General features: G+C 45.4%; 1 protein-coding gene across 1 annotated transcript; it reads right to left on the reverse strand.

Moving 5' to 3' along the window:
• Positions 1 to 11052: 11052 nt before the first annotated feature.
• On the reverse strand, positions 11053 to 38576 carry LOC121269093 (neuronal acetylcholine receptor subunit alpha-2-like). Its single transcript, XM_041173556.1, has 5 exons — positions 38376 to 38576; positions 23831 to 23875; positions 22235 to 22344; positions 14814 to 15846; positions 11053 to 11482 (listed from the first exon to the last, which is right to left on the reverse strand). Exons 1-5 carry the CDS (start codon positions 38574 to 38576, stop codon positions 11357 to 11359), a joined length of 1515 nt encoding a protein of 504 aa, XP_041029490.1. The 3' UTR covers positions 11053 to 11356.
• Positions 38577 to 71729: the final 33153 nt, after the last annotated feature.

Genomic DNA, 71729 nt, shown 5'->3' on the forward strand with positions numbered 1-71729 from the left:
GCTACACACCAGCCAAACAATGTGTTTATTTTTCCCTTACTAACTGATAAAATTGGTACGATGAAAGATTTTTATTGAAATAATGAAATTTGCATTCAAAGGGGAAAGTATGTATGCAGGAGAGAAGGCTATGTGTGAGAAGAAGGAATTCTAAGGTCTAACACAAGTGTGAAAAGCCTCGATCCTCTATGCCTCAAGCTGCTGTCTAAAGGAACTGAAGCTGAAAAACTCACTTTGAATTCTCCTGTCAGGGTATTGTGTTGCTTTGCCTGGGTCTGTTTAAATCTATTTGTTTTTTACTGTTGCCTTAATGGGGGTGTAGCTGGGAGTCAAATTAATTAGGGGAGCTAGGAGTAATCATAGTAGTAATTTGTAGACCTATGTTTGTGCTTAAAATTACTTATTTTATTCATAAATATTTAATTTAGTTTTGTTAAAAAAAACCTCTAAAGACTAGGTGGACTTATTACTACTGAATTCAAGGCATGCACCTCAAAATAAAAATACGCATTGCAAAATAGCTGTGACAGCTGTTTCAAGTTTCTTTCTGGGATTAGAGCAGCTCAGCATTTACCATCCACTGTGTCATAACAGAGACAGCTCTCCCACTTTTGGCACTAGCCCCCAGATGTTAGAAAGGAGGACTTTGCTGGGTTGACAGGTTATGACTTGGCATATGATGTGTGCCAGGTGGGATCAAATCCACAAGGGAAATTTGATCACACAGCCACAACTGTTTTGCAATTTGTATTTTATTTCGAGACACGTGACCTGAATTCAGAAGTAATAAGCCTACAATGACTTCAGAGGTTTTTAGAAAACTAAATTAAACATTTATTAACAGAAGAAAAGAGTTCAAACACATACAAATGTTTATAAATTACTACTATAATAACTCATAAAATCCTTAATTGTAACTCCCAGTTACACCTCTGTTAAGGCAACAGTAAAGCAAATAGATTTAAACAGATCCAGGCAGAGTTACATGAAATCCAAAATTCAAAATGAGTTTTCTCAGCTTCGAATCCTGTAGACAGCAACTTGATGCACAGAGGCTGGAGATGTTTAACACTTGTGTCAGATCTTAGAGTGCCTTCCATCTCTTACACATAGTCTCCTCTCCTTTATATCTGTTTTTCCTTTTTAATGCAAGTTTTATTGTTCTGATAATGTCTTTGGAACTTTGCCCCTCTCATATTACAAATCTTTTCATGGCACTAATTTTATCAGTAACCTTTGGGAAAAATAAACATGCTGTTTGACTTAGCTTCTTCTGGCTGGGTGTAGCATCTTAGCCTCTCTTTGAAATTCAAACTACCCTAATTTATCTAAAAATGCAAATTTTCCTTACTCCTCACATTCTAAAACTTGAGCCATGTTTATATATTTAGCATTTCAAACCCAGCTTCTTTTTGATGACTCAAAGCCTCCAGACCAACTGTCTCCAATTCAATTAAATCCCCACAGACATACCAACAGAAACAATCCAAACCCCACTATTAATCTACTTTTACAATAAATCACAATTATATTATGATATTAAAATATTGTTATATTTTCATGACACAGGCCTGAATTTATTGTTTCTGGTGCCTAGGTCAATGCTGAGTAATCTGTCCAGTTTCATGGGATTCCTAGTGGTTTTTATGCAACCGAGTGGCTTGCTAGGCTATCTCAAAGGGCAGTTAAGAGTTAACCACATTGCTCTGGGTCTGGAGTCACATGAAGGCCAGACCAGTTAGTGAACCAGATGGTTTTTAGCAGCAATAGTTCTGAGGAAGAGTCATACGGACTCAAAACATCAACTCTGTTTCTCTCTCCACAGATGCTGTCAGACCTGCTGAGTTTTTCCAACATTTTCTGTGTTTGCATCAACAATAGTTTCATGGTCATTATTAGATTTTCACTGAATTCAAATTTCACCATCTGCCATGTTGGGATTTCAACCCAGGTCTCTGGAGCATTATCCTCAGACCATGGATTACTAGCCCAGTGACAATACCACTATGCCACCACCTCCCTTCAGAAATCTAATCTGGCTTTCTTTTATTAACTTGCATTTGTCTACGTTACAGTTAATTTTTGTCCCGAGTTATTGTTTCTAGAAGTTTCCCCGCCACTGAAGTTAAACTGACTAGCTGTAGTACCTGGGCCTATCTTCACAATCTGTTTTCAACAAGGGTGTAACATTTGCAATTCTCCAGTCCTCTGGCACCACCCCTGAGTCTAAGGAGGGCTGAAAAATTATGGCCAGTGCCTTTGCAGTTTCCACTCTCACTTCCCTCAATACCTTGGACACATCTGATCCAGTCCCGGTGCCTTATCAACTTTAAGTGCAGATAGCCTATCCAATACCCCCTCCTTTTCAGTTTTAAACCCTTCCAGTGTCTGAATTTCTTCCTCTTTCACCATGGCCTGGGTAGCACGTTCTTCTTTGGTAAAGACAGATGCAAAGTATTGATTTGACATATCAACTCTGCCCCCTGCATCGATGTGCAAATCCCCATTTTGGCTCCTAATAAGCCCTATCCCTCATTTTACTGTGTATCTGCCTAAAGTAGACTTTGGGATTCCCTTTTATCTTGGCTGCCAGTCTCTTTTCATACTCACTCTTTGCTTCTCTTGTTTGCTTCTTCACCTCCCCTCTGAACCTTCTATATTCAGTCCGGTTCTTCACTGTATTATACATCTGTCATTAGCACACTTTTTCTGCTTTATCTTAATCTCCATCCCTTTCATCAACCAGGGAGCTCAGGGTTTATTTGCCCTACCTTTCCCCTTGGTGCAAATGCACTTTGACCATGCCTGAACTTCTCTTGCTATAAGATTAACTCAATTTTTCACCTCCCCTCTGGAGCTTCTGTATTCAGCCTGTTTCTGTCTTACACCTGTCATAAGCGCACTTTAATTTCTATCTCATTTTTCATCCACGGAGCACTGTTTACTCTACCTTTCTCTTTTGAGGGAAAATACCTTGAATATGCCTGACATCTCTTCTTTGAAGGCGGCCCAGTGTTCAGCTGCCAACCTTTGGCTGCAATTTATTCAGCCAGGTCCCTTCCTGTCCCATTGAAGTTGACAGTTACTCTTTGTCTCTTCATGTAAGTCATTAATATAGACTGTAAATAGTTGAGGTCCCAGCACTGATCCCTGTGTCACTCCACTAGCCATTGCCTGCCAACTTGAAGAAGCTCCATTTAACCCACCCTCTGCATTCTATCCATTAAACAATCTCCTATCCACACTGATACATTACCCTCAACTCCATGAGTCCTTATCTTGCCTATTAACCTCTTGCCTGGCATTTATTAAGTGTCTTTTGGAAATCAAGGTATACTACATCTACTGGTTCCTCTTTATCTACACTATTAGTTACATCCTCAAAAAACCCTAATAAATTTGTCAAATTGGATTTCTCTTTAGTAAAACCATGTTGACTTGTTCTAATCATACTATGCATTTCCAAGCGCTTTGTTAAGACTGCCTTGATAATAGATTCCAGCGTCTTCCCAACGACTGATGTTAGGCTAATTAGTCTCTTTTTCTTCCTCCTTTCTTGAAAAGTGGTGTAACTCCTGGAGTATTGTGCGCAGTTTTGGTCTCCCTACCTAAGAAAGGATACACATGCCATAGAGGCAGTGCAGCAAAGGTTCACTAGGCTGATTCCGGGGATGGCAGGATTGTATTATGAGGAGAGATTGGATCGACAATGCCTGTGTTCACTAGAGTTTAGAAGAATGAGGGGGGATCTGATTGAAACGTATAAAATTCTAACAGGGCCAGACAGACTAGATGCAGGGAGGATGTTTCCCCTGGATGGGGAGTCTAGAACCAGGGTCCACAGTCTCAGGATGTGGGGCAGGTCATTTAGGACTGAGATGAGGAAACATTTTTTCACACAAAGGGTGGTCAACCTGTGGAATTCTCCACCACAGAGGCTGTGGAGGCCGGGTCACTGAGTATATTCAAGAAAGAAATTGATAAATATTTGCATATTAGGGTCATCAAGGAGTATGGAGAGAAAGCAGGAATCAGGCATTAAGATAGAGGATCAGCCATGATCATATTGAATGGCGGAGCTGGCTCGAAGGGCCGAATGGCCTCCTCCTGCTCCTAGTTTGTGTGTGTCTATGCTGGAACAGGGAGGCGGTGGAGTAGCGGCATTGTCACCAGACTGATGCTTATAATTCTCTGGAGATCTCGGTTTGAATCTCACTGCAGCAGATAGTGAAATTTGAATTCAATAGAAAGAAAACCCTGAAACTCAAAGTCTAATGATGACCATGAAACCATTGTTGATTGTTGTTAAAACCCATCTGGTTCATTAATGCCCTTTAGGGAAGGAAATCTGCTGTCCTTACCTGGTCTGGCCTACATGTGACTCCAGACACACAGCAATGTGGTTGACTCTGAAATGGCCCAGCAAGCCACTTGGTTCTCAAGGGCAGTTAGGCCTGGACAATAATGCCGGCTCAGCCGGCAACACCCACATCCCATGAACCAATAAAAAAAAACAAAATAAACCATTGTGCTCTGATGAAGAGTCATATGGATTCGAAACGTTCACTCTGTATTCCTCTCTGATGATGCTGTCAGACCTGCTGAGTTTTTCCAGCAATTTTTGTGTTTGTGCTGTAAATAAACCACTAGTTAGGACACAGCTGGAGTACTGAGTGCAGTCCTAGTCACCATGTTATTGGAAAGATGTGATTGCACTTGAGAGTGTGTGCAGAGGAGATTCATGAGAATGTTGCCTGGACTGGAGGAATTTTAGTTATGAGGAAAGATTGGATAGACTGGGGGTGCTTTCCTGGGTACAGAGGGAGCTGGCATGTAAGGTTTTTTTTTATTCATTCACAGGATGTGGGCTTCGCTGGCTGGGCCAGCATTTATTGCCCATCCCTAATTGCCCTTGAGAAGGTGGTGGTGAGCTGCCTTCATGAACTGCTGCAGTCCATGTGGTGTAGGTACACCCACAGTGCTGTTAGGGAGGGAGTTCCAGTATTCTGACCCAGCGACAATGAAGGAATGGCGATATATTTCCAAATGACTCGGAGAAGAACTTCTTCTGGTGGTGTAGGAGCCTTGGTAAATTCCTGCAGTGCATCTTGTAGATGGTACACACTACTGCTATGGTGCATTGGTGGTGGAAGGAATTAATGTTTGTGGATGGGGTGCCAATCAAGTGGGCTGCTTTGTCCTGGACAGTGTCGAGCTTCTTGAGTGTTGTGGGAGCTGCACTCACCCAGTCAAATGGGGAGTATCCCATCACACTCCTGACTTGTGCCTTGTAGATGGTGGACAGGCTTTGGGGAGTCAGGAGGTGAGTTACTCACCACAGGATTCCTAGCCTCTGACCTGCTCTTGTAGCCACAGTATTTATATGGCTAGTCCAGTTCAGTGTCTGGTCAATGGTAACCCCCGGGGTGTTGATATCTGAAAGAAAGAATATGCAGGGTTACGGAGAAAAAGCGGGAGATTGGAACTAGGTGAAATGCTCATTGGGAGAGTCAATGCAGACACAATGGGCTGAATGGCCGCTCTCTTTGCTGTGACAATTCTGTGATTCTGTGACCACTCTCTGGATCCCTTCCCCACAGCCCTCCTCCACTCCATTTCTCTTTCCCACTTTAAAATATGGTTTTAAAACCCATCTCTGCTGCCCTGTAAATTGCCCAGAGGTTAAAGGGGATGTAAGAAAAAAACACATTGCGACTTGGAAAGAACGTTCATCATGTAAAGTTCTCACTGTACCACCAGAGGACATCGATGTTCCATGTGCCTCGCACTAACTGCCTAGAGAAGGGGCTCGTTCTCTACAGCAGCAATAATAAAACGCTGAGATAAAAACAAAAAAACTGCGGATGCTGGAAATCCAAAACAAAAACAGAATTACCTGGAAAAACTCAGCAGGTCTGGCAGCATCGGCGGAGAAGAAAAGAGTTGACGTTTCGAGTCCTCATGACCCTTCCACAGAACTAGTCAGAGTTCTGGCGAAGGGTCATGAGGACTCGAAACGTCAACTGTTTTCTTCTCCGCCGATGCTGCCAGACCTGCTGAGTTTTTCCAGGTAATTCTGTTTTTATAATAAAACGCTGACTGGACTCATGGCTCCTGAGCACTGGCACATCTGAACTGATCAATAATACAAGGTGGCTCACTTAAATATTTGACTGGGGATCCCATATAGTTGGGTGGGGGTGAGGAGGGAGGGTTGGGGGGTGTGGGGGGTGGGGTTGGGGGGGAAGGGTGTGCAGTGGGGCTGGGGGGAGGGGTGGAATGCCAGCATTGTTCTGCTACTGGGTATTGAAGTTTCATTGGTCAATGATTGTTGTTTTTCCCACTCCTTTATCACTCTGAGACTTCGCATGCACTGACACATCCCCATTAGGAAAAGACACGCTCCAAAAAACACTGAGACAAAGGGACAGCGTGCAGGGGGTGCATCAGATAGAATTGTTAACCATTGACAGCAAAACTGCAATCTGATTTTAATTATCTTGTGGAAACAAGTTGATGACAGATGTTTACCTTGAAGGAGTGTCAAGAGACCAGGGAACAGTGACAGACAGGTTTGAACATTCATTCCATGCATTTTGAAAGAGGATAACGATGGAGCGCAGCTGGCTGTCTACTCTCATTTAACATACACGCATTAATGAGAAGGCAAAGAGGTACAGCTTTCAGAGACATCACTTAATGAGATTTGCAACATGTTATTTCGAGGGATTTCATTATTTTGCGCTTGTGATGGAATCGGACAACCCTGACTTTTCAGAACAGAATGTGATCGGATGAGGCAGATGAGATTCCGGGGGGGAGGGGGTTAACTCCTGTCACCTGACCCCTGTCTTTTAGTCAGGCACCAGGAGATGAACTTTGAACCTTCATTCAGCTTCTCAGATCAGTTTCCATCTATAATTCTGGCCTGAGAGAGAAGCCTGACTTGTTAAACATCTCAACATTTAACTGGCAAATAAGTAGGGAGTTAGAAAACAGGGATTGCCAGTGTCAAACTAGGACCAGAAGAGGCTAATTGGCTAAATTGTCCTCGGACAGTGTTATAAAATAGATGATTATGAATCAATAACCCCTTTCATAACCCCGCTGCAGTCCGTGAATATTGAACAGTCGATGTACGATCACCAAAGGACAATGTCGTCCCAGGTGAAACCTGTAGAAAGCACAACAGCAAATTCCTGCACAACGAGCTCCCTGATATGATAATGACCAGCTAATCCACACTTTGTCTTGTTGATTGAGGGATAAATATTTGCCAGAACGCCAGGGAGAACTCCCTTACTCCAAAATCATGCCATAGGATCTTTTACATCCAGCTGAGAGGGCAGACTGGGTCTCAATGCCTCACCCAAATAAAAATACCTCTGAAAGTGCAGCAGAGTGCTGCAGTGCTCAGTATGAACCCAGGAGAGGCGGTGTGGATTATGAGCCCATGTATATTTCGATTCCTCTACTCTCGCTGAGCCAAAAATCCTGGAACTCCCTTCCTAACAGCAATGTGGGTGCGCCTAAACCATGGACTGCAGTGGTTCAAGAGACCAGCTCAATGCCACCTTCTCAAGGTCAATTAGGGATGGGCAATAAATACTGGCCAAGCCAGCATCATTTATCGACCATGAACAAATATTTAAATAAGCATTTAATCCAATAGCAGAGAAATATACTTTAGGAGAGTTTCATGTACATTATCCCCTGTGCCATATTGAGTTAACAATCTCCTGTACCATCAGCGCTATGCAATATGCCAATAAGCTGTCACACGATAGACATGCAAATCCAAACATGCACACACACGCACACACACACAAACATACACATAAATACACACATCTACAAGATGCACTGCAGGAACTTACCAAGGCTCCTTCAACAGCACCTTCCAAACCCACGACCACTACCATCTAGAAGGACAAGGGCAGCAGATAGATGGGAACACCACCACCTGGAAGTTCCCCTCCAAGCCACTCGCCATCCTGACTTGGAAATATATCACCATTCCTTCACTGTCGCTGGGTCAAAATCCTGGAACTCCCTCCCTAACAGCACTGTGGGTGTACCTACACCACATAAGAACATAAGAAATAGGAACAGGAATAGTCAATTCAGCCCCTCAAGCCTACTCTGCCATTCAATAAGATCATGGCTGATGGACTGCAGCAGTTCAGGAAGGCAGCTCACCAGCTCCTTCTCAAGGGTAATTAGGGATGGGCAATAAAAGCCCACATCCCATGAATAAATAAAAAACCCACAAACACACACCACTATCCTTCCCCTCCATTTGCGAAGATCCTTTTCTTTTTAAATGTTCATGGGGTGCTGGTGTCGCTGGCTGGGTCAGCATTTATTGCCCATCCCTAATTGCCCTTGAGAAGGTGGTGGTGAGCTCCCTTCTTGATCTGCTAAAGATTCTCATGCATATGGGAAGAATTCATTCTCATTTACACTTGAGCAGGAGCCAGAGAGACAAAGCGGAGGAAGGGAATGGAACAGGGCCCATAGCTGCAACCTGGGCACCTGTCTGTAGGCACTTGGAGCTGGCTGCTTATCTACCACATGAAGAGCTCCCTGTCTGACACACAGGAATGTCAGAAAATGCAAGTTCTGCTGTGAATGGAACAGTTTCATTGAGCAGAGCAGTAGAACTGACAGACTGCCTTCTGGCTTTAGTCGGTAGTTAATTATCACAATTCATAATGAAGGAATATATAATGAACATTGTCCATTATTTAAACTTTCCTGTGGCTGTTATGGGAGCTGCATTCATCCAGGCAAATAGAAAGGATTACATCACACTCCTGACTTGTGCCTTGTAGATGGTGGACAGGCTTTGGAGAGTCAGGAGGTGAGTTACTCACCACAGGATTCCTAGCCTCTGACCTGCTCTTGTAGCCACAGTATTTATATGGCTAGTCCAGTTCAGTTTCTGGTCTATGGTAACCCCCAGGAGGTTGATATTGGTGGATTCAGTGATGGAAATGCCATTGAATGTCAATGGGAGATGGTTAGATTCTCTCTTGTTGGAAACGGTCATTGCCTGACACTTGTGTGGTGGGATTATAACTTTCCCATTATCAGTCCAAGCCTGGATATTGTTCAGGTCTTGCTGCATTTGGCTACTGACAGCTTTGGCATCTGAGGAGTCACAAGTGGTGCTGAACATTGTGCAATCATCAGCGAACATCCCCACTTCTGACCTTATGATGGAAGGAAGGTCATTGATGAAGCAGCTAAAGATGGTTGGGCCGAGGACACTACCCTGAGGAACTCCTGCAGTGATGTCCTGGAGCTGAGGTAATTGACCTTGAACAACCACAACCATCTTCCTTTGTGCTAGGGATGACTCCAACAAGTGGAGAGTTTTCCCCTTGATTCCCATTGATGCCGGTTTTGCTAGGGCTCCATAAGACCATAAGACATAGGAGCAGAAATTAGGCCATTCGGCCCATCGAGTCTGCTCCACCATTCAATCATGGCTCCTTGATGCCACACTCAGTTAAATGCTGCCTTGATGTCAAGGGCAGTCACCCTCACCTCACCTCAGGAGTTCAGCTCTTTTGTCAATGTTTGAACCAAGGCTTTAATGAGGTCAGGAGCTGAGTGACCCTGGCAGAACCCAAACTGAGCATCAAGATCTCCCCTGCTCTTCTTCAATTACTCACATGGAACCTTTGACATTCACCCGAGAGGGTAGCAGTGACTTGCTTTAACATTTCATGTAAAAGACAGTACCTCTGGCAGTGCAGCACTCCCTCAGAATTGGGCTTGGGGTGTCAATAACAACAACTTGCATTTAGGTAGCGCCTTTAACATCTAGAAGCCTCTCAAGGCGCTTCACAATCAAATTACCAAACCAAGTATGAAACCAAACCACATGAGAAAATATTAGGAGAGATGCCACAGGAGGGCCTTGAAGGAGAAAAGCGAGATAGAGAGGCAGAGAGGTTTAGCGAAGGAATTCCAACGCTCAGGGTCCAGGCAGCTGGAGGCTGGCGGAGTGATTCAAATGGAGAATGTTCAAGAGGCGAGACTTAGAAGAGCGCAATGTGAGGCTGCAGGAGATTGCAGAGATTCGCAGAGGTGAGGCTGGACAGATATAAAAACAAAGATGAGAATTTTAAATCAAAGCTGGACTGGACTGGGAGACGATGTAGGTCACTGAGCACAGGGACGATGGGTGAACAGACTTTGCCGCGAGTTAAGATGCAGGCAGTATGTTTTGACGTACTCAAGATTTTGGAGGGTGAAGTTGAGAGAAGAGCCAAGAGAGTGTTGGAATAGGCGAGCTGAGAGGTAGCAAAGTCAACCTGGATTATCAGCTCAAGTCTCTGAAATGGGGCTTGACACCTCAGCTCCCTGACTCAGAGAGTGCTACCAAGTGAAATATTCTGATTAATCACATTCTGGGGGCTTGAGGGCTATGAGGAGCTGGCACGAAAGAGGATTTGGGGCCTGGGGAAGATCAGCCATGATCTTAATAACTGGCGAGGCAGGTTTGAGGGGTTGAATGGGCTATTCCTGCTCCGATTTCTTATGTTCTCATTGTTCTGAGCATTGACCCAGTAAAGGGACACCCGCAGCCAAATCTGACTGAGAGCCTTCCTTTGTATTTAATGGAGGTTTCTTTTAAATGGATTAACATCCCTGCACAAAGCATGGAAAGGTTGTCTGTAGAAAGCTTTCTTCACCAATATCCCACAGGGTGCATTCAGAGTCTGAGAGAAACAGCACAAATACATTTAAACACTCAGGATGTTTTATTTTGCAGGGAGAAATGCAGAGAGGGGCACGGTGATGCGAGGGATCTTCCTCTACATCCGACTGATGAAGGATTCTAAGGAGAGGCGAGCCATTCCTAACTGAAAGCTGCTATCCCTTTCCTGATAATGTGCTCAGAATCACTGGGAGAGTCAAAAGAAATCTCAATGTTTTCTGGGATATTCCAAGCCAATAAATCAAAAAGGTAGCAAACTGTTTATCTGCAAATTACTTCTTAATGAACAAAACGTGGTACTTTATATCCTTCCATACCCATATCTTTAAAATTATTATTTATTAATTTTACTCAACACCGTGAAAGCATCAATATAAATACTGTGATCAGGTAAAAGGAGAGTTGGGGATTAGTGTGTGAGTTGTCAGTTAATCCCTTGTGACCAGTCGTTAAACAACTTGCACCTTGGTATATTTGCTGTGTTGCTGGCCATGCACTGGGTGGGGTGGTAGGGAGGGACAGAGGCCTTTACGGGGGTGAAGGGGAGAGTTCCCTCCCACATTGCAGCTCAAACACCCACTGCTCAGTCTCCCCTCCTTCTCCCCACTTGACACAGGGAATTCTTCAAACCATCCCCGCCAGCCAGGGAGGGAGGAACAGTCCGAATGTCCCCAGCAGGCAGGCGATGATGAATATCCAGAGAAAGATCCGGTCAATCACCATGGCGACGTACTTCCAGTCTTCCTTTACCTGAAAGAGAAGAGGAGCAGAGAGGAGAAGAGAGGAGTGGATGGATGGGGAAGGGGAGGGGAAGGGGAGGAAGGGAGGGGGGGGGGGGGAAGGGAATGGGAGGCGAGGTCAGGAAAGGGGAGGGGAGGGGACGGTAGGGGAGGTGAGAGGAGAAGAGAGGTTAGACAGAGGAAAGTTCACTCCGACCAATTTGAGAATGATGATAAATTCAACCATCAGTTGGAGCCTGTTCTGGTTCCCCATTTCCTGTCTGTTACCAGAAGCAACTTTCCACCTGTGCCCAAAACCATGTGTAACCATCACCAGCCCCTCAGGGGGATCTGAGTGGAAAAGATGTCATATACCCGGTAAATTCCTCACAAGGTGGTCCAGTCACATCTTCTCTGTTCTGTGAAGATGGAGTTTGCAGTGTATTAGGTGAGTAGAAGTTTGGAAAACCATCGGGAATTCTATATGGAATGGTCAGGATAATCTCCCCAGTACTGTGAACAAGCCCAAAAGCAAAATCACTGCAAACCTCTGTCGCTCTGTTCTACAGCGATGCGGCCATACAGCCTGGGTACCCCTCTCACTGTTTCAGTGAACCCTTTCACTGCCCATTGACCTGGGGGAGATCTGATGTCTTGAACTAATGTCATGACCAGAAGATTGGCCCCAATACACCATGGGCCAGTGGTGGATTCACTGTTTCACCCCCTCCCCTTGCTCAAGCAGAGCTGGTGCTGCCAAATAGCAGTGAGCCTCTGGAGGAAAGAACTCAGACCTCCGCAGCAAAACATGTCCAACCACCGCTATACAAATGCAGCCAGTATGGTTTCCATCCCACTGAGCAGCTGTCTTTTTCAGGAAGATATTTGGTTAACCATTTGCCACTTCAAATTGCGTGTCTAAAAATAATTTCCCAATTTTGGTTAACTATTTTCCTCTTTTAATAATCTCCACATGTTTTGCTTTAACGTTTCTCCGGGTTTTGGTTACCCATTCCCCATTTCAGACTTTGGCTTTTGCAGCTACTTTACATTTTCAGTTCAGGATTTTCTGTCATTTTTGCAGTTTTTGATTTTACTCATTCCCTGATTTTCCATTTCCCGTTAACCCTTTCTGACAGTCTCTGTGAGCGGGTTTTGACTGATTCATTCACGGGCATCGCTGGTTAGCCCAGCATTTATTGCCCATCCCTAATTACCCTTGAACTGAGTTGGTAGCTGGGTCATTTCAGAGAGTTGTTCAGAGTCAACCTGGAGTCACATACAGGCCGGATCGGGTAAGGATTGCAGATTTCCTGCCCTAGTGAACCAGGTGGGTTTTTACAACAATCAGTGATAGCTGTCATGATCCCTGAAATCACTGAGACTAGCTTTTGATTCCAGATTTATTAATTGAATTTAAATTCCACCAACTGCGATATCCCCCGAGGAATAGGCCTCTGGATTACTATTCCAATGACATTACCGCTACACCACTGCCTCCCCCTTTAATTTATCTCTATTTGTGCCATCGTGGATGCTCCTTATATTCAGGTAAAGTGACTTCAATTTTACTTTTTACTACCATTCATAACATGGACCTTGCACTCTGATATACGCTTACTATTGAACTCTCTGTCCCTTCCTGTCCCACTCAGCTTGCCTTTACCCACAATAATATAACTCAACTTTTACCTTTGGGTTTGTAAATCTCCCTTCACCCAAACACTCCGCCCCTCTGGTAGTTTAAAGCTATTTTTCCCTGCGTTGACCTTACTTGCTTTGCCCTCCCTCTTGTGTTTCTGGACACAGATTCTTCATCTCACCCTCTGGTTACCATTACTCACATCACTACCCTGTGCTATTACCTTCTCCTTTTCTCTTTAACTTTCCAAATCCCCCCTCACACGAACTCTCGCCCCCACTAATTAGCCCTCCCTACAGCTCTCACGGGCCTGTGTTAAATGATTCTATTCAATGCCTGAATGCAGAAATACTCCACAATCTATCCAATGGCGCTGGTAAAACACCCACACTCCCTCCTCCCCTTCCACATCTAAACCACCCCCTGCAACCCTCCCCTGGACCACACTTTGATAACTCCTCTCCCCAGGACCCCCAAAACCCACCCCATTGTGGGCATCAATCCTCCCCACACATTACCTGGACCCTCTCTGCACACCCTGCCTCGCACACACCCAATCCTTGCCTCCCCTCTAACTCCTCTTTCAGAGGCCCAGGTTTTACTACAGGGCTGTGGCCTCTCTCATGAGGCTTCTCTGTCCTTGGAAGGCACAACCGGGTTTTACTGTCGCCATTACAGTTACCTCCCTGCAGCCATGGCTTCCACCCCTCTGGGGCTGGATGTCCTGCCTCTAAGAGCTGTCGGCCAATCAGGGGGCCCGCAGCTGTTCAGTCCCAGTGGCGCCACCAGGAGTGATGGCCAGTGCTGAAATTGTAGCAGACCCCAGACCAGCCACAATGGGGGAGGCCATGTCATTCGCAAGGGTGGTGGTGAGGGGGGGGAGCAGTATCCCACCAGGAGCAGCTCTTGCCACAGAATCACTGAATCACACAGTGCAGAAGAGGCCCTTCGGCCCATCGAGTGAGAAACACCTGACCTACCTACCTAATCCCATTTACCAGCACTTGGCCCATAGCCTTGAATGTTATGATGTGCCAAGTGCTCATCCAGGTACTTTTTAAAGGATGTGAGGCAACCCACCTCCACCACCCTCCCAGGCAGCGCATTCCAGACCGTCACCACCCTCTGGGTACAAAGGTTTCCCTCACATCCCCCTAAACCTCCTGCCCCTCACCTTGAACTTATGCCCCCTTGTGACTGACCCTTCAACTAAGGGGAACAGCTGCTCCCTATCCACCCTGTCCATGCCCCTCATAATCTTGTACACCTCGATCAGGTCACCCCTCAGTCTTCTCTGCTCCAACGAAAACAACCCAAGTCTATCCAACCTCTCTTTATAACCACTGGAGGGGCCTTCTCTGGACAGCAGGAGGGTGCTTGGTCATCAGGGGCCACTTCCCCTCCCCATACCTGCAGAGAGGCTGCCAGGTTTCACTGGGTGGCCAACCTAGGTGGCAAAGTGCCAACCTGCCTCTGGTAAAATATCAGCGGCTGCAGGAAAATCCATTAAGTGGTCATTAATTGACCACAATTAATTGACCTTTCCCCTTCCCTCACCATCCTATCTGATTTTATATTGCCACTTCATCTGCCAGCCCGCTCCTGGGATTGGGGGGGGGGGTGTTAAAATCCAGTCATTGTAGACACCAATCCTCCCACACCCACCCCAGCTGAATGGGACACGGCCCTCACCACCCCCAGCACCAACAGCAATACTTACTGAAAAATCAGCATCCTCAGCTCGGAGGTGATTGGCGATGTAGTGCACTCCCTCGAGGGCCCTGATGATGCTGGGGGAGAGCAGCAGGGTGGACTCTGCCTGGGTGCCATTGTTCAGGCTGCTCCTCTGGCTGTGGTTGTGTCTCCCTCCTGCGTGCTTGTTGGGCTCATGACGACACTGGTATCCATGAGTGTGGAGGCCCATTGGCCTGGGGTGACACAGGGGCAGACTGAAACAGGGGGCCTCAGGCTCTGCTTGGGGGCAGCGCTTGGTGGGGCCGAGCTTCAGCTCCAGCAGGCTGAAGTGATTGGTGAAGGTTTCCGCCTTGGGTCCCGGTCTCTTCATGAAGAGCCACCGAGGAATGGAGTCAAGGAAAACCTTCCTCACCCACCTGGGCATCTTGTGTGTGTTGGGTGAGCGGTGATGAACATTGAGGACAAAGACGGTGATGACAATGGAGAGCGTGACGAAGATCATGGTGAAGAGCAGGTATTCACCGATTAAAGGGATGACCAGGGAGGTCGAGGGGATAATCTCTGTTATAAGAAGCAGGAAGACAGTGAGAGAGAGCAACACTGATATACAAAGTGTGATCTTCTCTCCACAGCCTGACGGTAAATAGAAGACTAGAACAGTTAAACAGGAGATGAGCAGACAGGGAATGATAAGGTTAATGGTGTAGAAGAGAGGGAGCCTCCTGATAATGAAGGAGTACGTGATATCCACATACACCTCAGAGCAACAGTCATACTTCTTGCTGTTGTAAATGCCCACCGCGTTGACTATGGCCCACTCGCCACTCTCCCAGTAGTCCTTAAGGTCCACGTTCCTGCCCATACTCCTCAAATCGATCTTGGACTTGTCATGCGTCCAGGAGCCAAATTTCATTTTGCAGTTCTGCTGGTCAAAAGGGAAGAACGTGACATCAATGCTGCAGGAACTCTTATAGATGGCTGGGGGCACCCACTGAACCCTGCCCGTCGAGAAAAGGTGGGCCTTTGTCATGTGTGTCACAGCAAACTCTCCATCGGCACTGGAACATGCAAACACAACAGGTTTATGTAGTCAGAAACAAAAACAGAAATACCTAGAGAAACTCAGCAGGTCTGGCAGCATCAGTAGAGAAGAGCACAGTTGACGTTTTGAGTCCTCATGACCCTTCAACAGAACTAGATTATATATAGTCAACAGGGAGTAAGTTATCATTAAGACAAGGCTGGTAATGTAAGTTATCATTAAGACAAGGCTGGTACTTTAACTTTTGAATAATTACCCTTTGCTAAATATAATCTATCCGTTACCCTCAAAGGTGCAATCCCTGCAGTTTATGCAATCAATTTGAATTAATGAGCAGTTAACTTCGCATTGATTAAAATGGATACAGTTTAGCTGGTCTGCCCTCTGCAATGTTGAGTGTTTGGCATGATGTGCCTTGAGTTAATGTGCTCTTACAAACTCGCAGTTTCCACAAATCTCCCATATCAAAGCTGATTTCTGCACACCAGCAAAAATACACTAACGAGATAAGTAGGTACATTAAAATCAAATGAAATCTTTCCACCTGTCAAACAAGCATGAAATCTCTCCGGACGTTTCCCATGAATCAAGGGGGAGTAATGAGTGCAATTTCTTTTTAAAACATTCTCAGTATGTGGGCTTTGTGGGAAAGGCTGGCATTTATCACCAAACGCCAGTATCCTCAATGGATTCTTCACTTCAGAGGGAAGTTGCGTGAAGATCATTCTGCTGTGGGTCTGGAGTCACACATGGAGCAGGTTTACTTCAGTAAAGGACATGAGTGAACCCATTGACTTTTTAGGACAATCTGACAGCTCCATGGTCAGTTTTACTGAGACCATCTTTTTACTTCCAGATTTTTTAAGCATTTTGGAATTCTCAAGCACGGTGTGAACTGAACAGCCTTTCCCAGGATTATTAACTTGGGCCGCAGGACTGGTAACCCAGTCTCCTGGTCCAGTGAGAATTACAGTGAAAGCGTGGCCGTCACTTTGAGGCATTTGTGCACTCCTGGTGCCAGAGCAGAGGACTGATAGTTGAACAGTAATCTAACCAAGAACCTAAGAAATCTGGTGCTCGATTAATCTGGCAGGAATCCTACTGGTTGGTAAACAGAAAGCTCAAAATAACATGACTCCATGGCCAGAGGCATTTTCCAGCATTCTCTGACAGTGTAAATCCGTGGCTGTACTGAAACTCCTTCTCCACTGTAGCTGCAAATGACCATGTATGTCAACAATGGAGATGGTGAACTTTAACTCACTGATATCGAACCAGTTCCACTGCCATACACAGAATGGATGAGCTCTTGGCTTTATGGGGATAGGACAGGAAGGTACAGTTGAGGCAGAAGATCAGCCATGATATCACTGAATGGAGGAGCAGACTCAATGGGCCGAATGGCCTAAGCTTGTTTCTATTTCATAAATTCTAAAGGGCAATTAGGGATGGGCAATAAACGTTGGCCTGGTGAAGTCCACATCCCATGGCTGAATTTTTAAAAATGTTCCTCAACATCCAGGGGCAAAGACAAGAGGGCAATCCCATTGTTGCTAGTGTTACCCAACACTGCAAACTCTTTACTGAAACCATCAGAGGTAATAGTGAATTAAACCCAGGGTTCTGCTCTGTGGTCTCTGAGTCAGCAAAGCCTCACTGCTCAAAGCCCTGCTCCACTCTATCGGTTGGCCCAGATACCGGCTGACTCAGGAGAGAGGGCATAATTCTAGATTTAGTCTTAGGAAATGGAGCTGGGCAAGTGGATGAAGTAGTAGTTGGGGATCAGATTGGTGATCGTTACCATAATATAGTTAGATTTAGCATCATTATGGAAAAGGACAAAGATAGAACAGGAGTAAAAGTTCTAAATTGGGGGAAGACAAACTTTACAAAACAGAGAGGTGAGCTGGTGAGAGTGAACTGGACACAGCTGTTAGAAGGGAAAGCTGTGTCAAATCAGTGGGAGGTATTCAAAGGCAAGATTCTGCAGACACAGCGTAGACATGTCCCCACAAAGAATAAGGGTGGTACTGCCAAATCTACAGCCTCCTGGTTACCCAGAAGTATACAGACCAAGATAAAGCCAAAAGGAAAAAAAGGAAGCTTATGACAACCACAAAAGCCTTAGGCCGGGATTGTCCAGCCCTGTGGTGGGTGGGACCCGGCGTGGGCTGAGGTGGTGCCCCAGCCAGAAGCCCATTGACTTGTGGCGGCTCCGGCAGGTCCCAATGGCGCGAGGGTGTGGAGAATCCGGCCGGTAATACTGTAGGAAGCCAAGAGAAGTGTAGAAAGTACAGGGGTGAAGTAAAGAAGGGAATCAGGAAGGATACAAAAAAATATTGGCAGGTAAAAATCAAAGAAAATCCTAAGACGTTTTACCAGTACATTAAGAGCAAGAGAATAACTAAGGAAAAAGTAGGACCTATCAGAGATGTACCTAGTAACTGTGGGTTGATGCACAAGATGTGGGCAGGGTTCTCAATGAGTACTTTGTCTCTGTCTTCACTAAGGAGAGGAATGATGCAGACAATCTAGTTAAAGAGGAGTGTGAAATATTAGATACATTAAACACAGTGAGAGAGGAAGTCCTGGAGAGAATGGCATCCTTGAAGGTGGATAAATCACCAGGGCCGGATGGATTGTATCCCAGGCTGTTAAAGGAAGCCAGGGAGGAAATAGCAGATGCTCCAAGGATCATTTTCCAATTCTCATTAGATACAGGTGAGGTCCCAGAGGATTGGGGGTCAGCGAATGTTGTACCATTATTTTAAAAGGGGTGGGAGGGATAGGCCTGAAAATTGTAAACCAGTCAGCCTGACTTCGGTGGTGGGCAAATTGTTGGAAGCAGTTCTGAGAGACAGGATAAACTGTCACTTAGAAAGGCAAGGATTGATCAGGGATAGTCAGCTTGGTTTTGTTCAGGGAAGGTCGTGCCTTACTAACTTAACAGAATTTTTTGAAGAGGTAGCAAGGAGGATTGATGAGGGTAGTGCAGTAGATGTTATCTGCATGGATTTCAATGAGGCATTTGACAAGGTCCCACATGGGACACTGGTCAGGAAAGTCATCTCATGGGATACAGGGGAAGATGGCAGGTTGGATCCAGAATTGGCTCAGTGACAGAGAACAAAGGGTAATGATGGATACTTTTGTGAATGGAAAGCGGTTTCCAGTGGAGTTCCACAGGGCTCAGTGTTGGGGCCCTTGCTGTTTGTTGTATATATTAATGATTTAGACACGCAAAAATTGGCCATGTAGTTGATAGCGAAGGGGATAGCTGTCCACTCCAGAATGATATCAATGGTTGGTTGAGTGGGCGGAGAAGTGGCAAATGGAATTCAATCCGGAAAAGTGTGAGGTAATACATTTGGGGAGGGTAAACAAAGGAAGGGAATACTCAGTAAATTGGAAGTTATTAAGAGGGGTTGAGGAAGTGAGAGACCTTGGAGTGAATGTCCACAGGTCCTTGAAGGTGGCAGGACAGGTGGATAAGGAGGTAAAGAAAGCATATGGAATGCTTTCCTTTATTGGATGAGGTATTGAATACAAAAGCAGGGATGTAATGATGGAACTGTATAAAACGCTAGTTAGGCCACAGCTGGAATTTGGTGTACAGTTCTGGTCACCACATTAACGGAAGGACATAATTGACTGGAGAGAATGCAGAGGAGATTTACAAGAACGTTACCAGGGCCTGAAAATTGCAGCTATGAAGAAGGATTGGATAGGCTGGGTTTTTTTTTTCCCCTAGCTAGGGGTCAATTACCAGGGGGAATAGATTTAAGGTGATTGGTAGAAGGATTAGAGGGGACATGAGGAAAAGCTTTTTCACCCAGAGGGTGGTGGGTGTCTGGAATTCACGGCTTAAGTTAGTGGTTGAGGCTGAAATGCTCAATTCAATTAAAAGGTACCTGGATCTGCACCTGAAGTGCTGTAACCTGCAAGGCTACGGACAAGGGGCTGGAAAGTGGGATTAAAATGAGCGGCTGGTTTCATTTTTCTCTTTTTGGCTGGCACAGACATGATGGGTGGAATGGCCTCTTTCTGCACTGTAACTTTTCTATGCTTCTATGGTTGTAAATACACTGCCTACACTCTACATCAGGAGAAACCCCTGAAACATCGTCACAGTCATTGTACAGGAGGAGCGTGTATCCAGACCTAGACGATAGTCTGGTATTATATTTTACACATCATCCATCGCCTAATTAAACCCAGTAGATGGTTTGGTGATTTTAGATTCTGAAAACATCTGTTATTTGTTACACGTACATGGGTTTATTCCAGTCAGGTACTCCCTGTCAATAAATCTGCCATACAGAGTGAGAGGCGTGGTACATTTAAAGTTCAATTGTAAGACAGTGTAGGGAGAGCTTTACTCTGTATCTAACCCGGTGCTGTACCTGTCTGGGAGTGTTTGATGGGGACAGTGTAGAGGGAGATTTACTCTGTATCTAACCCCGTGCTGTACCTGTCTGGGAGTGTTTGATAGGGACAGTGTAGAGGGAACTTTACTCTGTATCTAACCCCGTGCTGTAACTGCCCTGGGAGTGTTTGATGGGGACAGTGTAGAGGGAGCTTTACTCTGTATCTAACCCCGTGCTGTACCTGTCTGGGAGTGTTTGATAGGGACAGTGTAGAGGGAACTTTACTCTGTATCTAACCCCGTGCTGTACCTGTCTGGGAGTGTTTGATAGGGACAGTGTAGAGGGAACTTTACTCTGTATCTAAACCCGTGCTGTACCTGTCCTGGGAGTGTTTGATGGGGATGGTGTAGAGGGAGTTTTACTCTGTATCTAACCCCGTGCTGTACCTGTCCTGGGAGTGTTTGATGGGGACAGTGTAGAAGGAGCTTTACTCTGTATCTAACCCTGTGCTGTACCTGTCCTGGGAGTGTTTGATGGGGACAGTGTAGAGGGAGATTTACTCTGTATCTAACCCCATGCTCTACCTGTCCTGGGAGTGTTTGATGGGGACAGTGTAGAGGGAGCTTTACTCTGTATCTAACCTTCCTCAACTTCCTGATCAGATGAATCACGGAGTCAGTTACAGCACAGAAGGAGGCCATTCAGTCCAGCAAGTCCATGCTGGCTCCCTGCAGACCAGTCCAATCAGTCTTTTTCTTGCACTCGATCACCTGTACTTTTATTTCCTTCAAGTGTCCATCCAATATCCTTTTGAAATCATTGATTGTTTCCATTTCTACCTTTCTCACAGCCAAAAGACATACAAATGGATGAATTAGAACCTGAGTAGGCCATTCAGCCCTTCGAGCCTGCTGCTCCATTTGATACGACCATTGTTGATCTGATTGTGGCCTTAACTCTACTTTCCTGTTTATCTCCTTTACCCTTTGATTCCATTGTCAATCAAGAATCTATCTAACTCAGCCTTAAATGCATCCACTGGTTTCTGGGGAAGAGAATTCCACAGGCTCACGACACTCAGAGGAATATATTCTTCTCACTCAATCTTAATGGGACATCCCTTTTTTTTAAATCTGTGTCCCCTATTTCTAGTCTCCCCCACAAGAGGAAACATCCTTTGAGCACCCACCCTGTCAAGTCCCCTCAGGAATCTTATACGTTTCAATAAGGTCCCCTCTCATTCTTCTAAACTCAAATGGATACAGGCCCAACCTGTCCAACCTTTCCTCATAAGACAACCCATTCATCCCAGGAATGAGTCAAGTGAACTTCTCTCCACTACTGCTAATGCAATTATATCCTTTCTTAAATAAGGAGACCTAAACTGTACACACTACTCCAGATGTTTCAGGTCATCACCACTGCCTGTGTAAAAAAGTTCTTCCTCATTATCCTCCCGTATCTCTTGCCCAAAATCTTAAATCTGCATCCTCTAATCCTTGAACCATCAGCTAATGAGAAGAGTGTCACCTTGTCTACCTGATCCAAACCTGTCATTATCCTGTACACCTCTATCAAATTTCCCCATGATCTCTTCTGCTTCAAGGAGGACAATCCCAGCTTCTCCGACCTAATCTTGTAACAAAAATCCACCCCCACCCCTGCACATCCCTGGTAAATCTCTTCTGCACCCAAGGACCCTCACATCCTTCCTAAAATGTGGTGACCAGAACTGGACACAACGCGCTAGTTGTAACCTAACCAGAGCCTTTCTACCCCACCATCCTACCCAATATCACTATTTATGAAGCCCAAGATCCCATATACTTTGCTAAATACTCTCTCAATGTGTCCTGCCACCTTCAACGATGGATGCCAATGCACACACACAGGTCCCTCTGTTCATGTACAGTTTTTAGAATTATGCCGTTAAATTTATATTGCTTCTCCTTATTCCTTCTGTAAAAGTGCATCACCTGACTCTTCTCTGTATTAAATCCTTGAGGAATTTCACCCCCCTGAAATTGTGAAACTCACTTGTTGTAAAGAACGATGTCAGGGATCCAGATCATCTCAGAGGGCACACGGACTGAAGTAACATTGTCAAATTCTACAGGATCCCACATGAGTTTATAATCATACCATTCCTGAAAAAGACAGAGGAAATCACAAAAGATTAGTATGCAGGTACAGTGAGTAATTAGGATTAATCGAATGTTACCATTTATTGTGAGGGGAATTGATTACAAATTAGGGAGGTTATGCTTCAGTTGTACTGGGCACTGGGGTACTGTTATCAGTGTTGGTCTCCTTATTTAAGGAAGGATGTAAATGTGTTGGAAGCAATTCAGAGAAGGTTTACCAGACTAATACCTGGAATGGGTGGGTTGGATTATGAGGAAAGGTTGGACAGACTAGGCTTGTATCCACTGGAGTTTAGAAGAGTAAGAGGTGACTTGATTAAAACATATAAGATCCTGAGGGGTCTTGACAGGGTGGATGTGGAGAGGGTGTTTCCTCTTGTGGGAGAATCTAGAACTAGCGGGTCACTGTTTAAAAATAAGAGGTCGCTCATTTAAAACAGAGATGAGGAGAAATTTTATCACTCAGAGGATCGTGAGTCTTTGGAACTCTTCCTGAAAAGGTGGTGGAAGCAGAGTCTTTGAATATTTTTAAGGCAGAGCTGGATAGATTCTTGGTAAGCAAGGGGGTGATAGGTTATCGGGGTAGATGGGATGCAGATTTGAGGTTACTATCAGATCAGCCATGATCTTATTAAATGGCAGAGCAGACTCAGGGGGCTACTTCTGCTCCTTGTTTAAATATTTACATGTATAAATCAGGAACACCGTGTGAGTAACAAGGAACTGTCACAGTGTGTGACAAGGCCTGGAGGCCTGGAGTATTGAGAGTGCAGAGGTGAAGCTTCACACAAAGGGTTAAAGTTCCCACAGCAAGTTGTTCAGTTATAAATGACACAACTGACCATATCGAACTCCCGGCCCAGTGATACCAACCATTTCGACTGAGCCAACATGTCAGTTCAATGGCAAGGAACTAAAATATAATTAACTTTATCTTCAAATCAACTTTAACTTGAATTCATGGATTCAGTTCCTCCCTATTGGCACTCAAGTTAAGGTTGTGACTCATCAGCTGTGCAAGGTCCACACCAACCGGTCCATCAGTTCTGCAGAGTATACACCACATAATGCAAGAATTCCCCAAATCCTACACTGATAGGTCCATCAGATCTCCAACTGACAGGCCACTGTTGAGTGACCAGTCAACACATGGTTCCACATAGCCCTGAAGTCGAGTTTCTTCAAGTAAGTGTGGTCCTGGCTGGCTGAGCAGCTGAAAGCTTGGTGCCTGCTGGTTAAACATCAGCCCTGCCTCTGTATACACCTGGGAGCCCCTAATCCTTGGGCCCCACCAGCCTGGGTCTAAAGACTAGGCCTTGAGGTATGTCCCTTTGGGGGCTTCCTGTGGAGCTCCTCAGGCCTGGGGATTGGTCTCTGCTTCCGTCAAGCTGGCCAATGAGAAATGTAGGGCGGACAATGAGGAGATCCCACTGGCCAACATCAGACTTTCAGCTGGGTAGGGATTCTTCCCTTTACAGAGCTGACCTACCTGCTTCAGCCAAACGTTGGTCGTCATCATCTGGTTTTTCTCATCCTAATTCCAAGGGGAAAGGAAATGACAAACAATCAGTCACAGCTTCATAAGCAGTAAAACAATACACCAGCAGAGTGACTCCCTTACATTGGATCAGAAAATCCCCCTGGGTTATGTTGGCGAGAAAATCCTGACTCATTCATTTGGACATCGCCTGTTATTTTCCGAGGGCATTAAGCTGTTTTGAAACAGCTGCTTTTCTGCGAGCTAATCAAGGATAGGAGAACAAACTTTCATTTCCATAGCACCTGTCACCACCTTAGAATGTCCCAAAGTACTTCACAGCCAATGACGTACATTTAAAGTGAAGTCACTGTTGTCATGTAGAAAATGTGGGAACCAATTTATGCACAGCAAGCTCCCACAAACAGCACACTGATAATTATCAGAAAATCTGTTTTTAGTGGTGTTGATTGAGGGATAAATATTGACCAGCACATCAGGGAGGATTCCTGTGATCTTCTTTCAAATTGTGCCATTGCATCCTTTGTACCACCTGAGAGGGCAGCAGGAGTGGGAGGCTGAAACTGTGTGTAGTTGAATAAAGGGTAAGTGAGGGCAGACTGTACTGCTTGCAGCCCATCACTGTCAGAGAACAGGAAACATTTTCTGCTCTAATAATTTGTGACTGAGAGACACATTTACTTAATCTGTGCCCTGATGTAATGGCCACCAATCAACCGGTGTGATCATTCATTTTCCCTTGTGATATTCTGCAGCTGGAATATCTGTGCTGTGTGTGCCCTGCACCAGCATCCTGCAGATAATTGAAGCGTAAGCTAAGTGCAAATGGATTTCAGTCTTACTGAGCGAGTGAGGAGCAGAGAGAGTGAGGAGCAGAGTGAGTGGCGAGCAGAGTGAATGGCGAGCAGAGTGAGTGAGGGGCAGAGTGAGTGGCGGGCAGAGTGAGTGGCGGGCAGAGTGAGTTGTGGGCAGAGTGAGTGGAGGGCAGAGTGAGTGGCGGGCAGAGTGAGTGGCAGGCAGAGTGAGTGAGGGGCAGAGTGAGTGAGGGGCAGAGTGAGTGAGGGGATTCTCTGGGCTGCGCACAGGTTGAAGTGACTGTGTCTCTCTCCGTTCACCACCCCCCTCCCCAGAGTAATTTTTGTCTGGATAACAGACGCAATGATGACTATTTTGGATCCAACCACAATTTATAACTTTGTAGCACCTTTAACATAATAAAATAGCCCCAGGCACTTCATGGTAGCATTATAAAACAAAATAAGACTCTCAGTCTCATAAGGAGATATTGGGCAAGGTGACCACAAGCTTGGACAAAGAGGTTGATTTTAAGGAGCGAGCAGAAGGAGGAAAGTGAGGTAGAGGAGGAATGTTTTAGGGATGGAATTCCAGAGCTTATAGTCCTGGCAGCTGAAGGCCCAGGCCACTGATAGAGTGATTAAAATTGAGGGTGTACAAGAGGCCAGATATGAGGAGCACAGTTATCTTGGAGGGATGTGGGGCTGGAGGAGATTACAGAGCTAGAGAGGGCAAAGCCATGAGTTTTGAAAGCACAGGTGAGAATTTTAAAATCAAGACATTGCCCCCTAAAACCTAACGCACTGTTCAAGTTCAAAGAGTTGGAATCAGACTATTTGACCATGGAAGCATCACAGTGGAGTCTAATGTGACAAGATTGGAAGTGTGTGGGGGAGGTGTGGGGTTAGAGTGGAACCCGGACTGAGTTTTGCTTCCTCTCCCTATCTCAGAGGCATAGAGGACAAGCCAATGCACAACCGAGAGCAGTGGGGTTATAACCTGGGTCCAATCGGAAATCCTATTGTAGTGTACGCAGTGTAGAAGAAGGTCCCTCTTCCTCTCGAAATAGATTTTAATCGCAAACTCTGCAATTGAACACAGAGAAGTGGGAAGGGTTTCATTTTGGTAGAGAAAATGAGGAGAGACAATATAAACTAAAAAGGTGGAATAGTGAAGGGTGTGCAGGAGAGAGGAGCCTGAAGAGACATGGGCACAAACCATTGAAGGTGGCAGGACAGGTTGAGAAAGTGGTTAACAAGGCAGATGGGATCGTGGGCCCTATAAATAAGGACATTGAGCACAAGAGCAAGGAAGTTAGGATGAATCCAAATAAAACACTGGTTCAGCTCCAACTGGAGCCCAGCTCTGGACCCAACACTTTGAGAAGGATGCGAATACTTTAGAGAGGGTACAGTAAACATTCATGAGAATGGTTCCAGAGATGATTAACTTTAATTACATGGATAGATTGGAGAAGTTGGGACTGCTTTCCTTAGAGAAGAGATAGCTGAGAGAGATATTCAAAATCATGAGAGGGTCTGGACAGAGTAGATAGGGAGAAACTGTTCCCATTGGCGGAAGGATCAAGAATGAGATGACAACTGTTTAAGTAAATGACAGAAGAGATGGTGACATGAGGAGAAACTTTTTTCACCCAGTGAGCAGTTGGGATCTGGAATGTGCTGCCTGAGAGTCTGGTTGTGGCAGATTCAATTGTAGCTTTCACAAGGGAGCTGGATAATAACATGAAGAGAGAAAATTACAGGTCTAAGGGGTAGTGCAGGTAGGGGAGTGGGACCAGTTGAATTACACAAACAGCAAGATGTCATAGATACAATGGTCCCTAATGAGCTTCTTCTGTGTTCTAAGCATTCTATGATTCTATGAAACCTTCTCCCAAACAGCCTCAGCATTTCCCAATGCTGCTGGGTTAGTGCGGAGAGCTGTTTGCTGGCATGTGTTAACACTTCTTGTGAGAATGCCAGAGAGAATCAGGAACTCTCAACCCCTATAACACAGATAACAAGACACAAATGTGATTATAAATCATTCAGCAGACAGCCTGTTAAACTTTCATAGTCACTGTCCTAAATCTTTAATCTGTTTGTTGTTTGTCTCCTTCACCTCCATCCATAGAACCATAGAAAAGTTACAGCACAGAAGGAGGCCATTCAGCCCATCTTATCCATGACAGCCCGAGGACACCCAGGTGCCCTTTCTAATGCCACCTTCCTGCACCCGGCCCATAGCCCTGCAGCTTACAGCACTTTAGGTGCAGATCCAGGTACTTTTTAAAACAGTTTAATGTTTCTGTTTCTACCACCAACTTGGCCAGTGAATTCCAGACACCCACTACCCTCTGTGTAAAAAAGTTCTTCCTCATGTACCCCCTACACCTTCTGCCACTTATCTTGAATCTATGTTCCCTGGTTCTAGAATTCTCCATCAAGGGAAACAATTTTATCCTGTCCACTCTATCTATTCCCCTCATAATTTTGTACACCTCAATCAAGTCACCTCTCAGCCTTCTTTGTTCCAAGGAAAATAACCCCAACCTATCCAAACTCTCCTCGTAGCTACTCTTTTCTAACCCTAGCAACATTCTTATAAACCTCCTCTGCACTCTCTCCAGAGCTATTACATCCTTCCTGTAATGTGGTGACCAGAACTGCACACAATACTCCAGTTGTGGCCTCACCAGTGTTTTATACAATTCCAACATTATATCCTTACTTTTATATTCTACACCTCTGTCAGTGAAGGAAAGCATTCCATATGCCTTCTTTACAACCTTGTCTACTTGAACTGCTACCTTCAGGGACCTGTGAACTTGTACGCTAAGATCTCTCACTTCGTCTACTCCTCTTAGTATATTCCCATTTATTGTGTAATCCCTGTAACTGTTTGACCTCCCTAAGTGTATGACCTCACACTTCTCTATGTTAAAATCCATCTGCCACTTTACCGCCCACTCCACCAACCCATCTATATCGTTTTGGAGATTATGGCTATCCTCTACACTATCCACTACTCGGCCAATCTGCAAATTTCCCAATCGTGCCCCCCATGTTCACATCCAAATCGTTAATATGTAACACAAACAGCAAGGGTCCCAACACTGAGCCCTGTGGAACACCACTTGAGACAACTTTCCATTCGCAAGGGCATCCATCGACCATTACCCTTTGTTTCCTGTTACAAAGCCAACCTTTTATCCAGTTTGTCACATTACCCTGAATCCCAGGGCTTTTACTTTCCTGATCAATCTGCCATGTGGGACCTTGTCAAAGGCCTTGCTAAAATCCATGTACACAACATCCACTGCACTACCTTCATCAACCCTTCTTGTCACTTCCTCAAAGAATTCAATCAAATTTGTGAGGCAAGACCTTCCTTTAACAAATCCATGCTGACCATCCCTGACTAGTCCATGCCTTTCCACATGACAGTTAATCCTATCTCTCAGGATTGATTCTACTAATTTGCTCACCACCGATGTATGACTAACTGGCCTATAATTGTTTGGCATTTCCTTTGATCCCTTTTTAAACAATGGAACTACATTTGTATTTCTCCAGTCCTCTGGTACCTCCCCTGTATCTAGTGAAGATTGGAAAATCATCCTCAGAGCATCTGCTATCTCCTCCCTGGCTTCCTTCAGCAGCCTCGGAAACAATCCATCTAGTCCTGGCGACTTATCAACTTTCAAGGATTTCAACCCTTCGAGTACTTCCTCTCTCTTTATGACTATTCCATCCAATATCTCGCAGTGCTCCTCCTGGACTATTATATCTACATCGTCCCTTTCCTTTGTAAACACGGAGACAAAATATTCATTCAAAACCCTTCCCACAGCCTCTGCATCTACACACAAGTTTCCATCTTCATCTCTGATAGGTCCCACTTTTTCCTTAACTAACCTTTTAGCATTAATGCATTGGTAAAACATCTTTGGGTTATCTTTAACTTTACTTGCTAATCTTTTCTCATGCCCTCTCTTTGATTTCCTTATTTTCTTTTTTAATTCATCCCTGCATTTCCTATATTGGTCTAGGCTATCTGCAGTGCTTAGTTCTTTGTGCCTATCGTACGCTTTCTTTTTCTGTTTGATCTTCCCCTGTATTCCTCTAGACAACCTAATTCTAACTGAATTGTGATCACTGTCCCCGATATGGTCGCCAACTGTCACTTCACCCTCTTGCCCTTCTTTGTTCCCCAAGACTAGGTCTAGAATTGCATCTCCTCTTGTTGGGTTTGTCATTAATTGGTTGAAAAAATGTTCCTGGACACACTGCATGAATTTTCCTCCCTCAGTGCCCCTTATATTGTTTGAATCCCAGTTGATATTAGGATAGTTGAAGCCTCCTACTATTATTGCCCTCTTGTTCTTACAAGCAGAAATTTGCCTACGTATTTCTTCTTCTATCTCCCTTTCACTATTTGGGGGTCAGTAGTATACTCCCACTAGTGTGACTGCTCCTTTGTTATTTCTAAGCTCAATCCATAAAACCTCGTTTGTTGATCCATTTAGTATACCATCCCTTCTCACAACTGGAATTGATTCTTTAACCATTAGTGCTACCCCACTTCCTTCTTTTTCTCCTACTCTATCATGTCTGAAGACTCTATAACTAGGGATATTTAGCTGCCAGTTTTGTCCCTCCTTTAGCCAGGTCTCCGTTATAGCAATGACATCCTGCTGCCATTAACTCATCTACCTTGTTTGTAATACTCCTTGCATTGAAGTATAAACAGTTTAACCCCATCAATTTCCCTTGCTGGACACTTTTTAAACTTTGCTTCTCCTGTAACTCCATGTCTATCACAACGTCCCTAGCTAATGTTCTACCTCCATTTTTCTGATCTGAATCTGACCTATCTGATCCTACTCCTGGGATCCCATCCCCCTGCCACACTAGTTTAAATACTCCCCAACAGAACTAGCAAAAGCCCCCACAAGGACACTGGTCCCAGCTCTGCCTGGGTACAGCCCGTCCAGTTTGTACAGGTCCCACCTTCCCCAGAACCAGTCTCAGCTCCTCAAGAATCTGAACCCCTCCCGGCTACACCATCTCTCCAGCCACGTGTTCATTGGTCTATCCTCTTATTCCTGCTCTTGCTAGCACGTGGAACTGGGACTAACCCTGAGTTGACTACATTTGAGGTCCTGCATTTTAATTTATCTCCTAACTTCCTGTACTGAGCTTGCAGGTCCTCATCCCTTAGTTTACCTATGTTGTTGGTACCAATGTGTACCACGACCACTGGCTGTTTACCTTCCCTCCCCAGAATGTCCTGCAGCTGCTCCGTGACATCCTGGACCCTGGCACCAGGGAGGCAACATACTATCCTCGATTCAAGTTTGCGGCCACAGAAGCATCTGTCTGTGCCCCTAACTATTGAATTCCCTATCACTATAGCCCTGCCACTTGTTTTCCTCCTGCCCCTCTGAGCAGCAGAGCCACCACGGTGCCGTGAACTTGGCTGGTGCTGCTTTCCCCTGAGAGCCCCCCACCCGCAAACAGTATCCAAAGTGGTATATCTGTTAGAGAGGGAGATGACCACTGGGGACTCCTGCACTACCTTCCTGAGTCTTTTACTGTTCCTCATGGTCACCCATTCCCTGTGTAATCTTCACCTGCGGTGTGACCACCTCGCTAAACGTGCTATCCACGACTTGCTCAGCATTGCAGATGCTCCACAATGACTCCAGCCGCAGCTCCAGCTCTGAAATTCAGTTAGCTAGAAGCTGCATTTGGACACACCTTCCACACACATGGTCAGCAGGGACATTAGAAGTGTTCCTCATTTCCCACATCCTGCAGGAGGAGCATATCACGGGTCGGAGATCTCCTGCCATGATGCCCCTCTTGATTTAGCTAGTTACTCCCTTAAAAAAAATATACGCTAGCTTGGGACCTTGTTTATGTTAGCTAGGGACCTTGTTTCTTGACTAATTGTACTTGTACAGTAATACTCTATACTTTTTTACTTCCTACCTCAGTATTAAACAAGGAATAACTTTAACAGATTGAAACAAAAACTCACCAGGATTTACTCACCAATCAGCTGCTTTTTCTTTAAAGTCCACTTTCAGAAGAGTGTCCCTCACAGGTCTGGTGCACTCCTGCAGGCAAAGCTTCTGCCTCTCCCTCTCTCTTTTTTGTTGGTTTGAGGAGGAGGGAGGGATAGAAACACTACAGAATGTAATGTTTGGGGCTATTCTGTTCTTTGACAGTGGATCCTCCTCGATTCCCTTCTGAGTCGCTGTGTCTGTGGTCACTTATCCCAGAATGCTTCAGTCACTGCTCACCAGCACCCTCTGTTGGATGCTCTTCCTCCTGTTGAGTGCAAGAGTCCTTCTCCTCGATTCCCTCCTGAGTCGCGGTGTCTGTGGTGACTTTTCCCAGAATGCTTCAGTCACTTCTGACCAGTGTCCTCTGTAAAAACACCCAGCCCAGGTCTGGACCTGACAGTCCATCCCCCAATTTTCCCCATCTCCTTAGCAGGAACTAACACTCATTCAGCTTTCAACTCAGGTTCTCCTCCTGCACCAATTGACACTCCCTGGAGAGACCACACTTCACCTTTGGGTCACTGAACACACTCTAGATATTGTACCGCCTCCCCCCCAGTTCCATAGAATTTACCCAGTGGACATATAATGTGGGGGAGGGTATTATGACATGGCAGATGATGTGGGCCAGGTGAACCAAGTCCATGAGGGAAACTTGGTCACACTATCACAACAGTTTTGCAATTTGTATTTATGATGATGTATGTGCCCTGAAGTAATTAGTCCACCAAAACATTTAGAGATTTAAAAAAATTAAATTAAAATACTTAATAGCAAAATAAAATATGTCAAGCACATATATAAGATTACAATAACTACCATGATGACTCCTAAAATTCCTAATTAACCTGATCTCCAGTTACACTCCCTTTAAGGCAACTGTCCAAAATAGCTTTTAGATTTAAAACAGACTCAGCAACTTAATACAATACCCTGGACAATGGAATTCCAAGTGGCTTTTCTCCAGCTTCAGTTCTGTTAGATAGCAGACTTACACACAAATGCTAGAGGTTTCATTCAGGCTATTTCATACACCTGTTAGACCTTACACAGCCTTCTCCTGATAGATAACCTTTCATTCTCCTTTATATACTCTCTCTTTATATATGTCTTTGACATTGTATCCTCCTCATAATATAAAAACTTTCATGTTGCTACTATTTATTGTCAGTAACATTTGGGAAAAATAAACACCTTCCTTAGCCTTGCTTATCTGGCTAGTTGTAAACAGACCAAAATCCCTTTGAAATTCAAATCTTCCTTCATTTATCTAAAAAATCAAATTCCCTTCACACCTTGCATGCTAAACCAACACCCATGTTTGCTCATTTAGCATGTCAAGCACCTAGCTTCTTTTGATGAGTTAAACTTGCAGTCTACTTGACTCCAAGTGTAACTAAATCTCACACAGACTGACCCAACTATACTTATCCCCATAAACCTACTCCACACTAAACCAGAAAAGTATTATGAAAATATATGTTAGTTTCAATGACAGAGGGAAGGGGGCAAATGATTCCCTTTAACTCCTTGGCAGAAACCATGGCCTGTGCAGAGTGCATATTATGACAGTGACTACACTTCAAAAGTACTTCATTGGCTGTGAAGTGTTTTGGGATGTCCTGAGGTTGAGGAAGGCACTATAGAATGTTACAGAAAGCTTACAGCACAGAAAGAGGCCACTCGGCCCATCATGTCTGCACTGGCTGAAAACGAGCCACTCAGCCTAACCCTGCTTTCCAGCATTTGGTCCACAGCCCTGCCAGTTACAGCATTTCAAGTGCAAATCCAGACACCTTTTAAATGAGTTGAGGGTTCTTGCCTCTACTACCCTTTCAGGCAGTGAGTTCCAGACCCCCAAAACCCTCTGGGTGAAAAGGTTTTCCTCATCTCCCCTCTAATCCTTCCACCAGTCACTTTAAATCTATGTCCCCTAGACACTGATCTCTCTGCTAAAGTAAACAGGCCCTTCCCATACCCTCTATCCAGGCCCCTCACAATTTTGTACATCTCAATCAAGTCTCCCCTCAGCCTCCTCTGTTCCAAGGAGAACAGCCCCAGCCCATCCAATCCCCCCTCGTAGCTGCAATTTTCCAGTCCTGACAACACCCTGGTAAATCTCCTCTGTACCCTCTCCAGTGTAATTACATCCTTTCTGTAATGAGGTGACCCGAGCTGCACACAGTACTCAAGTTGTGGCCTAACTAATGTTTTGCACAGTTCCAGCATAACCTCCCTGCCCTTAATATTCTGTGTCTCGAATAATAAATGAAAGGATTCCATTTGCCTTCTTCACCACCGTATCGACCTGCCCTGCTAGCCGAAATATTGATAAGATTTTCAAATATATATTATGAGTTAACTTGGCTGGTCCGCAAAAAAAAAAATAATAATCGATAAAAAAAAAGAAAATCCCTAATTCTCGGCGAAACACCGACGTTAAAATGACCCAACGAAGAAACCGAAAATCACCAGTAGCTTCAATATCAACACAAGCAAAGACATGGGTAAGAATCCGTTCAAAGCAGGCGAGAATTCCTCATCGTTTGACACGTGCATATCTTCAAATCAATCAATGGAAACTAAATTAATCTTTATTACCAAAACCATAAATTAACAAAATCTTAAAATTAAGCAAACAAGTAAAACTAACATTAAAATTGACTTAGAAAAAAAAATGAGCAGCGAAAATCAATCGTCGCTAAGAATCTACAAGATTGGAATAGTTAATAGGGCGAGGCGGGCGCTTGACGCAGGAAGTTATTACAATGAATTATCTGTAAATAGCTTATTATTCGCTTCATACCACACGGCCCGCTGTCCAAAGCCGAAATATTTCACTTTTCAGCCTTCGGTTAAGGGTGTGACCCTATCGGTCAAATTATTCGCTTTAACCTTCTTTCCCCGCACCTTCTTTAACTCATATTGGCATTATCTTCAAGCCTTATTCTCATATCTACAACAGCATCCCCGCCAGCCCCCACCCCAAACAATTAAACCCGGTGTAAAAAGTGCTGTTCTGATGTATATGGGTCCGTGAAAACGGACTGCCCGTGCTTAATCACCGTGTCCTTAAAGAGGTGTTAAATTCTCGCGTCTTAAACATATGGGCCACCACCTGAAATAGCGAAATGGTCCTCGGTAAAATGTTCACATTTTGCCACATATTTGGACCTACCACAGGATGGAAAATATCGAGCTGGGTAAACATGAGGTCGAAGTAAGAGAGAGCTGTGATAAAAAAAAATAGATTGTTCCCAACTGATGGAAATGCAGCCCAACGATTCAATATGATATCGTTATGATAATTTAACGCCGTCCACTTCTCACACGCATCAGTTGAAGTGCATATCGCTGTCGGATCCTTGGGGGCGCGGCAGACAAACCGGCAGATGTACCGGAGAGGCATTATCTAAAACATCTTCGACTATGTTAAGATTGGAAATCAGACCCACTCTCCTTGTGCAATGTCCACATTGCTGTACAAAAATGAATCCATTGTCTGAAGTGTTGCGATAAGAATTTGAATTTCAGATGTGGGAAGCCCCAAGTCGCCTTTCCTTGTTTTAGAACATAAAATAGCATCAGATATACCCTCGGGCAGATGTGACATGTTCTGAACAGCCTTCTTAGTAATACCACCCAAATCTAGCAATCTATTCTGAGGTTTCTATTAAAACCCAGATGATAATAAAAACTAGGAATAAAGAAAGGCTTTTAGAATATCAAAAGCTTGGGGTGGTGGTGGGGGTGGGTTTCAGAGGGCTGAACAATAAATTAGCAACCCATGCTTGAAGTTTGGAACTGAAGGGATGGACAAATAATCCCACCCAGCGGTGAGGTCCCGCTCCTAGGTATTTCTCCCCGCCCCCGGTGTGACGCTGCCTTTGATCGTCCAAGGGACTCGGATTGTTTTTTTTTTAAAAAAAGAGGTTTTATTCTTGGATGACCCAAAAGTAAAAAGCTGTTTTCTGAAGAGCAATTTTGAGCTCCGCCTCACTTCAAAAATTTCTCAAGAATTGAGAGACTGTTTAACCATTCCCCCCCCCCACCCCCCAGGAAGGAAATCGCTCAGAAGAGCTACATCACCGGCACACAGGCTAATGCAGCGACATGGAGCGACCCACAGTCTCTCCATCCAGTCCCGACTTTGTTAACAAAAACAGAAACGGAAATACCTGGAAAAACTCAGCAGGTCTGACAGCATCTGGATGCTGCCGGACCTGCTGAGTTTTTCCAGGTATTTCTGTTTCTGTTTCTGTTTTGGATTTCCAGCATCCGCAGTTTTTTTTATTCTTATCCCAACTTTGTTAAAACGTGTCCATATTAAAGAGCAAAGGTGACAAGGGATCCCCTTGTTGGACACTTTTATTGATTAAAATCGGGTTTGTTTTACCCGTATTTTTTAGTCTCTGTGAGGTCTTATCGTATAAATTATCAGTCAGGTTCGTAAATTTTACACTTATTCCAAGGCTTTTAAGAATTAACGTACGTCCTGTGGAGTCAAAGGCTTTAGCTAAATCGATAACCACGACAGCAAATTCCCTATGTTACCTTTCACCCTTAAAAGAGTTTGGTGAGATTGGGATGCTTTGAACACAACCTGAAGACCCGGTTACAAAGCCCTTTGGCCTTTGATTTAATTCTTTCGCTTGAGTCAACCCACAGGCAACAATCTTAGTGAATAACCTTTTACTATAATAGAACCGGCCCTTATAGATCTCCAGTTACCTGGATTTCCGAACGTCTTAAATTCGTCAGCATTTGCCATGAAACAGCTTTTAATATTTTACCCGGGATGATACTTGATCGAAGCCAAATCGTAAGCATATTGGGTTTTGGGCAAATCAATAATTTTAATCTTTAACTGTACTTTTATCGGGACCTGGGGGTGTATCTCTCTTAAACTGACCTATAAATGTCTTCATCTCATTCTCACTAATCCCATCAAAACAGCGGGAAAATGTCGGCCTCATTCAGACACTTGACAATTTACCCGTGTCGGCTTTATTATTGGTTTTAGATAATCTTTGGTTAAAATATTCTAAACTCAGGGGATCTGGCACTTGGCTGGTACCCAACCACCACCACCCACCTCCCATTCATCCCTTAGCCAAGCCTTTTTTTTTAATTCAATTTATAAACTCTCTGAATTCCTTTGCATTTTCGTTTATTTTTAGCGAGTCTCTTCCCGGACTAGGGTTTTTAAAGGGAGGATTTTTACTGACAGCCTTAGGGGATCAATTATATCCTACTGCTTATGGTTAACTTTTCTAACTGTATGTCCTATAAAAATTATCTGTTCAAACAATGGATGTACTATACCGCTCATATAGCCATTATTGGAACCCGCTCTATCATTAACAACTTCAGAGCCTATTCGTTAACGTTAAGGTGTCCGTATTATCGTAATACCAGATATTCCTAAACCTCTAAAAAGCGATACATCCCGATTTCCCTGTAATCCTCTAATTGATTCCCTCTGAGACATCCCATTCCTCTGGTCCTCGGGAGGTGAGACAGAGCTAAAAATATTACTGTTAACGTTTCTCTTCTCCGAGGCATTAAGCTTCCAATTCGGCTGCAGGCAGTTTACCTGAGGTTTGCTTATCAGTCTCTGTGGATATCATAACGTTAATATTGTTATAAGCAGAAATTCTTTCCCTGATCGCAGGAGAAATAACACTCCTTCTGTGGACCAGATGAATTTATTTTTTTTCAATTTTCCAACAGGTAAGATCGACCTAACACGGCGATCCTTTCCAGCTTTCCAAGTGGTGGATGGACATGAGCTTCATGTGTCTCTGTGTCAGAGAAGCGCTTCCTTGCACGGATCGCATCTGTAATCGGTGCTGGCGTTCACTCCACCAACACTCTCATTGCAATTTGCATAGTGACACGCAATCGCCTGGTATTCACCGCTTTTCTTACACTAACTACAAATAACCAAGAGTTTTAAAATCCCATGGTTATTCCCTGGACAGTGGAATTCCAAATGATTTTTCTCCAGCTTCAGTTTCAGTAGACAGCAGACTATGCACAAATACTGAAGGCTTCATTAAGACTACTTCATACCCTTCTGTTAAATTTCATAATGCCTTCTCCTCATAAGACAACCCTTCATTCTCCTTTATAAATGTTTGTCTCTTTTTAATATGTAAATTCTATTGTTTCATATGTTTCTTTGACAAAGTATCTTCCCCAATATAAAAACTTTCATCTCGCTACTATTTATTGTCAGTAACCTTAGGGAAAAAATAAACACATTCCTTAGTCTTGCTTATCTGGCTATTTGTAAACAGATTGAGGTCCCTTTGAAATTCAAATCTCCCTTCATCTATCTAAAAATTCAAATTCCTTTCACAACTTACATGCTAAGCCAGCATCGTGTTTACTCATTAGCTCACCAAGCACTTAGCTTCTTTTGAAGAGTCAAAGCCTGCAGTCTACCTGACTTCAAATGTAATTAAATCACAGACAGACCCAGCTACTCACCCCAATAAACCTACCTTACAATAAACCAGAAAAATATTATGAAAATTATTATACTTTCATGACAATCATTACTAACTAAATGCTCTCCCAGTGTTAATCCTTCCATCTGTCCAGCTTAATTTCCTAAAAACTGAGTCCAGAATTGTCCCTTCTCTTGTTGGACTTGCAACATACTGGAGAAAAATGTTCTCCTGAATGCACCTTAAGAATTCTCTTCCCTCCATTCCTTTCACACTAAAACTACCCCAGTTAACTTTGGGGTATTAAAATCACGTACTATTATATTACTGCCCTATTGATTTTGTACTCCTCAGAAATTTGCCTACATGTTTACTCTTCTATCTCCCTCTGACTGTTTGGGGGTCTACAGTCTCGTCTGAAAACCCTGTGATCAGGAATGTTGAATTGCCATTCCTGTCCCTCTTTAAACCATGTTTCTGTAATAACTATGATATTATGCTGCCACATTTCTAACTGTGCCCTCAGCTCGTCTGCTTTATTTGCCACACTCCTTGCATTGAAGTTTATACCCTTGAGCACTGCCAAACTCTCTTTTTATTTAATATCTTTTGTTCTTTCTGATTTTTCTCCATCTGAATCTAGCCTCAGGTTCCCATCCCCCTGCCAAACTAGTTTTAACCCTCTCCAACAGAACTAGCAAACCTCCGAGCAAGGATACTGGTCCCAGCCCCATTGAGGTGCAAACCATTGGGCTTGCACAGGTCCCACCCCCCTCAGAACCAGCCCAGTGCCCCAGGAATCTGAATCTCTCCCTCCTGCACCATCCCTCCAGCCACACATTCATCAGCTCCAACTTCGAATTTCTATGTTCACTAGCACATGGCACTGGTAGCAATCTGGAGATTACTACCCCTGATGTCCTGCTTTTTAAAGTCTTATCGAGCTCCCTAAAATTTGCTTTCAGGACCTCATCCCTCTTCCTACTTATGTCATTGGCACCAATATGAACCATGACCTCAGGCTGTTCACCCTCCCCCCTTAAGAATGTCCTCAGAAATTCATCTTATTTTCTTAATGCTTCCCTACTATTTTTATTTACCTTGGTGAGTATAAACACAGCATCAACCCACCACAGTCTACCAGCAGTGATTGTGAATAGCAATGATTGTGAACAGTAGCGATTGTGAACAGATCTGAGCTATTTCTCACCACGTCAATGAGCTGAGCAATGGAAAGTCCAAAGTTGACGATGACAGCATCTGAAGTGTTAGGCACAGGTCTGGACCATCTATTGTAGCCAATGAAGAGATGGTTGAAGAGTCTCTCCTCCGCTTGGGAACGAGTCTTCTCCTGACAATAAACTAGAAATAAGAGAGAGAGGGTGAGAGTGAGGGCCTTGGTGAAATCCATTATTATTGGTTGAACACATTGATTACAGACAGAGATGACAGTGAACTAGAACTCCTGCTCCCTTCTCTTACTGTCTGTAATCAGGGTGTGTTTTTAAAAGGAAGGTGTGAGTTTCTTAACCCCTGAGTGTGGGCACAACCTGATCAACCAGCAGCAAGCTTTTTGTAGGTTTAAATAAGGGTGATTATTTGTTCACACATTCACCCCAAAAATCTAATGCTCCATTAATCACACCCCCACTCATATACACATGCCCACAGGAGAAAAACACAGTTAACGAGGGTAGTGCATGTTTTACAAGCTACAATCAAGGAATACTTTGAGATTGGCTGGTGTTGGTGCAGGTTGACCAAGAGGGGGTTCTCTTCCACTCTTGAAGTGAAGCTAGATGAATTCAATAACCAAAGTCATTTATCAAGATCCTGGGAGTTACCATTGACCAGAAACTGAACTGGGCAAGCTATACAAAATCAGTGGCCACAAGAACAGGTCAGAGGCTGGGAATCCTGCAGCAAGTAACTCACCTCCTGACTCCCCAAAGCCTGTCTACCATCTACAAGGCACAAGTCAGGAGTGTGATGGAATAGTCCCCACTTGGCTGGATGAGTGCAGCTCCAACAATACTTAAAAACACAACACTAACTAGGCACAGCAGCCTGCTTGATTGGTGCCACATCCACCAGCTTCATCATTCACTCCCAGCACCACTGATGCACAGTAGCAGCAGTGTGTGTACCATCTACAAGCTGCACTGCAGAAACTCACCAAGGCTCCTTCGACAGCACCTTCCAAACCCACAACTGCTACCATCTAGAAGGACCAAGAGCAGAAAACACATGGGAACACCACCACCTGGGAGTTCCCCTCCAAATCACTCACCATCCTGAATTGGAAATATATCACCGTTCCTTCACTGTCACTGGGTCAAAATCCTGGAACTCCTTCCCTAACAGCACTGTGGGTGTACCTACACCACATGGACTGCAGCGGTTCAAGAAGGCAGCTCACCCCCACCTTCTCAAGGGCAACTAGGGATGGGCAATAAATGCTGGCCCAGCCAGTGACACCCACATCCTGTGAATGAATTTAAAAAAATCAAAGTCATTGCAAGATTCCCTCAAAGAGGTGGATTTCTCAGCAGGTCATGAAGTTAGTTGCCTGTAATCTTATTCCTAAGAGGTCAGTTTTCTGTCATGGTGGACTTGAAAGGGAACAGACTTGGACACCTTATGATGCTGCAGTCTCCAGATTTAAGGCCTTTGCAGCTGCTGCTGTTGTTTGCAGACTGACTGATTTCACCCTGGTGCTTGGAGTGAGTAAGATGGATTACCTGAAGAAAGTTTTGTTCAGGTGACCACATGGTCAATGCTTCTATTGTCCACCCAGACTGATTTGAAGTTCGAAGCCATTGCTACACAATGAGGGAGGGATGGTGGCCATTCATACCTACTTATGGTTTAACTGTTTTCTTCTACATCTCTCTTTGTTAAATTTTGAGCTTAGAGGCAGTGAGTCTAGGTGTCCATAAATTTTGAGTTTTGGGTAAGTCCACAACAATAAAAGGTATGATTTGTTAAAAAGAAATGATCATAACATGGGGTGTGGGTGGCACTGGGAAGGCCAGCATTTGTTGCCCATCCCTAATTGCCCTTGAACTGGGTGGTTTACTATGCCATTTCAGGGGGCAGTTAAGAGTCAACCAAAAAAATTGCTGTGGGTCTGGAGTCACATGTAGGCCAGACCAGGTAAGGATGGTGGATTTCCTTCCCTGAAGGGCATTAGTGAACCAGATGGGTTTTTACAACAATCGATGATAGCTTCATGGTCACCATTAAGGAGACTAGCTTTATATTCCAGACTTATTAATTGAATTTAAATTCCACCACCTGCCATGGGGGGGGATTTGAGACCATGTCCCCAGACCCATTAGCCTGGGCCTTGGGATTATTAGCCCAGTGACACTGCCAGCCTCTCCATTCCACAAATGGTTTCCTCTTGGTAAGTCCATTCAATTAGATTCTGAGTCTATGCAAAAGTCACCTGACCCTCATTAAGCATCTTAGCAGCCGTTTAATGTTCATTTTTAAAAGAAAAGGCAGTTCCAGAAAATTCTATACAGTCCACGGGCAGAACTTTCTGCCTGTCGGGCATGTGTTGTGGGAGTGGGCATGGGCGGGTGCAGACAGGATCGCCGCCCACGATCGAGTCCATTTTACGCGGGCAGGCCAATTAAGGCCCACCCAGCGTGAATCAGGGCTCCCAAGGACAGCGGGAGTGGGCGGACGGCGGCTGGGGGTCTGCAGTGACCACCAGGTCCAATGGTGACCCGGGCGGCCTGTTTTAAAAAGCTGCTGCTGCCTTTCTAAGGCTGTGAACCATGGCCAGTGGAAGGGCTTCCCAGAGCGCTGCTGGTGAGCAGGCCAGGCAGGAGGGGAGGGCAAGGCGGGGGGGGGGGGGGGGCACTGTACCCCTCATTGTTCTGATGACTGCCTTGCTGCCCTCCTCCAGGGGGTGGCAGCACAGCGGGAGGTCCTCATACCCCAGGACTGGAGGAGGAGGCTCCCCCACAGGGTGAAACATGCCTGGGAGGAGGTGGCGGAGGTGGTGAGCTCCTGTCATGTGGTGCGGATCAGCTGGATCCAGTGTCACAAGCGCTTCAATAACCTCTTGTGCTCAGGAAGGGTGAGGACCATGTTGGCATTGGTCACTTAACCCAGCAGGTAGGCTTTCCCCTGCTACCCCCCCTCCCCAAGTCTGAGTGTAGGGACTACAAAGAATCATTGACGCCATGTGTCCTTCGCTGGGTGGGTCAGCAGATATTGCCCATGCCGAGGTCACCCTGAGAGGGTGGTGAAGAGATGGATTCTGCCCACACAGCACGTGTTACACTGAGACCCACATGAGTGTTTTGGGGGTAACCTGGAGGAGCTGCACCTGGGCACAGAGCTGGAACTCCAGGACATGTCATAGTCACGGTGATGAGATGCTGGGAGGAGAGTTTCAAGGTGGTGTTGGCACCGATCGATCTGCTACAGAAGGTTAGACTGTGTGGTGTCGGCAGCATTTGGCCAAGGGGTTGGGGGGACAGGACTAGCATCTTTGTGTGAGTGTTCAGCAGCTGCAGGGTGAGGAGACACTGGAGCCCTGCAATGTCCCACTCTGGTTGGGGTGGGCCACCATGAAGAGATTCCAGGTACAAGTTGCACTAATCAATGCTCTTCCCTCCTTTTCAGGAGAAGAATGTACATAATGCCACCGAGCGGGTGAGGACTGGCGGAGGGCCGGCACAGTTGGCGATTCTCAGCCGGTTTGTGCAGGAGGCCCTGGATCTGGAGAGGCCCCATGCTCCCAGGTCCACCAGTGTCGGTGAGGCTGGGGTACCACGGGCAGGTTTGTCCAGCACTGAGGTCACCATTGTTCTCCCAGCAGCCATGGCAGTGCTGAATGTTCAGTGATTGGAGTTTGCAACATGGTTTGACCATTGTTTATGGAAGGATGAGCGCGTAATGATCTGGGGGACAGGGATTCACGTTGACATTGTCTCCACGTTAACTGATCCAATGTCCTTGTTCTTCCTTTCAGCATCGTCAGAGCAGGGCCGGGAGGAGAAGCAGAGACCCCCTCTCACACCTGAGGGCCCCGAAGTCTCATCATCCCACCAGCATCACACCATCTCTGCCAGGCAGGCACCAGCGCAGATACTGGCATCTCGGTGGGAATTTGAATATCTCTAGTGTCCCGGGGCACAGCGGTGAGGGCACTTCACAGTCACTGGAGGAGCTGGCAGACACAGAGAGTGCCCATGGTGCCAGCAGACAGAGGACTGCAGGGGACCAGGCACATGCTCAGTCGGTGTCTGATGATGAGCCTCTGGAATGTCCACGACGCAACAAACACAGGAAATGCAGCCGGGTGTGCGGGAGCATCTGGGGGAGATACATGAGGCTGTGCTTGGCTTGGTATCCGTGGTGGAGGAATCTACGCAGACAATCGCTGAAGCAATGAGCCTCATGTCCGAGTGCCATGCGTCCTCCATGGAGAGAGTGGCGACTCTCGTGGAGAGGCTCCTCCAGGAGACCCATCAGTGCTTCCTGGGGATGTGCTCGGACCAGCAAGTATCTCACATCGGCATTGACCTCAGCTGGTCAGTGCCAGTGTGGGAGATGGTCTGGGCACCAAGTTTCCCAGCTCGGTGCCCATCTATCCACGGAGCAGGGAGGTCTGAAGCGACCTCACGTTGATGCAGCAGCTGCCTGGCATCTCTGTGAGCTCCTATCAGGGCGCTCCAGATGAGGGCGGCAGCTCCTCTGTCCCTCTGCCAGTGACTGTTACATCCAGTGAGGCTGCAATGACTGGGGAGATGCCAGCTGTGGAACTGGCAGCTCCCTCCCAGGCGGGACCAGCACAGGCTCCACGGGCCAGAGGACGGTCACCAAGGTCATCGAGGCCGACAGGACAACAGAGTCAGCAGCTGGCTCAGATACCCCTCCCAGCGATGGGGCAGCACCAAAATGTAAACATAACAGCATTTTAGGCACAGCACAAGTTTACCACTGGTGTTTTTGTGTTGGCCCGAGATGAGGTCTTTAAGAGTTGGTGTGATTTTTAACAATTTTGTCATTTTGTTTTCTTAAGTTCCTTTGGTTGTAATATTAAATTCTGACATGTCACCATGACTGAGGGTGTCTCTTTTCTTCTGCAGGTGGATGGTTTCCAATAATGTTATGAGTGATTTGTGGGACATTCAGCTTTATTAACAAGGCTCTTGGTTAATGTTCCTATCCAGGCAGATTTTGGACCCAAGTACCGAGTATGAAGCCTACAGCCCAGGCTTGTCCTGAAGGTCCATCTGTGGTGTGCTAGCTGAAGGTTCATTGGATTAATGCCTCCCTGGTGTCCCTGCCTCCCTGGAGTATGCCCAGGTCAACATCTACCCCGTCAGTATTTCCCTGTGTGTGCTCATCCTCGGACTCACTGCTGGACTCATCGTGTGCAGCTGCAGCCATTGAGTCTACATCTTCATCGTCCACTGTGTCCACCCTTTCCAGCGCAAGATTGTGGAGAGTGCAGCATGCAACCACTATCACCGAGACACGATCTGGGGGGTACTGGAGTGCGCCCCCTGAACGGTCCAAGCATCAGAAGCGCATCTTGAGAAGACCGATGGTTCTGTCCAACACAGCCCTTGTGGAGCCGTGGCTCCTATTGTACCGCTGCTCAGCTTCTGTTCTTGGATGGTGGAGAGGCATCATGAGCCACCTTCTGAGGGGATAGCCCTTGTCACCCAGCAGCCATCCATCCAGCCGGGCTGGAGCACTGAAGAGGCCCGGCACCTGGGAGTGTCTGAGGATGTAGACATCGTGGGAGCTGCCTGGGTACCTTGCACAGACTTGTAGAATCAGCATCCTGTGATCACACACTATCTGCACGTTCATGGAGTGGAAGCCCTTCCTGTTGACGAAGGCACCGGGCTCACCTGCTGGCACCTTGATGGCCACATGTGTACAGTCTATAGCACCCTGGACACGGGGGAAGCCAGTAATGGCCGTGAAGCCTCTGGCTCACTGTGTCTGACTGGCCTGGTCCCAGTGGAAATGGATGAAGGTCAATGCCCGTCTGAACAGAGCGTCTGTAAACTGCCTGACACGATTGTGGACAGCTGATTGGGAGACACCACAAAGATCACCCACTGAGCCCTGGAAGGAGCCAGAAGCATAGAAGTGGAGGGCAACTGTGACCTTTAGAGACACTGGCATGGGGTGGCCACCCACACAGTTAGGGGGGATATCAAGGCCAATCATCTGACAGATATAGTTGACTGTCTCCCTTGAGAGGCGGAGCCTCCTTTGGCTCTGCACCTCAGACATATTCAGGTAGCTGCTTCGCCGCCTCTATATCCTGGCAGCAGGATAGTGGTGTCTTCTGTGGCCCCTTCTGCCTTGGACAGCCTCTTGGCCCTGCGCCCCTTGTGCCTGCGCCTCTCCTCCCAAAGGTGGCACCCCTGGAGGCTGAATGTGGACTCCTGGCCTCCTCCCCCTTCTAGCCCTTCCTTCCTCCTCAGAGGAGGTGCCTCCAGTGGAGAGTTCAGCTCCCATTCCCAGGCTAAGGGAAGGCTTCCTGAAACCTGCAAGGCCCAGAAAAGATTCCTCACTGCAGAGTGCAGACCTGAAGGTTGTGAGTCCAGACCAAGCAGCTGGGATGTGTTTAGAAGTATTGCAGATCAAACAGGTAAGTATCAGTGACTTTGAAACATCGCTATTTGACAGAGCGCACTCGTGACCCCACTGAGCCCTCTTATCCCAGCTGTGGATGAGGTTTATGCAAATGTGTCCTACCCCCTGCCCGTTGCGCCCGTGCACCAGCCCGAAGGTCACACGCCCGCCCAATGAAACATCACGATGGCGTGCGGTGACATCAGGCGTGCATCACTTTATACATCCCACCCCCAGGCGCATTCTGCCCATGTTTATAGTTATGAATATGAGATGCTCTTCTTGGGAATGACACATTACTAACCCACTTGATTGTCCAGCATTTATGGACTGTGAGATCATACTTTGTGTAAATGGCCACAAACTCTGTTAAGATGCTGCAACTTAACATGTGACTATGGCCATTTAAACTGCGGACTGTGTTCAATTCCGTGATCAATATTTAGTTAAACCTGGACCTGTATAAGGAAAATTCACATCCACCTGCAAAGTTTACACATCTCATTGTTTAAGAATGAACCAGCATTTGAGAAATATGAATTATTTAGACTGCTGGTCTCCGTGTGCCACATTGAACAACGGGGAGGATTTGAGCTCAAGTTTGGGCAGAGATAAGAGTGAATAACGATAAGAACATAAGAAATAGGAGCAGGAGTAGGTCCTTCTCGAGCCCGCTCCACTAATCAATGAGATCATGGCTGATCTTTTACTTCAACACTTTTCCTGCACTATCCCTGTATCCCTGGATGTTTTTAATATCTATCGATCTCAACCTTGAACATACTCAGTGATTGAGCCTCCACAGCCCCCTGGATGAAGATTTTTTTTTATTGCACTATCAATCCTCCTTGATCCTTCCTCAAAAAATTCGATTTAATTAGTAAGACATGACCTTCCCCTAACAAAACCTTGCTGACTATCCTTGATTAATCCATGCCTTTGTAAGTGACAGTTAACCCTGACCCTCCAAATTGATTCCAATAATTTGTCAACTACCAAAGTCAGGCTAACCGGCCTATAATTTTTAAGCCTGTCCCTCGCACCCTTTTTAAATATTGGTACAATGCTCCGATCCTTTGTGACCTCGCCGGAATCTAGTGAGGATTGGAAAATGATCCTCAGTGCATCTGTTATTTCCTCCTGGATTTTAAAATAGATTCTAGCATTTTCCCTAATACTGATGTCAGGCTAACAGGTCTGTAGTTCCCTGTTTTCTCTCTCCCTCCCTTCTTAAACAGTGGGGTTACATTTGCCACCTTCCAATCTGCAGGAACCATTCCAGAATCTATAGAATTTTGAAAGATGATCACCAATGCATCCACTAACTCTACAACCACCTTGTTCAACACTGTGGGATGTAGATCATCAAGTCCACAGGATTTATTTACTTCAAGTCCCATTAATTTCTCTAGTACTATTCGTTTTGCTGATATTATGTTGCAGTTCCTCGTTTACACTAGACCCTTGATTCTCCATTATTTCTGGGAGGTTTTTAGTATTTTCCTCTGTGAAAACAGACACAAAGTATTTGTTTAGTTTCTCTGTCATTTCCTTATTCCCCATTCTAAATTCTCCTGACTCTGCTTGTAAAGGATCCAATTTGTTTTTGTTAATCTTTTCCTTTTTACATACCTATAGAAATGTTATTGTCCATTTTTAAGTCTCTTGCAAGTTTACTCTCATATTCTATTGCTCCTTAATCTTTATCTTGTTCCTCCTTTGCAGAATTCTAAAATGCTCCCAATTCTCAGGCGTTCTATTCTTTTTGGCAACTTTATATGCCTCTTCCTTTGTCTAATACAGCCTTTGATTTCTTTCCACTACCCACAGTTGGAACACTTTCCTTTCAGGGTTTTTGTGCATGAAAGGAATGTATTTTTGTTGTAAGCCAAGGCCAGAATTCTTCACTCGGCATGCAAGCATGCACCCGACATGCTCGAGCGTAAAATGATGCGCAATGACATAGGGTGTGTGCCGACATCATCACACACTGGCACGATATTTCAGTCAGCGGGCATGCACAGGAGTCAGCAGCACACCATCCGATGGCTAACAGGCCAATTAAGTAATAATTAAATGCAATTTTCCACTGCCTGTAGAACCTTACGTTTGGCAGGCAGGCGGCCTTTGGGTTTTTTATGAATCCTCATCGACAGGTGGGATGAGGTTTCTAACAGGAATTTAAAATAAAATAAAAATGCTTAAATCTCATTTATAACGCTTCCCTGGTCACATGAGGGGACATGTTTACCTTATTTTTTTTTTTAAATATTTATTTGCAATGTTATAAATCTTCATCTCCCTGAGGCAGCTCTGTGCCTTCAGGAAGCTTACAGTGTGTGTATTTGTGCACATGCACAAACTTTCACACTCACCCTCCTCCCATTGAGCAGCGCACAATTCATACTGGGGTGTGTGAAATTGCAGTCGGTGCCTGATCTCAGGTGACGGTTGGTTTCACAGCTACTCCTGGGCCCACTCACCGCACCCGCCCGGCGAGATAAAAATCCTGTCCTGTGCTAAATGTTAGCCATTGTCTGTCTACCATCACACCTCTTTATGTAGTTTCCCAATCCACCATAGCCAATTTGTTCCTCGTACCTTCATAATTTCCTTTGTTTAGATTTAAGACCCCAGTTTCTGATCGAACTATTTCAAACTTATGTAAAATTCTATCACATTTTGGTCACTTTTTCCTAAAGGCTCCTCTACAACAAGATTATTAATTAGCCCCTTTTCATTGCACAATACTAGATCTAAAATAACCCATTCCCTAGTTGGTTCCTCAATGTATTGTTCTAGAAAACCATCTCACATCCATTCCAAGAATTCATCCTCCACCAAATTAGTACTAATTAGGTTTACTCAGTCTATATGCAGATTGAAATCCTCCATGATTACTACATTACTTTTGCTACACAGACCTCTAATTCCCTGATTTATACTGTGATTTACATTACCACTGCTGTTTGGTTGCCAAGAAAACAACTCCCACCAATGTTTTCTGCCCCTTGCTGTTTCTTAGTTCCACCCGAACTGATTCTACATCTTGATCTTTAGAACTAAAGTCATCTCTCACTACAGTACCACTGCCCTCTTTAATTAACAGAGTAACCCCCACCAACTTTCCTAGCTTCCTGCCCTTCCTGAATGCCATGTGCCCTTGGATTTGCCAATAGCAGCTTTGGTATCCTTGTAGTCTTGTCTCTGTGAAGGCTATCAGATCATACAAATAAATTTCTATTTGAGCTTACAATTCATCTGTTTTTTTTGTGAATGTTGCAGGCATTCAAATACAGAGCCCTCAATTCAGATTTTTATTTTTTTTTGTAAACTCTGGCTCTATCTGCTGACACACTCTTAAGTTTGCAATCACTGTCCCTTCCTGCCACACTCTGATTATCATCACCTTTATTGCTACCTTGATCTACTGTGTTGTCATTTCCCTTTAATTTATTCAATCTTCCCCTACATGATCCCATCTCCCCTCTATTTAGTTTAAAGTCCTCTTTACTTCCCTAGTTATATGACTTACTAGGACCACTGGTCCAGCACAGTCCAGGTGAAGACCATCCCAATGGTGCAGCCCCTACTTTCCTCAGTACTGGTGCTAGTGTCCCACAAAACCACTTCTCCCACACAAATATTTGAGCCATGCGTTCATCTCTCTAATCTTATTTACCCATTGCCAACGTGCATGTGTGGCTCAGGTAATAATCCAGAGATTATTATTTTTGAGGTTCTGTTTTTTTAATTTAGTACCTAGTGCCTCATTCTCCCCATGCAGAACCTCTTTCCTTGTTCTACCGATGTTGTTAGTACCTCCATGGACCACTATAACTGGATCCTTCCTCCACTCCTCTGCAAATTCCTCTCCAGCCCTGAACAGATACTCCAAACCATGGAACTGAGGCAACATAGCCATCTGTATTCTCACTCTCAGCTGCAGAGAACAATGTCTATCCCCCTGACTATACTATCCCCTACTGCCAATACAATCCTTTTAACTCCCCTAGTTGAATGGCTTCTTGTACAATGATGCTATGGTCAGCCTGCTCATCCACACTGCAGCCCTCACTCTTGTCCACACAAGCTGCAAGAACTTGGAACTTGTTGCTCAGTTACAAAGGCTGATGTTCCTCCACTCCTACCTTCTCAATTCCCTTACCTGCCTCACTCACAGTCACACCCTCCTATCCCTGACCAAATCAGGTGACACTAACGTAAGGGGTGTGACAGCCATCTGGATCAAAGTGTCCAGGTAACTCCCCCCCCGCCCCCGATGCATCAGGATGTTTGCTGCTTGGTTTCCAACTCATTAACTCTGAGCCAAAGCTCCTGAAGTCGCAAACACTTACTACAGATGTGGGTGCCATGGTCTGCAGTGGCATCCAAAACTCACCCCTGGCTTCAACATTCTGTGCAGCCTAGCAGCACTCATATAGCCTTGTATTTATACCCCCTGAAAAGCAATGATCAGTCAGTTCTGCTGAACCTCAGAAACCAGTTTAAACCAACTACCTAATTAATTAGCTACATCTGCTCTCAGAGAGCTTGTATTTCCTTGTTTAAGACGGGAAGAAACTTATCTCTCAACTTAAAGAGCAATATTTAACTAACTGCTAAATGTAAACATAGCCTAGACTTTAAAGAGAGATTAACCCTTAAAATTCCTTCACTCACCAAACTCCCAGCTTCAACATAGTGTAATGCTGTCAACTGCTATTGTATTGAGGTGATCTGCATCCCAGAAGTGTTAACCCTGCAGTCATGTGATGGAACTTAACTGTCAGGTACTGCAGTATAATACACCCAAAACAAAGCAAATCTCTGTGTGTGCAAGTTTGCAGAATGAAACAGTAACATCAAGAAGACTGACGAATGCAACATCACCTCTCTCTTTCCCTGCTATTCTCAAGTTCAGGACCCTATCTCTGTTACATTTTGGAATGTATCACAGAGAAAGAGGGTTTTAATAGCAGGGAATATCAAGTGCCATAGCATCTACTTTGGAAAAAGATGGATTGCAGTTTAAACGAGATTGTCTCCAGAAAAGTAACAAGCTTATAGGGTGCACCACTGGGATTTCAAGACCACCAAAGGAATGATGGAACGTATATATTTTTTCTTCCAAGTCCACCTGAGCACCAACCTCCTGGCTATTCACCTACAATAGACTTCACAGCTTCATGCGAATCATTTGTTTTGAAAAAGACCTTCACACCAACACAAGTATCAACCCAACCAAGAAACCACCAGGTCTGCATCAATATAAAGGCTGGGTTATAATTTCCATTTTTTCTAATTACACGTTTAATTCCATCTGTATCTAATCATCGTGTGCATGATAGTATGGGTGAGATTGTAATTGACACATTGCATTCAAACATCCGGGGCAAGTATGTGATAATAAAATACTTGTTTGTTTTCAACATCACCAGAAAGCCTGCTGCTGGAATATGTTTTGCATTAGAAAAAATCATTCCCAGGATAGGGAAATACATGCACCTTACACACAGACATCCTAATTACTGACTGCAAGGAAGCACATAAATCCCGGCTGTAATAGAGGTTCATTAGGAGTCTGTTCAATATCAATCCAATACTTTATGGAGAGCATAAGATCGAATCATTTTCAGTCCATGTACAGCCATTCTGCAACACTGCCCCCGGTAACAGTTTAAAAACTCCCTCCCAGCTCATACCAGCCTTTCTCTAAAATAAATTCATTCCGGGGAGTCATTCTCCATCCTGATCAGCCCCCTCCTCCCAGTGGATATCACTCCCCGTGGGCTTTTCAACCAGAATTTTTCACTCTTCCCCCTCCTGAAATGGACTTTTCAGGGAAGTTTCCCCGGGTAACGGGCGCCCTATAATGCTTTACCCACGTGGATCAGCCATCAGGATTGAGCCTAAAATCACCGGTTGATTAACCACACGGGTCAGAGAGCAGAGCCTAGCCCTGTTCCCACGTGTGTATCAGAGGGAGATAGGGAGTGGAGGGTCCAGAGACATGTTAATGCTTTCCAGCATTCTCTGCTTTTACCTCAGAATGTCAGCAACCCAAGATAATTTGGTTTTGGATTAATAAATAATTGTATATTTATTATGTATAACGAAAGGCACTGCACTCTTGTAAAGGATACATTACTGGAGTCCGAATTGATCAGAACCACGCCTGGTGCCCGAGGATTCGCCACATGAAAATCCAAATTTGGATTTGGATTTGGAACTCGGTTTTGGTTGAAGTATTTGTGACAGCAAGAAACACGAGGACTTGTAACCTTCCCTCTCCTTCCCCCTGTCGCTCCATTCCCCTCCATCTTCTCCCCATTATCTACCCCTTCTCCGTCCCCCTCCCATCCCATCCTCGTTACCTGTCCCTTCTCTGTCCCTTACCACCCACCCCCCCCACCCCACCCCCTCACCCCCCAGTGTCATGAACGAGTCTCTGGAGTGGTTGGGCTCCGCACGCAGCTGGACAATGAATGTCCAAGGTTCAAGGCCACCTGTCACATGGTGACCTCAGCCTGGAGCAGAGTGAAGGGTCCCACCGTGAGATGAAGCAATGGCGGAGGGGTGAGGTGGGTGGGGGGGTTTGCAGGGGTTGAATAAATAAGGAATGCCCAATTTCCCAGTCGTTGGAACTTTTAGCAAGAGGTTCAAAGAGAGGTGACTGGCGGGGAGCGGGAAATATTTCCCATTTGAAAAGCATTCACATTCCATTGAGCGAGTCCCCCACGGGATTTAAAACCCACTCGTAGAATCATAGAAAATTCACAACACAGAGAAAGGCCATTGGGCCCATCGTGACGGTGTTGGTGCAGGGAGTTGGTGCTACCCCAGTCTAAAATCACCTATTGATTAACCACACGGTTCAGAGAGCGGAACCCAGCCCTGTTGCCACATGTGTATCAGCGGGAGACAGGGAGTGGAGGGCCCAGAGACAAATACCCACCCCCCCCCCCCCCCCCCCCCCCCCACACACACACACACACACACACAAACACTCCACCCTCACCCCCACACATGCTGGTGCTTATCCACCCTCCTGCACTCGGCCTAATTGGAGATCAGTGACCCTCAGGGGGTATAGGAGGGTGGAACATGCCGGGAAACATTTCCTGGACCGGCACACACACGACGGGCCGAATGGCCTCTACTGTGGGGTATTGCTCAGTGGGGCGTGAGATGCAGCGAACAAGAAGGACACATGCCAGGGGGTTGGGGTGGGGGGGTGGGGGAAGAGACATCGCCTCTAAATTTAAGTTGCAAAATTTCAACTTACTGCTTCTGCATAAGAAGGTGAAGAGGGTGAGGAGGAGGATGCAGCCTCTCAGGACAGCGGTTTCCATGGGCGAGACCCAAAACGTTGCCATTTTCCTGAAACCTCGGCTTGGAGCAAGGGACCGCAAGCCTGTGTGGTCTCACCGAGAAGGCATTGGGATGGAGTCCCCTGGCTCGCTGGAGTTTGAATGAAGCTTGTTCCCGGGTGGAGCGGCTCTTGCGGCGCTGTCCCTGGTGCTGAAACCCGCTGGGCGCCTCCCCTCCGGGGAAATGCCCAGGTTTAACCGGCTCTCCTGCGAAAATAAATGATTGTTTTTTTTTTTTTGGAAGCTCGCATTAATATTTCAACTTCGAGGAGTGCGCATCACCGCAATAAAACAGAGTGCTCATCGTTCAAACCGCCTCCGATCAATTTAAGCGACAGAAAGAGAGAGACGCGTCCAAACTCAGAGCCCCCAACGCCTCCTCGGTGGCTGGAACTTGGGCCAAGGCTGCTCAAGGAAACCTCCCCACAACCGCCACCCCCCCCCCCCCCCCCCCCACCCCCCAACAAAGTTTTCCACTCACACTCATCAAAGTTTAATTAAAACCCGCATCTTCGCATAAAACCTGCCAGGTTTTAAATCGAAAGGCATCCTAAGAGACAGGCTGCTCTGGTCCCTGGCTTGTGGATTGATTAATTGGGCTCCTGTCCAACACGACATGGGTGGAGGGGGGGGTGGGGGTTGGGGGGGAAATAATACCGAATTCTTTCTCCAAGCCGGTCCGACACTTCGCTGTCCTTGGGCTGTGGGCTGTTCCATAGGGCAAGGCTTGCTGAATGTAGGACCGGTCCCCAACACTTCCCCCCAACACAGAGAGACCGCAGTCAGAATTGTCAGGAGCGGCTCTCCACAAACAGACACACACACATTAGTGAACAGAGGGAGCTGGTCTTCGCTGACATGTGTGGAGAGGACTAACCTGGGTGAGGAGCGGCAGAATGCCAGCTCCTCCGGATTCTGTCAGAAGGAGGGGTGGGGGGGGGTGTGGAGGTAGGCGGGGAGTGGGACTCGGGCACTGGACCTGAATCGTGTTTCTGGAAAATGATTCGGACAGGCGATAAGTATTTGAAGTTTCTGCACCTGCACCAAGTGGAGTTTGGCGGTTTAAAGGGACGATGTATTAATTGAGCTGACAGCACAAAGCTCTGGAAACCGACATGGAAATCACCTGGAAGAATGGGCTGATCACGTTCTGTCTGGGGGGGGGGGTTTATTGTGACTGAAGCATTCGAAATACCTCAGGAGCTTTGATTAAAGATCCCAGCGCCCCCTCCCCACCCCCCCCCCCCCCCCCCCCCAAAGCCTCGCCCAGTGAATTATTCCAACATTTAAACAGTGCCAAACTCCGAGCATTTGGCCAAGCCCTCTCCTTCACCCCGAACCCTCACAGCTCATGTCTGGTACGAATCTCATCTTCTCGGCACCTTGTCAAAAGCTGTACATGGCGAGGAACATTGAACACTCCCTACACATTGCTGCTCATTCATTTCACTGCTATCTCTAGTAAATATTGGAGGTTTGCCACATACTTTCCGACTGAGTGACCATCACTGTTCTTGATGCAACTGAATAAACTAGCTGTATCAAATCAGCGCAGGCATTGTATGGACCTGGAGAAAGTTGTGATCACCAGGGAAAGTGAGAAAGAGAGATGAACAGAGAGTGAGGGAGAGAGAGGGAGAGAGAAGAACAGAGAAAGAGGGAGAGGCAGAGAGATGAGCAGAGAGTGAGGGGGAGAGAGAGAGAGAAGAACAGAGAAAGAGGGAGAGACAGAGAGATGAACAGAGACAGGAAATAGAACTGAGAGATCCAGGATAAATAAAGATAAAATATAGAACTAAACATAACAAAATAGATCTATGAGAGAGATGGTGGCATAGTGGTAATGTCATTGGACTAGTAATCCCGAGACCCAGGTGGTTGCCCTCTGAAATGGTCTCACAAGCCAGTCAGTTCCAGGACAATTAGGAATGGGCAACAAACGCTGATCCTGGCAATGATACCCACACCCCATGAAAAGATAAAGAAATAAATAGAGACAGTGATAGAGGTAAGGAGAAGATTGAGATAGAGAGGATTGAGATATAAAAAAAAGAGATAGAGACCAGATGCAGCAAGAGATATGGAGAACCATACAAATTGGGAGAGAGATAGAGTGTGAGAGAAATAGTGGCAAGATAGTTTGGTCAGAGACAGAAAGATTGTAAAAGTCGAAAAATAAGCAGAGACAGGAACAAAAGTGAGCAGAAAGATGGAGAAAGCGACAGAGGGAAGAGCAGAACTGCCTGTGAACAAATTGACTTGCTGGAGAGAGAATAAAATAAAGAGTTAAATGGAGAAAGATAGGAGCAAACATGATAAATTAGTCATTATTGAATAACAAACAGAATGGGAGAGGCAGAGAAATAGAATAAAGGATGAACTGAAGGAGACAGAGAGAGGAAAGACAAATAGTGGAGAGATAGAGAACTGAAGTATAGAGAGGGAGAGAGAAACATAGAGAGAAAGAGGAGACTGAATAATATAAATAGAAACAGAGAGTGGAAACTGGAGAAGAGAGAGAGAATGCGATGGGGCAGTTTCACTCTCGGAAGGTGATGGAACCACACACACACACACACACACACACACTAGAGAGGGTGCAGAGGAGATTTACCAGGATGTTGCCTGAGCTGGAGAGTTTTAGTTATGAGGAGAGATTGGATAGACTGGGGTTATTTTCCCTGGAGCAGAGGAGATTGAGAGGTGGGGGGGGGGGGGGGGGGGGGTGTGGTTGGGGGACATGATTGAAGTGTATAAAATTATGTGGGGCATAGATAGGGTTGACAGGAAGGAACTTTTCCCCTTGATGGAGGGATCAATAACCAGGGGGTATAGATTTAAGCTAAGGGGCAGGAGATTGAGAGGGGGTGTGACGAAGAATTTTTTCACCCAGAGGGTGGTGGGAATCTGGAACTCACTGCCTGAAAGGGTGGTAGAGGCAGAAACCCTCTTAACATTTAAGAAGTATTTGGATGTGCAATTGTGATGCCATGGCATTCAGGGCTGTGGGCCTAGTGCTGGAAAATGGGATTAGAACAGTTAGGTACTTGTTTGACCAGCGCAGACTCGATGGGCCGAAGGGCCATTTTCTGTGCTGTAAACATCTGTGACTCTATGACACACACACACACATACACAAACAAACACTAACCCTGGTTTTGCAGTTTCAGGTCCTGCGAGACCATGTGTAAAGCAGTCCTGTCCCGCAACGATTCATTGTGGAGCTGGTCCTTGTCCCTGCCTTTTTTCCGGCTGTGCCGATGTGTGAGCGGAGAAGCCTCTGATTCCCGGACGGTATTGGCGCTCCTCTCCCTGACTGAGCAGGGCTGCAGACTCCAGTCTGTGTTCACACTCAATCTCCCGGTAAGGAGGGGCGGGGGGGACTACAGGCTCCGAACCCGTTCACAGGCGCTACTGCTTCAGTCTGCACCAGTGCACATGGTCACTCTGGCTGCCTTACTCCCGGACAATCTAAAAACAACGAACCAACTTGGCAAAAAAGCCAGTGTGTGTATGTCAGTGTGTGTGAGTATGTCAGTGTGTGTGAGTATGTCAGTGTGGTGTGGAGCATGTCAGTGTGTGTGAGTATGTCAGTGTGTGTGAGTATGGCAGTGTGATGTTGAGCATGTCAGTGTGTGTAAGTATGTCAGTGTGTGTGAGTATGTCAGTGTGTGGAGTATGTCAGTGTGTGTGAGTATGTCAGTCTGTGGAGTATGTCAGTGTGTGTGAGTATGTCAGTGTGTGTGTGTTTGTCAGTGTGTGTGAGTATGTCAGTGTGTGGAGTATGTCAGTGTGTGTGAGTATGTCAGAGTGTGTGAGTATGTCAGTGTGTGTGAGTATGTCAGTGTGTGGAGTATGTCAGTGTGGTGTGAGTATGTCAGTGTGAGTGAGTATGTCAGTGTGAGTGAGTATGTCAGTGTGTGTGAGTATGTCAGTGTGTGTGAGTATGTCAGTGTGGTGTGGAGCATGTCAGTGTGTGTAAGTATGTCAGTGTGTGTGAGTATGTCAGTGTGTGTGAGTATGTCAGTGTGTGGAATATGTCAGTGTGTGTGAGTATGTCAGTGTGTGTGTGTGTATGGCAGTGTATGTGAGTATGTCAGTGTGTGGAGTATGTCAGTGTGTGTGAGTATGTCAGTGTGTGGAGTATGTCAGTGTGTGTGAGTATGTCAGTGTGTGTGAGTATGTCAGTGTGTGGAGTATGTCAGTGTGTGTGAGTATATCAGTGTGTGGAGTATGTCAGTGTGTGTGGAGTATGTCAGTGTGTGTGGAGCATGTCAGTGTGTGGAGTATGTCAGTGTAGTGTGAGTATGTCAGTGTGTGTGAGTATGTCAGTGTGTGTGAGTATGTCAGTGTGTGTGGAGTATGTCAGTGTGTGTGAGTATGTCAGTGCGTGTGTGTATGTCAGTGTGTGTAAGTATGTCAGTGTAGTGTGGAGTATGTCAGTGTGTGTGAGTATGTCAGTGTGTGTGTGTATGTCAGTGTGTGTGAGTATGTCAGTGTGTGTGAGTATGTCAGTGTAGTGTGGGGTATGCCAGTGTGGTGTGGAGTATGTCAGTGTGTGTGAGTATGTCAGTGTGTGTGAGTATGTCAGTGTAGTGTGGAGTATGTCAGTGTAGTGTGGAGTATGTCAGTGTGTGTGAGTATGTCAGTGTGTGTGAGTATGTCAGTGTGTGTGAGTATGTCAGTGTGTGTGAGTATGTCAGTGTAGTGTGGAGTATGTCAGTGTGTGTGAGTATGTCAGTGTGTGTGAGTATGTCAGTGTGGTGTGGAGTATGTCAGTGTGTGTGAGTATGTCAGTGTGTGTGTGTATGTCAGTGTGTGTGAGTATGTCAGTGTAGTGTGGAGTATGTCATTGTGTGTGAGTATGTCAGTGTGTGTGTGTATGTCAGTGTGTGTGAGTATGTCAGTGTAGTGTGGAGTATGTCAGTGTGTGTAAGTATGTCAGAGTAGTATGGGGTATGACAGTGTGTGTGAGTATGTCAGTGTGTGTGAGTATGTCAGTGTAGTGTGGGGTATGTCAGTGTGTGTGTGTGTATGTCAGTGTGTGTGAGAATGTCAGTGTGTGTGAGTATGTCAGTGTGTGTGAGTATGTCAGTGTGTGTGAAAATGTCAGTGTGGTGTGGAGTATGTCAGTGTGTGTGAGTATGTCAGTGTGTGTGAGTATGTCAGTGTGTGTGAGAATGTCAGTGTGTGTGAGTATGTCAGTGTGTGTGAGTATGTCAGTGTGTGTGAAAATGTCAGTGTGGTGTGGAGTATGTCAGTGTGTGTGAGTATGTCAGTGTGTGTGAGTATGTCAGTGTGTGTGAGAATGTCAGTGTAGTGTGGAGTATGTCAGTTTGTGTGAGTATGTCAGTGTGTGTGAGTATGTCAGTGCAGTGTGGAGTATGTCAGTGTGTGTGAGTATGTCAGTGTGGGTGAGTATGTCAGTGTGTGTGAGTATGTCAGTGTAGTGTGGGGTATGTCAGTGTAGTGTGGAGTATGTCAGTGTGTGTAAGTATGTCAGTGTAGCGTGGGGTATGTCAGTGTAGTGTGGAGTATGTCAGTGTGTGTGAGTATGTCAGTGTAGTGTGGAGTATGTCAGTGTGGTGTGGAGTATGTCATTGTGTGTGAGTTGTCAGTGTGTGTGAGTATGTCAGTGTGTGTGAGTGTGTCAGTGTGTGTGTGTATGTCAGTGTGTGTGAGTATGTCAGGGTAGTGTGGAGTATGTCAGTGTGTGTGAGTATGTCAGTGTGTGTGAGTATGTCAGTGTGTGTGAGTATGTCAGAGTGTGTGTGTATGTCAGTGTGTGTGAGTATGTCAGTGTGTGTGAGTATGTCAGTGTGTGTGAGTATGTCAGTGTGTGTGAGTATGTCAGTGTGTGTGAGTATGTCAGTGTGTGTGAGTATGTCAGTGTAGTGTGGAGTATGTCAGTGTGTGTGAGTATGTCAGTGTGTGTGAGTATGTCAGTGTGAGTGAGTATGTCAGTGTGGTGTGGAGTATGTCAGTGTGTGTGAGTATGTCAGTGTGTGTGAGTATGTCAGTGTGTGTGAGTATGTCAGTGTAGTGTGGAGTAAGTCAGTGTGTGTGAGTATGTCAGTGTGTGTGAGTATGTCAGTGTAGTGTGGAGTATGTCAGTGTGTGTGAGTATGTCAGAGTAGTGTGGAGTATGTCAGTGTGGTGTGGAGTATGTCAGTGTGTGTGAGTATGTCAGTGTGTGTGAATATGTCAGTGTGTGTGTGTATGTCAGTGTGTGGAATATGTCAGTGTGTGTGAGTATGTCAGTGTGTGTGTGTATGTCAGTGTGTGGAGAATGTCAGTGTGTGTGAGTATGTCAGTGTGTTTGTGCATGTCAGTGTGTGTGAGTATGTCAGTGTGTGTGAGTATGTCAGTGTGTGTGAGTATGTCAGAGTAGTGTGGAGTATGTCAGTGTGGTGTGGAGTATGTCAGTGTGTGTGAGTATGTCAGTGTGTGTGAATATGTCAGTGTGTGTGTGTATTTCAGTGTGTGTGAGTATGTCAGTGTGTGTGAGTATGTCAGTGTGGTGTGGAGTATGTCAGTGTGTGTGAGTATGTCAGTGTGTGTGTGTATGTCAGTGTGTGGAGCATGTCAGTGTGTGTGAGTATGTCAGTGTGTGTGTGCATGTCAGTGAGAGTGAGTATGTCAGTGTGTGTGAGTATGTCAGTGTAGTGTGGAGTATGTCAGTGTTTGTGAGTATGTCAGTGTGTGTGAGTATGTCAGTGTGTGTGAGAATGTCAGTGTAGTGTGGAGTATGTCAGTGTGTGTGAGTATGTCAGTGTGTGTGAGTATGTCAGTGCAGTGTGGAGTATGTCAGTGTGTGTGAGTATGTCAGTGTGTGTGAGTATGTCAGTGTGTGTGAGTATGTCAGTGTAGTGTGGGGTATGTCAGTGTAGTGTGGAGTATGTCAGTGTGTGTAAGTATGTCAGTGTAGTGTGGGGTATGTCAGTGTAGTGTGGAGTATGTCAGTGCAGTGTGGAGTATGTCAGTGTGTGTGAGTATGTCAGTGTAGTGTGGAGTATGTCAGTGTGGTGTGGAGTATGTCATTGTGTGTGAGTTGTCAGTGTGTGTGAGTATGTCAGTGTGTGTGAGTGTGTCAGTGTGTGTGTGTATGTCAGTGTGTGTGAGTATGTCAGGGTAGTGTGGAATATGTCAGTGTGTGTGAGTATGTCAGTGTGTGTGAGTATGTCAGTGTGTGTGAGTATGTCAGAGTGTGTGTGTATGTCAGTGTGTGTGAGTATGTCAGTGTGTGTGAGTATGTCAGTGTGTGTGTGTATGTCAGTGTGTGTGAGTATGTCAGTGTGTGTGAGTATGTCAGTGTGTGTGAGTATGTCAGTGTGTGTGAGTATGTCAGTGTAGTGTGGAGTATGTCAGTGTGTGTGAGTATGTCAGTGTGTGTGAGTATGTCAGTGTGAGTGAGTATGTCAGTGTGGTGTGGAGTATGTCAGTGTGTGTGAGTATGTCAGTGTGTGTGAGTATGTCAGTGTGTGTGAGTATGTCAGTGTAGTGTGGAGTATGTCAGTGTGTGTGAGTATGTCAGTGTGTGTGAGTATGTCAGTGTAGTGTGGAGTATGTCAGTGTGTGTGAGTATGTCAGAGTAGTGTGGAGTATGTCAGTGTGGTGTGGAGTATGTCAGTGTGTGTGAGTATGTCAGTGTGTGTGAATATGTCAGTGTGTGTGTGTATGTCAGTGTGTGTGAGTATGTCAGTGTGTGTGAGTATGTCAGTGTGTGTGTGTATGTCAGTGTGTGGAGTATGTCAGTGTGTGTGAGTATGTCAGTGTGTGGAGTATGTCAGTGTGTGTGAGTATGTCAGTGTGTGTGTGTATGTCAGTGTGTGGAGAATGTCAGTGTGTGTGAGTATGTCAGTGTGTTTGTGCATGTCAGTGTGTGTGAGTATGTCAGTGTGTGTGAGTATGTCAGTGTGTGTGAGTATGTCAGAGTAGTGTGGAGTATGTCAGTGTGGTGTGGAGTATGTCAGTGTGTGTGAGTATGTCAGTGTGTGTGAATATGTCAGTGTGTGTGTGTATTTCAGTGTGTGTGAGTATGTCAGTGTGTGTGAGTATGTCAGTGTGGTGTGGAGTATGTCAGTGTGTGTGAGTATGTCAGTGTGTGTGTGTATGTCAGTGTGTGGAGTATGTCAGTGTGTGTGAGTATGTCAGTGTGTGTGTGCATGTCAGTGAGTGTGAGTATGTCAGTGTGTGTGAGTATGTCAGTGTAGTGTGGAGTATGTCAGTGTGTGTGAGTATGTCAGTGTGTGTATGTATGTCAGTGTGTGGAGTATGTCAGTGTGTGTGAGTATTTCAGTGTGTGTGAGTATGTCAGTGTGGTGTGGAGTATGTCATTGTGTGTGAGTATGTCAGTCTGTGAGTATGTCAGTGTGTGTGAGTATTTCAGTGTGTGGAGTATGTCAGTGTGTCTGTGTATGTCAGTGTGTGGACTATGTCAGTGTGTGTGAGTATGTCAGTGTGTGGAGTATGTCAGTGTGTGTGAGTATGTCAGTGTGTGTGAGTATGACAGTGTGTGTGAGTATGTCAGAGTGTGTGAGTATGTCAGTGTGGTGTTGAGCATGTCAGAGTGTGTAAGTATGTCAGTGTGTGTGAGTATGTCAGTGTGTGGAGTATGTCAGTGTGTGTGAGTATGTCAGTGTGTGTGTGTTTGTCAGTGTGTGTGAGTATGTCAGTGTGTGGAGTATGTCAGTGTGAGTGAGTATGTCAGTGTGTGTGTGTATGTCAGTGTGTGTGAGTATGTCAGTGTGTGGAGTATGTCAGTGTGGTGAATGTCAGTGTGAGTGAGTATGTCAGTGTGGTTTGGAGTATGTCAGTGTGTGTGAGTATGTCAGTGTGTGTCTGTATTTCAGTGTGTGTGAGTATGTCAGTGTGTGTGAGTATGTCAGTGAATGTGAGTATGTCAGTGTGTGTGAGTATGTCAGTGCGGTGTGGAGTATGTCAGTGTGTGTGAGTATGTCAGTGTGTGTGAGTATGTCAGTGTGTGTGTGTATGTCAGTGTGTGTGAGTATGTCAGTGTGTGAGTATGTCAGTGTAGTGTGGGGTATGCCAGCGTGGTGTGGAGTATGTCAGTGTGTGTGAGTATGTCATTGTGTGTGAGTATGTCAGTGTAGTGTGGAGTATGCCAGTGTGTGTGAGTATGTCAGTGTGAGTGAGTATGTCAGTGAGTGTGAGTATGTCAGTGTGTGTGAGTATGTCAGTGTGTGTGAGTATGTCAGTGTGTGTGAGTATGTCAGTGTGTGTGAGTATGTCAGTGTGAAGTGGAGTATGTCAGTGTAGTGTGGAGTATGTCATTGTGTGTGAGTATGTCAGTGTGTGTGTATATGTCAGTGTGTGTGAATAGGTCAGTGTAGTGTGGAGTATGTCAGTGTGTGTAAGTATGTCAGTGTAGTGTGGGGTATGTCAGTGTGTGTGAGTATGTCAGTGTGTGTGAGTATGTCAGTGTAGTGTGGAGTATGACAGTGTATGTAAGTATGTCAGTGTAGTGTGGGGTATGTCAGTGTGTGTGAGTATGTCAGTGTGTGTGAGTATGTCAGTGTGTGTGAGTATGTCAGTGTAGTGTGGAGTATGTCAGTGTGTGTGAGTATGTCAGTGTGTGTGAGTATGTCAGTGTGAGTGAGTATGTCAGTGTGGTGTGGAGTATGTCAGTGTGTGTGAGTATGTCAGTGTGTGTGAGTATGTCAGTGTGTGTGAGTATGTCAGTGTAGTGTGGAGTAAGTCAGTGTGTGTGAGTATGTCAGTGTGTGTGAGTATGTCAGTGTAGTGTGGAGTATGTCAGTGTGTGTGAGTATGTCAGTGTGGTGTGGAGTATGTCAGTGTGGTGTGGAGTATGTCAGTGTGTGTGAGTATGTCAGTGTGTGTGAGTATGTCAGTGTGTGTGTGTATGTCAGTGTGTGGAGTATGTCAGTGTGTGTGAGTATGTCAGTGTGTGTGTGTATGTCAGTGTGTGGAGAATGTCAGTGTGTGTGAGTATGTCAGTGTGTTTGTGCATGTCAGTGTGTGTGAGTATGTCAGTGTGTGTGAGTATGTCAGTGTGTGTGAGTATGTCAGAGTAGTGTGGAGTATGTCAGTGTGGTGTGGAGTATGTCAGTGTGTGTGAGTATGTCAGTGTGTGTGAATATGTCAGTGTGTGTGTGTATTTCAGTGTGTGTGAGTATGTCAGTGTGTGTGAGTATGTCAGTGTGGTGTGGAGTATGTCAGTGTGTGTGAGTATGTCAGTGTGTGTGTGTATGTCAGTGTGTGGAGCATGTCAGTGTGTGTGAGTATGTCAGTGTGTGTGTGCATGTCAGTGAGAGTGAGTATGTCAGTGTGTGTGAGTATGTCAGTGTAGTGTGGAGTATGTCAGTGTTTGTGAGAATGTCAGTGTGTGTGAGTATGTCAGTGTGTGTGAGTATGTCAGTGTGTGTGAGTATGTTAGTGTGGCGTGTTGTATGTCAGTGTGTGTGAGTATGTCAGTGTGTGTGAGTATGTCAGTGTGTGTGAGAATGTCAGTGTAGTGTGGAGTATGTCAGTGTGTGTGAGTATGTCAGTGTGTGTGAGTATGTCAGTGCAGTGTGGAGTATGTCAGTGTGTGTGAGCATGTCAGTGTGGGTGAGTATGTCAGTGTGTGTGAGTATGTCAGTGTAGTGTGGGGTATGTCAGTGTAGTGTGGAGTATGTCAGTGTGTGTAAGTATGTCAGTGTAGTGTGGGGTATGTCAGTGTAGTGTGGAGTATGTCAGTGCAGTGTGGAGTATGTCAGTGTGTGTGAGTATGTCAGTGTAGTGTGGAGTATGTCAGTGTGGTGTGGAGTATGTCATTGTGTGTGAGTTGTCAGTGTGTGTGAGTATGTCAGTGTGTGTGAGTGTGTCAGTGTGTGTGTGTATGTCAGTGTGTGTGAGTATGTCAGGGTAGTGTGGAGTATGTCAGTGTGTGTGAGTATGTCAGTGTGTGTGAGTATGTCAGTGTGTGTGAGTATGTCAGAGTGTGTGTGTATGTCAGTGTGTGTGAGTATGTCAGTGTGTGTGAGTATGTCAGTGTGTGTGTGTATGTCAGTGTGTGTGAGTATGTCAGTGTGTGTGAGTATGTCAGTGTGTGTGAGTATGTCAGTGTGTGTGAGTATGTCAGTGTAGTGTGGAGTATGTCAGTGTGTGTGAGTATGTCAGTGTGTGTGAGTATGTCAGTGTGAGTGAGTATGTCAGTGTGGTGTGGAGTATGTCAGTGTGTGTGAGTATGTCAGTGTGTGTGAGTATGTCAGTGTGTGTGAGTATGTCAGTGTAGTGTGGAGTATGTCAGTGTGTGTGAGTATGTCAGTATGTGTGAGTATGTCAGTGTAGTGTGGAGTATGTCAGTGTGTGTGAGTATGTCAGAGTAGTGTGGAGTATGTCAGTGTGGTGTGGAGTATGTCAGTGTGTGTGAGTATGTCAGTGTGTGTGAATATGTCAGTGTGTGTGTGTATGTCAGTGTGTGTGAGTATGTCAGTGTGTGTGAGTATGTCAGTGTGTGTGTGTATGTCAGTGTGTGGAGTATGTCAGTGTGTGTGAGTATGTCAGTGTGTGGAGTATGTCAGTGTGTGTGAGTATGTCAGTGTGTGTGTGTATGTCAGTGTGTGGAGAATGTCAGTGTGTGTGAGTATGTCAGTGTGTTTGTGCATGTCAGTGTGTGTGAGTATGTCAGTGTGTGTGAGTATGTCAGTGTGTGTGAGTATGTCAGAGTAGTGTGGAGTATGTCGGTGTGGTGTGGAGTATGTCAGTGTGTGTGAGTATGTCAGTGTGTGTGAATATGTCAGTGTGTGTGTGTATTTCAGTGTGTGTGAGTATGTCAGTGTGTGTGAGTATGTCAGTGTGGTGTGGAGTATGTCAGTGTGTGTGAGTATGTCAGTGTGTGTGTGTATGTCAGTGTGTGGAGTATGTCAGTGTGTGTGAGTATGTCAGTGTGTGTGTGCATGTCAGTGAGTGTGAGTATGTCAGTGTGTGTGAGTATGTCAGTGTAGTGTGGAGTATGTCAGTGTGTGTGAGTATGTCAGTGTGTGTATGTATGTCAGTGTGTGGAGTATGTCAGTGTGTGTGAGTATGTCAGTGTGTGTGAGTATGTCAGTGTGGTGTGGAGTATGTCATTGTGTGTGAGTATGTCAGTGTGTGAGTATGTCAGTGTGTGTGAGTATGTCAGTGTAGTGTGGAGTATGTCAGTGTGTGTGAGTATGTCAGTGTGTGTGAGTATGTCAGTGTGTGTGAGTATGTCAGTGTAGTGTGGAGTATGTCAGTGTGTGTGAGTATGTCAGTGTGTGTGAGTATGACAGTGTGTGTGAGTATGTCAGAGTGTGTGAGTATGTCAGTGTGGTGTTGAGCATGTCAGAGTGTGTAAGTATGTCAGTGTGTGTGAGTATGTCAGTGTGTGGAGTATGTCAGTGTGTGTGAGTATGTCAGTGTGTGTGTGTTTGTCAGTGTGTGTGAGTATGTCAGTGTGTGGAGTATGTCAGTGTGAGTGAGTATGTCAGTGTGTGTTTGTATGTCAGTGTGTGTGAGTATGTCAGTGTGTGGAGTATGTCAGTGTGGTGAATGTCAGTGTGAGTGAGTATGTCAGTGTGGTTTGGAGTATGTCAGTGTGTGTGAGTATGTCAGTGTGTGTCTGTATTTCAGTGTGTGTGAGTATGTCAGTGTGTGTGAGTATGTCAGTGAATGTGAGTATGTCAGTGTGTGTGAGTATGTCAGTGTGGTGTGGAGTATGTCAGTGTGTCTGAGTATGTCAGTGTGTGTGAGTATGTCAGTGTGTGTGTGTATGTCAGTGTGTGTGAGTATGTCAGTGTGTGAGTATGTCAGTGTAGTGTGGGGTATGCCAGCGTGGTGTGGAGTATGTCAGTGTGTGTGAGTATGTCATTGTGTGTGAGTATGTCAGTGTAGTGTGGAGTATGCCAGTGTGTGTGAGTATGTCAGTGTGAGTGAGTATGTCAGTGAGTGTGAGTATGTCAGAGTGTGTGAGTATGTCAGTGTGTGTGAGTATGTCAGTGTAGTGTGGAGTATGTCAGTGTGTGTGAGTATGTCAGTGTGTGTGAGTATGTCAGTGTGAAGTGGAGTATGTCAGTGTAGTGTGGAGTATGTCATTGTGTGTGAGTATGTCAGTGTGTGTGTATATGTCAGTGTGTGTGAATAGGTCAGTGTAGTGTGGAGTATGTCAGTGTGTGTAAGTATGTCAGTGTAGTGTGGGGTATGTCAGTGTGTGTGAGTATGTCAGTGTGTGTGAGTATGTCAGTGTAGTGTGGAGTATGACAGTGTGTGTAAGTATGTCAGTGTAGTGTGGGGTATGTCAGTGTGTGTGTGTATGTCAGTGTGTGTGAGAATGTCAGTGTGTGTGAGTATGTCAGTGTGTGTGAGTATGTCAGTGTGGTGTGGAGTATGTCAGTGTGTGTGAGTATGTCAGTGTGTGTGAGTATGTCAGTGTGTTTGAGTATGTCAGTGTAGTTTGGAGTATGTCAGTGTGTGTGAGTATGTCAGTGTGTGTGAGTATGTCAGTGTAGTGTGGAGTATGTCAGTGTATGTGAGTATGTCAGTGTGTGTGAGTATGTCAGTGTGTGTGAGAATGTCAGTGTAGTGTGGTGTATGTCAGTGTAGTGTGGAGTATGTCAGTGTGTGTAAGTGTGTGAGTGTAGTGTGGGGTATGTCAGTGTAGTGTGGAGTATGTCAGTCTAGTGTGGAGTATGTCAGTGTGGTGTGGAGTATGTCATTGTGTGTGAGTATGTCAGTGTGTGTGAGTATGTCAGTGTGTGTGAGTGTGTCAGTGTGTGTGAGTAAGTCAGTGTGTGTGAGTATGTCAGTGTAGTGTGGAGTATGTCAGTGTGTGTGAGTATGTCAGTGAGTCTGAGTATGTCAGTGTGTGTGAGTATGTCAGAGTGTGTGTGTATGTCAGTGTGTGTGAGTATGTCAGTGTGTGTGTGTATGTCAGAGTGTGTGAGTATGTCAGTGTGTGTGAGTATGTCAGTGTGTGTGAGTATGTCAGTGTGTGTGTGAGTATGTCAGTGTGGTGTGGAGTATGTCAGTGTAGTGTGGAGTATGTCAGTGTGTGTGAGTATGTCAGTTTGTGTGAGTATGTCAGTGTGTGTGAGTATGTCAGTGTGAGTGAGTATGTCAGTGTGTGTGAGTATGTCAGTGTGTGTGAGTATGTCAGTGTGGTGAATGTCAGTGTGAGTGAGTATGTCAGTGTGGTGTGGAGTATGTCAGTGTGTGTGAGTATGTCAGTGTGTGTGAGTATGTCAGTGTGGTGTGGAGTATGTCAGTGTGTGTGAGTATGTCAGTGTTTGTGAGTATGTCAGTGTAGTGTGGAGTATGTCAGTGTAGTGTGGAGTATGTCAGTGTGGTGAATGTCAGTGTGAGTGAGTATGTCAGTGTGGTGTGGAGTATGTCAGTGTGTGTGAGTATGTCAGTGTGTGTCTGTATGTCAGTGTGTGTGAGTATGTCAGTGTGTGTGAATATGTCAGTGTGTGTGAGTATGTCAGTGTGTGTGAGTATGTCAGTGTGGTGTGGAGTATGTCAGTGTGTGTGAGTATGTCAGTGTGTGTGAGTATGTCAGTGTGTGTGTGTATGTCAGTGTGTGTGAGTATGTCAGTGTGTGAGTATGTCAGTGTAGTGTGGGGTATGCCAGCGTGGTGTGGAGTATGTCAGTGTGTGTGAGTATGTCAGTGTGTGTGAGTATGTCAGTGTAGTGTGGAGTATGTCAGTGTAGTGTGGAGTATGCCAATGTGTGTGAGTATGTCAGTGTGAGTGAGTATGTCAGTGTGTGTGAGTATGTCAGTGTGTGTGAGTATGTCAGTGTGCGTGAGTATGTCAGTGTAGTGTGGAGTATGTCAGTGTGTGTGAGTATGTCAGTGTGTGTGAGTATGTCAGTGTGAAGTGGAGTATGTCAGTGTAGTGTGGAGTATGTCATTGTGTGTGAGTATGTCAGTGTGTGTGTATATGTCAGTGTGTGTGAGTAGGTCAGTGTAGTGTGGAGTATGTCAGTGTGTGTAAGTATGTCAGTGTAGTGTGGGGTATGTCAGTGTGTGTGAGTATGTCAGTGTGTGTGAGTATGTCAGTGTAGTGTGGAGTATGTCAGTGTGTGTAAGTATGTCTGTGTAGTGTGGGGTATGTCAGTGTGTGTGTGTATGTCAGTGTGTGTGAGAATGTCAGTGTGTGTGAGTATGTCAGTGTGTGTGAGTATGTCAGTGTGTGTGAGTATGTCAGTGTGGTGTGGAGTATGTCAGTGTGTGTGAGTATGTCAGTGTGTGTGAGTATGTCAGTGTGTGTGAGTATGTCAGTGTGGTTTGGAGTATGTCAGTGTGTGTGAGTATGTGAGTGTGTGTGAGTATGTCAGTGTAGTGTGGAGTATGTCAGTGTATGTGAGTATGTCAGTGTGTGTGAGTATGTCAGTGTGTGTGAGAATGTCAGTGTAGTGTGGTGTATGTCAGTGTAGTGTGGAGTATGTCAGTGTGTGTAAGTGTGTGAGTGTAGTGTGGGGTATGTCAGTGTAGTGTGGAGTATGTCAGTCTAGTGTGGAGTATGTCAGTGTGGTGTGGAGTATGTCATTGTGTGTGAGTATGTCAGTGTGTGTGAGTATGTCAGTGTGTGTGAGTGTGTCAGTGTGTGTGAGTAAGTCAGTGTGTGTGAGTAGGTCAGTGTAGTGTGGAGTATGTCAGTGTGTGTGATTATGTCAGTGTGTCTGAGTATGTCAGTGTGTGTGAGTATGTCAGAGTGTGTGTGTATGTCAGTGTGTGTGAGTATGTCAGTGTGTGTGTGTATGTCAGAGTGTGTGAGTATGTCAGTGTGTGTGAGTATGTCAGTGTGTGTGAGTATGTCAGTGTGTGTGAGTATGTCAGTGTGGTGTGGAGTATGTCAGTGTAGTGTGGAGTATGTCAGTGCGTGTGAGTATGTCAGTTTGTGTGAGTATGTCAGTGTGTGTGATTATGTCAGTGTGAGTGAGTATGTCAGTGTGGTGTGGAGTATGTCAGTGTGTGTGAGTATGTCAGTGTGTGTGAGTATGTCAGTGTGGTGTGGAGTATGTCAGTGTGTGTGAGTATGTCAGTGTTTGTGAGTATGTCAGTGTAGTGTGGAGTATGTCAGTGTAGTGTGGAGTATGTCAGTGTGTTTGAGGATGTCAGTGTGTGTGAGTATGTCAGTGTAGTGTGGAGTATGTCAGTGTGTGTGAGTATGTCAGAGTGGTGTGGAGTATGTCAGTGTAGTGTGGAGTATGTCATTGTGGTGTGGAGTTTGTCAGTGTGTGTGAGTATGTCAGTGTGTGTGAATATGTCAGTGTGTGTGTGTATGTCAGTGTGTGTGAGTATGTCAGTGTGTGTGAATATGTCAGTGTGTGTGTGTATGTCAGTGTGTGCGAGTATGTCAGTGTATGTGAGTATGTCAGGGTGTGTGTGTATGTCAGTGTGTGGAGTATGTCAGTGTGTGTGAGTATGTCAGTGAGTGTGAGTATGTCAGTGTGTTTGTGTATGTCAGTGTGTGTGTGTATATCAGTGTGTGGAGTATGTCAGTGTGTGTGAGTAAGTCATTGTTTGTGTGTATGCCAATGTGTGAAGTATGTCAGTGTGTGTCAGTATGTCAGTTTGACTGAGTATGTCAGTGTGGTGTGGAGTATGTCAGAGTGTGTGAGTATGTCAGTGTGTGTGAGTAAGTCAGTGTGTGTGTGTATGTCAGTGTGTGTGAGTATGTCAGTGTGTGTGAGTATGTCAGTGTAGTGTAGAGTATGTCAGTGTGTGTGAGTATGTCAGTGTGTGGAATATGTCAGTGTGTGGAATATGTCAGTGTGTGTGAGTATGTCAGTGTGTGTGAGTATGTCAGTGTGTGGAGTATGTCAGTGTGTGTGAGTATATCAGTGTGTGGAGTATGTCAGTGTGTGTGAGTATGTCAGTGTGTGAGTATGTCAGTGTGTGTGGAGTATGTCAGTGTGTGTGAGTATGTCAGTGTGTGGAGTATGCCAGTGTGTGTGAGTATATCAGTCTGTGGAGTATGTCAGAGTGTGTGGAGTATGTCAGTGTGTGTGGAGCATGCCAGTGTGTGGAGTATGTCAGTGTAGTGTGAGTATGTCAGTGTGTGTGAGTATGTCAGTGTGTGTGAGTACGTCAGTGTGTGTGAGTATGTCAGTGTGTGTGGAGTATGTCAGTGTGTGTGAGTATGTCAGTGCGAGTGTGTATGCCAGTGTGTGTAAGTATGTCAGTGTAGTGTGGAGTATGTCAGTGTGTGTGAGTATGTCAGTGTGTGTGAGTATGTCAGTGTAGTGTGGAGTATGTCAGTGTGTGTGAGTATGTCAGTGTATGTGAGTATGTCAGTGTGTGTGTGTATGTCAGTGTGTGTGAGTATGTCAGTGTGTGTGAGTATGTCAGTGTAGTGTGGGGTATGCCAGTGTGGTGTGTAGTATGTCAGTGTGTGTGAGTATGTCAGTGTGTGTGAGTATGTCAGTGTAGTGTGGAGTATGTCAGTGTAGTGTGGAGTATGTCAGTGTGTGTGAGTATGTCAGTGTGTGTGTGTATGTCAGTGTGTGTGAGTATGTCAGTGTGTGTGAGTATGTCAGTGTAGTGTGGAGTATGTCAGTGTGTGTGAGTATGTCAGTGTGTGTGAGTATGTCAGTGTGGTGTGGAGTATGTCAGTGTGTGTGACTATGTCAGTGTGTGTGTGTATGTCAGTGTGTGTGAGTATGTCAGTGTAGTGTGGAGTATGTCATTGTGTGTGAGTATGTCAGTTTGTGTGTGTATGTCAGTGTGTGTGAGTATGTCAGTGTAGTGTGGAGTACGACAGTGTGTGTAAGTATGTCAGAGTAGTGTGGGGTATGTCAGTGTGTGTGAGTATGTCAGTGTGTGTGAGTATGTCAGTGTAGTGTGGATTATGTCAGTGTGTGTAAGTATGTCAGTGTAGTGTGGGGTATGTCACTGTGTGTGTGTGTATGTCAGTGTGTGTGAGAATGTCATTGTGTGTGAGTATGTCAGTGTGTGTGAGTATGTCAGTGTGGTGTGGAGTATGTCAGTGTGTGTGAGTATGTCAGTGTGTGTGAGTATGTCAGTGTTTGTGAGAATGTCAGTGTGTGTGTGTATGTCAGTGTGTGTGAGTATGTCAGTGTGTGTGAGTATGTCAGTGTGTGTGAGTATGTCAGTGTAGTGTGGAGTATGTCAGTGTGTGTGAGTATGTCAGTGTGTGTGAGTATGTCAGTGTGAAGTGGAGTATGTCAGTGTAGTGTGGAGTATGTCATTGTGTGTGAGTATGTCAGTGTGTGTGTATATGTCAGTGTGTGTGAGTAGGTCAGTGTAGTGTGGAGTATGTCAGTGTGTGTAAGTATGTCAGTGTAGTGTGGGGTATGTCAGTGTGTGTGAGTATGTCAGTGTGTGTGAGTATGTCAGTGTAGTGTGGAGTATGTCAGTGTGTGTGAGTATGTCAGTGTAGTGTGGGGTATGTCAGTGTGTGTGTGTATGTCAGTGTGTGTGAGAATGTCAGTGTGTGTGAGTATGTCAGTGTGTGTGAGTATGTCAGTGTGTGTGAGTATGTCAGTGTGGTGTGGAGTATGTCAGTGTGTGTGAGTATGTCAGTGTGTGTGAGTATGTCAGTGTAGTTTGGAGTATGTCAGTGTGTGTGAGTATGTCAGTGTGTGTGAGTATGTCATTGTAGTGTGGAGTATGTCAGTGTATGTGAGTATGTCAGTGTGTGTGAGTATGTCAGTGTGTGTGAGAATGTCAGTGTAGTGCGGTGTATGTCAGTGTAGTGTGGAGTATGTCAGTGTGGGTAAGTGTGTGAGTGTAGTGTGGGGTATGTCAGTGTAGTGTGGAGTATGTCAGTCTAGTGTGGAGTATGTCAGTGTGGTGTGGAGTATGTCATTGTGTGTGAGTATGTCAGTGTGTGTGAGTATGTCAGTGTGTGTGAGTGTGTCAGTGTGTGTGAGTAAGTCGGTGTGTGTGAGTATGTCAGTGTAGTGTGGAGTATGTCAGTGTGTGTCAGTATGTCAGTGTGTCTGAGTATGTCAGTGTGTGTGAGTATGTCAGAGTGTGTGTGTATGTCAGTGTGTGTGAGTATGTCAGTGTGTGTGTGTATGTCAGTGTGTGTGAGTATGTCAGTTGTGTGAGTATGTCAGTGTGGTGTGGAGTATGTCAGTGTAGTGTGGAGTATGTCAGTGTGTGTGAGTATGTCAGTTTGTGTGAGTATGTCAGTGTGTGTGAGTATGTCAGTGTGAGTGAGTATGTCAGTGTGGTGTGGAGTATGTCAGTGTGTGTGAGTATGTCAGTGTGTGTGAGTATGTCAGTGTGGTGTGGAGTATGTCAGTGTGTGTGAGTATGTCAGTGTTTGTGAGTATGTCAGTGTAGTGTGGAGTATGTCAGTGTAGTGTGGAGTATGTCAGTGTGTGTGAGGATGTCAGTGTGTGTGAGTATGTCAGTGTAGTGTGGAGTATGTCAGTGTGTGTGAGTATGTCAGAGTGGTGTGGATTATGTCAGTGTAGTGTGGAGTAAGTCAGTGTGGTGTGGAGTATGTCAGTGTGTGTGAGTATGTCAGTGTGTGTGAATATGTCAGTGTGTGTGTGTATGTCAGTGTGTGTGAGTATGTCAGTGTGTGTGAATATGTCAGTGTGTGTGTGT

This window comes from Carcharodon carcharias, chromosome 2 (assembly GCF_017639515.1).
Source record: "Carcharodon carcharias isolate sCarCar2 chromosome 2, sCarCar2.pri, whole genome shotgun sequence".
In the NCBI taxonomy this organism is placed as follows: Eukaryota; Metazoa; Chordata; class Chondrichthyes; order Lamniformes; family Lamnidae; genus Carcharodon; species Carcharodon carcharias.

Coding starts and splice junctions, on each gene's coding strand:
- LOC121269093 (XM_041173556.1), bottom strand. CDS start 38,576: ATGGATTTCACCAAGGCCCTCACTCTCACCCTCTCTCTCTTATTTCTA. Junction 23,876..38,375: donor TTGCTCAGCTCATTGACGTG/GTGAGAAATAGC, acceptor CCTTGGAATTAG/GATGAGAAAAACCAGATGAT. Junction 15,847..22,234: donor GACATCGTTCTTTACAACAA/GTGAGTTTCACA, acceptor TGCATGTTCCAG/TGCCGATGGAGAGTTTGCTG.